This window comes from Dendrobates tinctorius, unplaced genomic scaffold (assembly GCF_039654945.1).
Source record: "Dendrobates tinctorius isolate UK_male_01 unplaced genomic scaffold, ASM3965494v1 ptg000058l, whole genome shotgun sequence".
Classification (NCBI taxonomy): Eukaryota; Metazoa; Chordata; class Amphibia; order Anura; family Dendrobatidae; genus Dendrobates; species Dendrobates tinctorius.
In genome coordinates, this window is record NW_027361726.1 from 22,490,078 (window position 1) to 22,561,933 (window position 71,856).

The window sequence follows — 71,856 nt, forward strand, 5'->3', positions numbered from 1 at the left end:
ACTCACTCCTCTGAGGTTATTTTTTAGATTTGGTCATAGATCCCTCTGAAATGATTTATGGGGTTCTGTCACAGACCCCTCTGAGGTGATTTCTTGATTCAGTCAATGACCCCTCTGAAGTGATTTCTGGATTAGGTCACAGACTCCTCTGAGGTGATTTCTGGAGTTCAGTCACAAACCCCTCTGAGATGATTTCTAGGGTTTAGTCACTGACCCCTCTGAGGTGATTTCTGGATTAGGTCACTGACCCGTATGAGGTGATTTCTGGGTTTGAGCCATGGAAACTTCTGAAGTGATTTCTGGGGTTCAGTCACTGAACCCTCTGAGGTGATTTCTGGGGTTCAGTCACAGACCCCTCTAAGGTGATGTCTGGGGTTCAGTCACAGACCCCTCTGAGGTGATTTCTGGAGTTCAGTCACAGACCCCTCTGAGGTGATGTCTGGGGTTCTGTCACAGACCCCTCTGAGGTGATTTGTGGGGTTCAGTCACTGAACCCTCTGAGGTGATTTCTGGGGTTCGGTCACTCACTCCTCTGAGGTTATTTTTTAGATTTGGTCATAGATCCCTCTGAAATGATTTATGGGGTTCTGTCACAGACCCCTCTGAGGTCATTTCTTGATTCAGTCAATGACCCCTCTGAAGTAATTTCTGGATTACGTCACAGACTCCTCTGAGGTGATTTCAGGTGTTCAGTCACAGACCCCTCTGAGATGATTTATAGGGTTCAGTCACTGACCCCTCTGAGGTGATTTCTGGATTAGGTCACTGACCCGTATGAGGTGATTTTTGGGTTTGAGCCACGGACTCTTCTGAAGTGATTTCTGGGGTTCAGTCACTGAACCCTCTGAGGTGATTTCTGGGGTTCAGTCACAGACCCCTCTAAGGTGATGTCTGGGGTTCGGCCACTGACCCCTCTGAGGTGATTTGTGGAGTTCAGTCATTGACCTCTCTGAGGTGATTTCTGGGGTTCGGTCACTGACCCCTCTGAGTTTATTTCTGGATTACGTCACAGACTCCTCTGAGGTGATTTCAGGTGTTCAGTCACAGACCCCTCTGAGATGATTTATAGGGTTCAGTCACTGACCCCTCTGAGGTGATTTCTGGATTAGGTCACTGACCCGTATGAGGTGATTTTTGGGTTTGAGCCACGGACTCTTCTGAAGTGATTTCTGGGGTTCAGTCACTGAACCCTCTGAGGTGATTTCTGGGGTTCAGTCACAGACCCCTCTAAGGTGATGTCTGGGGTTCGGCCACTGACCCCTCTGAGGTGATTTGTGGAGTTCAGTCATTGACCTCTCTGAGGTGATTTCTGGGGTTCGGTCACTGACCCCTTTGAGTTTATTTCTGGATTTGGTCATAGATCCCTCTGAAATGATTTATGGGGTTCTGTCACAGACCCCTCTGAGGTAATTTCTTGATTCAGTCAATGACCCCTCTGAAGTGATTTCTGGATTACTTCACAGACTCCTCTGAGGTGATTTCTGGTGTTCAGTCACAGACCCCTCTGAGATGATTTCTAGGGTTCAGTCACTGACCCCTCTGAGGTGATTTCTGAATTAGGTCACTGACCCGTATGAGGTGATTTTTGGGTTTGAGCCACGGACTCTTCTGAAGTGATTTCTGGGGTTCAGTCACTGAACCCTCTGAGGTGATTTCTGGGGTTCAGTCACAGACCCCTCTAAGGTGATGTCTGGGGTTCGGCCACTGACCCCTCTGAGGTGATTTGTGGAGTTCAGTCATTGACCTCTCTGAGGTGATTTCTGGGGTTCGGTCACTGACCCCTCTGAGTTTATTTCTGGATTACGTCACAGACTCCTCTGAGGTGATTTCAGGTGTTCAGTCACAGACCCCTCTGAGATGATTTATAGGGTTCAGTCACTGACCCCTCTGAGGTGATTTCTGGATTAGGTCACTGACCCGTATGAGGTGATTTTTGGGTTTGAGCCACGGACTCTTCTGAAGTGATTTCTGGGGTTCAGTCACTGAACCCTCTGAGGTGATTTCTGGGGTTCAGTCACAGACCCCTCTAAGGTGATGTCTGGGGTTCGGCCACTGACCCCTCTGAGGTGATTTGTGGAGTTCAGTCATTGACCTCTCTGAGGTGATTTCTGGGGTTCGGTCACTGACCCCTTTGAGTTTATTTCTGGATTTGGTCATAGATCCCTCTGAAATGATTTATGGGGTTCTGTCACAGACCCCTCTGAGGTAATTTCTTGATTCAGTCAATGACCCCTCTGAAGTGATTTCTGGATTACTTCACAGACTCCTCTGAGGTGATTTCTGGTGTTCAGTCACAGACCCCTCTGAGATGATTTCTAGGGTTCAGTCACTGACCCCTCTGAGGTGATTTCTGAATTAGGTCACTGACCCGTATGAGGTGATTTCTGGGTTTGAGCCACAGACTCTTCTGAAGTGATTTCTGGGGTTCAGTCACTGAACACTCTGATGTGATGTCTGGGGTTCAGTCACAGACCCCTCTGAGGTGATATCTGAGGTTCAGTCACAGACCCCTCTGAAGTGATTTTTGGGGTTCGGTCACGACCCCTCTGAGGTGATTTCTGTATTTAGTCACAGAGACCCCTCTGAGGTGATTTCTGGATAAGGTCACAGACCCCTCTGAGGTGAATTCTGGATAAGGTCACAGACCCCTTCTGAAGTGATTTCTGGGGTTCTGTCACTGACCCCTGTGAGGTGATTTCTGGGGTTCGGTCACTGACCCCTCTGAGATGATTTCTGGATTTGGTTACAGATCCCTCTGAAATGATTTATGGGGTTCTGTCATGGACCCCTCTGAGGTGATTTCTGGATTGCTCACTAACCCCTCTGAGGTGATTTCTGGGGTTCGGTCACTGATCCCTCTGAAGTGATTTCTGGATTAGGTCACTAACCCCTCTGAGGTGATTTCTGGGGTTCAGTCCCAGACCCCTCTAAGGTGATTTCTGGGCTTCGGTTACTGACCCCTCTGAGGATATTTCTGAATTTGGTCATACTGTAGATCCCTCTGAAATGATTTATGGGGTTCTGTCACAAACCCCTCTGAGGTAATTTCTTGATTCAGTCAATGACCCCTCTGAAGTGATTTCTGGATTACGTCACAGACTCCTCTGAGGTGATTTCTGGTGGTCACAGACCCCTCTGAGATTATTTCAAGGGTTCAGTCACTGACCCCTCTGAGGTGATTTCTGGATTAGGTCACTGACCCGTATGAGGTGATTTCTGGGTTTGAGCCACGGACTCTTCTGAAGTGATTTCTGGGGTTCAGTCACTGACCTCTCTGAGGTGATGTCTGGGGTTCAGTCACAGACCCCTCTGAGGTGATATCTGAGGTTCAGTCACAGACCTCTCTGAAGTGATTTTTGTGGTTCGGTCACTGACCCCTCTGAGGTGATTTCTAGGATTCTGTTACTTACCCCTCTTAGGTGATTTCTGGATTTAGTCAGAGACCCCTCTGAGGTGATTTCTGGATAAGGTCACAGACCCCTCTGAGGTGAATTCTGGATTTGGTCACAGACCCCTTCTGAAGTGATTTCTGGGGTTCTGTCACTGACCCCTCTGAGGTGATTTGTGGGGTTCAGTCACTGACCCCTCTGAGGTGATTTCTGGGGTTCGGTCACTGACCCCTCTGAGATGATTTCTGGATTCGGTTACAGATCCCTCTGAAATATTTCTGGCGTTCTGTCATGGACCCCTCTGAGGTGATTTCTGGATTGCTCACTAACCCCCCTCTGAGGTGATTTCTGGGGTTCTGTCCCAGACCCCTCTGAGGTGATTTCTGGATTATGTCAGTGACCCCTCTGAGGTGATGTAATCTATAAGCTCCATATTGGGTTCCTTTGCTTTAATGCTGTGGTGACTACTTACTAGAGACCATGAGTACGACACATGACGGGGGATATTGGGGGAGCTCTTCCTCTCCAGACAGCGGCGGGGAGGGGGCGGTGAGAGCGCGCTGAGGGAGGGGACGAGGAATATGGCAGCTGCGCTGTGACGGACACATTGGGCCAGGCACGGCGGGCAAAGGGGCGGGGACACCGGGAGTGAGCGTAGAGCAGCGGTCGGGACACTGAGGACGAGCCCGGGCTTCACTTCTCATCTTTCCGCCATTAACGCAGATCGAGCCCCCGGGCTCTGGCCTAACTCACATCCACTTCAGAAAACAGGAGCTGGGCTGACGTGATCAGCGCTCGGCGGCGTCACGACTCACCGGCTACCTAAGGCCTACAGGGGTACTAGAAGACACGGAAAGCCCGTGCACCGGGCTACGGAAAGTGGTGGAGAAAGAAGCCGCTACGGGTGTCAGGAAGGTCCGGGGATTGGGCCTGGCGGGCGCGAGAAGAGCCCACAGACCCGGAGCAGCACGACAGAGCAGCCGGACTGCGGCCTTTAGGAAAGCACGGAGATTGAGGCCTGTGTTCCGGTCTATACGTTCTAGGAAAGCTCGGAGAGCGGGCGCTGCTGACCGGGGTCCGGGAGTCACGACAGCCCGGGGACCGGGCCTCCCGGAGCAGAGAGCCGCCAGGATGACGGACACCCGGCGGCGGGTGAAGGTCTACACACTGAACGAGGACCGGCAGTGGGACGACCGGGGCACCGGTCATGTGTCCTCTGGTTACGTGGACCGGCTGAAGGGCATGTCCCTGCTGGTGCGGGCCGAGAGCGACGGTGAGTGGCGGCCCAGGCGGAGGGGAGGCGGGTGACTGCGCTGAGACCCCCTGGTTAATGGTGGCAATGCGCTGAGACCCCCCTGGTTAATGGTGGCGGTGCACTCTGACCCCCCTGTTTAATGGTGACAGTGCGCTGAGACCCTCTGGTTAATGGTGGCAATGCGCTGAGACCCCCCTGGTTAATGGTGGCGGTGCACTCTGACCCCCCTGTTTAATGGTGACGGTGCGCTGTGACCCCCCTGTTTAATGGTGGCGGTGCGCTGTGACCCCCCTGGTTAATGGTGGCGGTGCACTCTGACCCCCCTGTTTAATGGTGACGGTGCGCTGTGACCCCCCTGGTTAATGGTGGCGGTGCGCTGAGTCCCCCTTGTTTAATGGTGACGGTGCGCTGTGACCCCCCTGGTTAATGGTGACGGTGCGCTGTGACCCCCCTGGTTAATGGTGACGGTGCGCTGTGACCCCCCTGGTTAATGGTGACTGTGCGCTGTGACCCCCCTGTTTAATGGTGGCGGTGCGCTGTGACCCCCCTGTTTAATGGTGGCGGTGCGCTGAGTCCCCCCTGTTTAATGGTGGCGGTGCGCTGAGTCCCCCCTGGTTAATGGTGACGGAGCGCTGAGACCCCCCTGGTTAATGGTGACGGAGCGCTGAGACCCCCCTGGTTAATGGTGACGGAGCGCTGAGACCCCCCTGGTTAATGGGGACGGAGCGCTGAGACCCCCCTGGTTAATGGGGACGGAGCGCTGAGACCCCCCTGGTTAATGGGGACGGAGCGCTGAGACCCCCCTGGTTAATGGGGACGGAGCGCTGAGACCCCCCTGGTTAATGGGGACGGAGCGCTGAGACCCCCCTGGTTAATGGGGACGGAGCGCTGAGACCCCCCTGGTTAATGGGGACGGAGCGCTGAGACCCCCCTGGTTAATGGGGACGGAGCGCTGAGACCCCCCTGGTTAATGGGGACGGAGCGCTGAGACCCCCCTGGTTAATGGGGACGGAGCGCTGAGACCCCCCTGGTTAATGGGGACGGAGCGCTGAGACCCCCCTGGTTAATGGGGACGGAGCGCTGAGACCCCCCTGGTTAATGGGGACGGAGCGCTGAGACCCCCCTGGTTAATGGGGACGGAGCGCTGAGACCCCCCTGGTTAATGGGGACGGAGCGCTGAGACCCCCCTGGTTAATGGGGACGGAGCGCTGAGACCCCCCTGGTTAATGGGGACGGAGCGCTGAGACCCCCCTGGTTAATGGGGACGGAGCGCTGAGACCCCCCTGGTTAATGGGGACGGAGCGCTGAGACCCCCCTGGTTAATGGGGGCGGAGCGCTGAGACCCCCTCCCCTGGTTAATGGGGGCGGAGCGCTGAGACCCCCTCCCCTGGTTAATGGGGGCGGAGCGCTGAGTGCCCCTCCCCTGGGTAATGGTGGCGGTGCGCTGAGACGTCCCCCCTGGTTAATGGTGGCGGTGCGCTGAGTCCCCCCTGGTTAATGGTGGCGGTGTGCTGAGACCCCCTCCCCTAGGTAATGGTGTGCGGAGTCCCCCACCCCCCTGCTGCACAGAAACAGGAAGTAGTTGCCAATGGCAACCAGAAAGGTCATGTGTTAATTTTCCATTTGAGATGTAGATTCTCATTGGTTGTCATGAACAATTGCTTTAGGAAGGGTTCAGATTGCGTTATGGCAGTCCGTCTAATGGACTGCGTTACACCGCGATATATTGCATCCGCTAACGCTGCCATAATGCGGCGCATCACTAACGCGTGTCCTAAGCGGCATGCGTTAGCGATGTGCAGTCATTCTGTGATAGACCCTCATAAGCGGTCTGCAGCATTCGAGGGTCCGTCACTGCTAGTGCAGATGGCATGCTGCGTTTTTACCGCAAAGCGTTTTTTTCGCGGTAAAAAACGCAGCAATATGCACAAAGTGCAAAATGCATAGAAATGAATGGGAAGCTTTTTTAAGCGTTTTTTGATCGGATTTTTTGGCAAATCCGCACCAAAAAACGCGAAAAAAACGCTACGTGTGAACACAGCCTCAGATTATACTCACCAGGGGGCGGTCCAGTCCGATGGGTGTCGTGGTCTGGTCCGGCGCCTCCCATCTTCTAACGATGACGTCTTCTTCTTTCCTTCCTCTCGTGGCTCCTGCGCAGGCGCACTGCTCTGCCCTGTTGAAGGCAGAGCAGAATACATCAGTGCGCCGGACAGAATGCTGTAGATAAGCCCCTGATGTCGGTGCCAGCAGCTCATATTCGAAAAAGGGGTGACAGATTTCCTTTAACGCTATGTGAACCTGGCCTTCTCTTGTGCGCTGTTATTTGAGGCATGTACAATTAGCTCAGGTAATCTTAACTATTATTTATTAGTATTTATCAGGTAAGTGGGCAGACTGCTCCAGCGAGGAGAGGCAAGAGTCTAGCAGTGCCTATACATACTATACTGACAAAGGATTCTCCTTTATTAGGCTAGGTTCACATTGCGTTAGGGGCATCCGTTTAACCGATCCTTTAAACCGATGCGCTAACGCAGATGTCATTTTTGACATCTATTGTGCACCTAGTGCCACCATATGCGCTAACGCATGGTAGCATTTTGTTACCATGTGCTACCATGCGTTAGCCAAACAGGTCTATGCACAGCAAACGTGTCCGTTCGCTGTGCGCTGGATCTAATGCACCCTCGAACGCTGTCGACCGTGTTCGAGGGTGCGTCACAAAGTAACGCATCATCGCTAATGCATGCCGAATTTGGCATGCGTTAGGATGCGTTACTATAATGGTGGCCATTGGGCGCGTTAACGCATCCGCTACATAGCGTTAGTGCCGTTATGTAACGGATGCGTTGAACGCAGAGCCATTAGCGCAATGTGAACCACCCCTTACCAGGCTTTATGGGTGATTTGCGGAAAATGCCAAACCCCCCAAAAAATCAGATTTTGCTTGGAGCAAATCTTGACATTCTCCTGTTCTTTGCTGTTGGTCCCTCTTATGAAGACTAAACATGGTCAGGAATCGAATGATAAGTTGGAAAGCTTTCCTTCTGTTGGATCCAATAGCACATAGAAAATAAGTGCAGATTGTGAAAAAGGCAATAATTTACACAGAGCTGTCATAGCTATTCCTCTGTGTACCACGTTTTGTACTCTGGTGCCACCAGAATTGTAGTAAAAGCAAAGTCTGTTTGTTTGTTTTTTCCCTTTATTATTCCTAATCAATGCCATTCAGTTACGAAGGAGACGATAGGCAGATGTGTGATTATCTTATCTAGATAACTGCAGCCACGTTGGATTTATTTAAGTTTTTTTTTCTGTCTTGATTTTTAGGTTCATTACTTTTGGAATCAAAAATTAACCCAAACACTGCTTACCAGAAACAGCAGGTAAATACCAAAATCTCTGCTTATATGTGGCACAATGTGAATTGCCAGATCCCATGCATAGTAGCTGCCTTGTAGAATGAGCTTGGAGCAGATGTTACTGATGTGTCCATTATATCTATAAAGTTTCCCACTTCTAAAATGCTCTATTGTGATTCGGTGCTATATTTTACTGCTGAATATGTCCCAGGCAGGATTCTAAAAAGCGAAAAAGGATTAACTTTAAGGAGAAAAAAAATCTGTAAATATTACTTGCCAAAAGTTATGACCTGTGAGGAACTGAGTCCGGGGACCCCTCTAATCTCTTAAATGGGGTAGATGAAGCGCACAGCTGATCACTGTCCCACTCCTTGTCAGAAGTGACAAACCATTGGTATACTGATTTGTTATCTATGGATTCTTTTGCTGCTTTCCTAGTTAGTGCCCAGCTTTCTGATTCAGTGATCAGTGTGAGTCGCAGGAAATAGGCTGCCCCCTGTACATAACTTTTCATGTGTAGGAAGCTTTTTCACATGCCAGGCTTATCGGGATGCCCATACCACAGTCATTTTTTGCTTCTCTTGATGCCCATGCCACAGAGTAATTTTCTGTTTTCTAACAGATTTTACAGTGCATTGCTCTCAGAGTTAGAGCTCATTCAGTCGTCAGTAGATCTCTGTCCGATCTTGGACCACAATTCATAGACTGGCCACAGGTCTCCTGAACCGACTGACGACCTCATGAAAATATATGAAGCTGTGATGCTCCTGTCGGGAGACTTACAGTTTATGATCGGACCAAGATCCACTGACTTCTGCATGACCACTTAATCCAATGCCTTCTCTCTATTACATTCTTCTCCTTCCTCGTCCTCATTGTATATTTGCTTTGGTGCTGATAAAGATACTGAATGTGTAGAACTGTGTTACAGCTTAAATAATGGCACCATCAAAGCAGATGGGATTCATACATGGATGGATGAGGTATGGCGGCAAACGGAATCTCTGTTCATATTACAGACCTAGATGCACTTTTAATCGTCACCTATTATATCTTGCATGTCCTGCTCTATATGATAGATAATGAGAAATGAAGCTGCTATTTCTTATGGAGGATTGGAAAATACTTACAGCCCTGCAATGATATAAGATCACTTCTACCTGAAATTTCCTTATACAGTTGTGTGAAAGTGTTTACCCCCTTTAATGCATTTATTCAGACTGGCCTATCGCCTCAACATATTAACCTAATCTATCCCTGTGTGGCACAGCCAAAAGTTTTACCATAACCAGGTTCCCCGCATCATGTTCCCACATGCTTTATGCATCTATTAGCCCTCTGTGTCTGTACTGATACACACTTAACATTATGGCTGGTCCATACAATCAGGGCAACTGTTACCACCCACCTTTTGTGTCTCCTTTTTTTCCTTATAGATTGTAAGCTTGCGAGCAGGGCCCTCATTCCTCTTGGTATTTGTTATAATCTGTGATTATTGTTATGCTGTAATGTCTGTTGTCTGTACAAATCCCCTCCGAAATGTAAAGTGCTGTGGAATATGTCGGCGCTATAGAAATATAATGTATTATTACCCCCTTAAATATAAATAAAGGGAACCTGGAATAATGCGGTTAATCTGCAGGATAACAGCGCTATTATGCTGTACGGCACCTGCAAACAGCCGAATGCAGCGGGGAGAAAATGATCTTTATTCTTCCCCGCCAGCATTTGCTTTTCAGTCATAGGGGCAGGGCTGCATCGGTTCAGTCATCGCTCTGAGTATATAGAGTGGTGGCTGTAACCCCCCTGTCTGACAGCTGACCGCAATGTAGAGCCAGTGTCAGTCAGGGCCGGGGGTGCGGTTACATCAGCTGCTCTGTATACTCAGAGCAGTGACTGAAACGGAGCTTGCAGGGGGAATAAAGTTCATTTTCTCCCCACTGTATTTGGCTACGTGCAGGCGCTGGACAACATCATAGCACTGATAACCTGCAGATTATCCCAATATCTGCAGGTTAACTGCATTATACCTGGTGACATGTTCCCTTTAACTGTGGCTTATCACATATTTGGTAAGCTGCGTTCAAATTCCCTAGCCACATGCAGGCCTGACTACTGCCACCCACACTTGTTCTCAATCAAGAAATCGCTTAAATAGGACCTGCTTGACAAATTGAAGGCGACCAAAGGCTCCTCAAAAGCTGGACATCATGATGCATTCCAAAGAAATTCTGCAACAAATGTATTTGAGATCTATCAGTCTGGAAAAGGTTATAAACCATTTATCAAGTTTTGGAATGCCAGCAAACCACATTGAGAACAATTATCCACAAATGGCGAAAACATGGAACATTGGTGAACCTTCCCAGGAGTGGCCGCCAGACCAAAAGAGCACAACGACGACTCATGTAAATATTAGACAAAAATAACACAAGTAATCACAAAATGCAGTTTATAAATGAAGTTTTTTGATTATTAAGGGAAAAAGAAATCCAAAACTACAGGGCACTGTGTGAAATAGTGATTGCGCCCTTTTAAAAACATATAAATGAACTGTGGTTTATTACATCTTTGGGAAGCTGAGTTCACATTCCCTAGCCAAACCCAGGCCTGATTACTGCCACACTTGTTTTCAATCAAGAAATCACTTAAATAGGACCTGTCTGACAAAGTAAATTAGATTAAATGCTCCTCAAAAGCTAGAGATCATGAAGTGAACCAAACAGATCCTGGAACAAATGAGAAACAACGTAATTGAGATTTATCAGTCTAGAAAAGGTTATAAAGCTATTTCTAAAGCTTTGGGGCTCCAACAAACCACATTGAGAGCCACCATCCACAAATGAGGAATGCGTGAAACCGTGGTGAACATTCCCAGAAGTGGCCGGCCGACCAAAATTACCCCAAGAGTGCAACGATGACTCATCCAAGAGGTCACAAAAGACCCCACAACAACATCCAAATAACTGCAGGCCTCACTTTGCCTCAGTTAAGGTCAGTGCTCATGACTCCACCATAAGAAAGAGACTGGGCAAAAATAGCCTGCATGGCAGAGTTCCAAGATGAAAACCGCTGCTGAGCAATAAGAACATAAAGGCTTGTCTCAGTTTTGCCAGAAAACATCTTGATGATTCCCAAGACTGTTAGGAGAATACTCTGTGGATTGATGAGACAAAAGTTGAACTTTTTGGAAGGTGTATGTCCCATTACATGTGGCGCAGAAGTAGCACAGCATTTCAGAAAAGGAACACCATACCAACAGTAAAATGTGGTGGTGGTAGTGAAATGGTCTGAGGCTGTTTTGCTGCTTCAGAACCCGGAAGACTTGCTGTGGTAAATGAAACCATGAATTCTACTGTCTACCAAAAAAATCTAAAGTAGAATGTCTGTCCATCTGTTCGTGACTTGAAGCTGAAGTGCACTTCTGTTTTGCCGCAGGACAATGATCCAAAACACACCAGCAAGTCCACCTCTGAATGAATTAAGAAAAACAAATATAAGACTTTGGCGTGGCCTAGTCAGAGTTCTGACCTTAATCCGATTGTGATGCTGTGACATTACCTTAAAGGGAATCTGTCATCCCTTTTTTTGAGATATCATATAATGATATCATTCAATTGTGTGTCACATAAGGATTCTCTTAGTACTTTTGCTTCCCCCTGACCCCGCACCTTTCATGCATAAATACCTTTTTTATATCGGTTCAGATGTATGTAAACTGCCGCTGGCCGGTCCGCTGGGCGGGGCTTATTCAGGCTCGAGTGATCTGTAGAAATGAGCAAATCTATTTGTAGGACCCTGGTTTAGCAGCCTGGTCATTATTCTGTGGCCGCTGAATAGAAGCCCTGCAAACCAGCTCCTACCTGCCTTCCATTCCTGACTCCTTTTTTAATTTTAGATGGCCTGGTGCGACATCATCGTGATAGACTCAAGACAATGCGCCAAGCTGGTTAATCAAAAGAGGAGCAGGGAATGTCAGCTGTTAACAGGCAGTTTGCAAGGCTCCTGTCCAGCAGGCATGGAATACTGACTCTAGACCCGAGTCCTGTGACTCTATTAGCTTATTTCTAGTCAGAAAAATAGTAGATGACCCTTATAAACTTTTAAGATTAAAATCTTTCCTTTCTTGGTATGCTATAAAAAAAGTATTGGTTTTGTTTTTTGTTTTTTTTGTATTTTGTAGGACACATTGATCGTTTGGTCAGAAGCTGAAAACTATGATTTGGCATTGAGTTTTCAAGAAAAGGCTGGATGTGATGAGATTTGGGAGAAAATATGTCAGGTACGTAACAAGTGTTTGCGCTTAGATCTCATATTCCTTATTTTTTTCCTTTGTGTAGATAATACGAGATTGGTGACATCCCTATATATTTTCTCATATTTTGGTGTATGCGCAGTTAACGTTTTTCTCCCTTTTTTATGTTGATTATTTACCTTACTAACTTGCAGTTTGTTCCTGTCTCATCTATGAGATCACTGGAAGCCCAGCAGCAGTAGTGTACATGTGCGTTATTCCTACAGCTTATGACCTTGTCTATGAATGACGGATGTGGCTGTCTTTAGACACCCCCCACATAGCGTTTTGGAAAATATGCGGTATTTTGTGCAAGATGTGCTTCTTTTCACATGCATTTTTTTCATTCTTATAAATATATACTTGCATCTAGAACCAATAAAAACATACTTGTTCTTTTTCCTGCAGGTTCAAGGGAAAGACCCTTCCGTGGATATCACTCAGGATCTGGTGGATGAATCGGAAGAAGAGCGTTTCGAGGATATGTCCTCTCCAGGCTTGGAATTGCCATCCTGTGAACTTAGTCGGTTAGAGGAAATCGCTGAAGTTGTGGCCTCTTCGTTGCCCTCTCCGCTCCGGCGTGAAAAATTATCTCTGTCTTTAGAGAATGAGGGGTACATTAAAAAGCTCCTTGAACTTTTTCATGTGTGTGAAGACCTGGAAAACATTGAAGGATTACACCACTTGTATGAAATTATTAAGGGCATTTTCCTCTTAAACCGAACTGCACTCTTTGAAGTCATGTTTTCTGAAGACTGCATCATGGACATCATTGGCTGCCTGGAGTACGACCCCTCGTTATCTGTCCAGCGAAAGCACAGGGAGTTTCTAACAAAAACTGCTAAATTTAAGGAGGTGATCCCCATATCGGACCCTGAGCTAAAACAGAAAATTCACCAGACGTACAGAGTGCAATACATACAAGATGTGGTATTGCCCACGCCCTCTGTCTTTGAAGAAAACATGTTGTCTACGCTTCACTCTTTCATATTTTTTAATAAAGTGGAGATAGTTGGTATGTTACAGGTGAGTTATGAGTATTTGTCTCCTCTCTAACACCGACCTAAGAAAACTGACTAATTCTTGTGCTTATATCACAATGTTCTCCTGCGATGTCATAGAGCTGCATTACCTGTGTTGTGGCCACAGTAGCTGTGTTTCCCACATAGAGAGTCTGGTGTCAAATCTTCTATGAGAATCTAATTAATTAAATATACACTGGCGCTTCACTCTAAAAAGTTTGTTTATTTACCAAAGAAGGGAAGGGATGAACTTATAAGCTGCTGGTGAATAGACAGGTCCTGTATCGATTCCTGTTGGTGTATAACGCCTGAAAAAAATAAATATAAAAACCGCGCTAAAATAAGTTTGCAACTAGGGGAGAAATTTACCGTACAAAAAAGTGATTTGAGGGAATAAGAAGTTATCTCACTTGCGCAACTGTAAGGGGGTGCAATATTAGTGGCAACCAGTGGGCACGAGACGATATGAATTGCTTGAGTAGGTTACAGATGAGATGACAAAAACTGGATTGGTGCTGCTTGTAGATAGCACGGTACCCTAGTACCTGAAATGTGTTAATTGGGTTAAGTGTATTTATCTTGACAGTAATTGGTGAGTGAGTTTATACACTAAGGGCCCCGTCACACATAGCGACTCACCAGCGATCCCGACAACGATATCAGCTTGTCAGGATCGCTGGTGAGTCGCTACATGATCGCTGGTGAGCTGTCAAACAGACAGCTTCACCAGCGATCAGCACCAGCGACGCCGAGCACCCGGCGTCGCTGTGCACGTTAGTTAGCAGCGCCTGATGCAGGGAGCTGGTAACTAAGGTACACATCGGGTTTCTAAGCAGCCCGCGTCCCTTAGAAACCCGATGTGTACCTTGGTTACCAGCTCCCTGCATCAGCGCTCTGGTAACTAAGGTACACATCGGGTTTCTAAGTGATGCGCGCTGCTTAGAAACCCGATGTGTACCTTACCATCGCGCTGATCGCTGGTCTCCCGCCTGTTATACGCAGCGATGAGTGCTGGCCATCGGGAGACCAGCTATCAAAGAAATGTCCAGGGCATTCCAACAACGATCAGCGATACCGGCAGGGGGCCGGTCGCTGGTCAGTGTCACACACAGCGATCTCGCTTGTGAGATCGCTGTTGCGTCACAAAAATTGTGACTCGGCAGCGATCTTGCTAGCGAGATCGCTATGTGTGACGGGGGCTTTACTTATTGGATCAATTGTAATAGCATGCTTTTTATAGAGCCCCTGAGTAGAAAGCGGGGCTTTAGGGTACGTGCAGACGCTGCGGATTGGGGTGCGGATTTGGCCGCGCGGATTTTGTAAAATCCGCAGGTAAATCTGCAGGTCAAAAGACCTGCGGTTCTGCCCTGCGGTTTTTCATCTCCACAATGGAGGAGATGGCAAACCGCAGCGGAATCCGCTGAAAGAATTGACATGTCAATTCTTTCTGCGGTTTCAAAACCGCGCGGAAAAATCCGCACCGTCTGTCACAGCGGTTTTTTATTCCCATAGGGAATAATGGTACTGTACACCGCAGCAAAAACTGCGGACCCGCAGCGGCCAAATCCGCTGCGGAACCGCAGCAGAATCCGCAGCGTGTGCACACACCCTTAGATCGATCGAGGATTAGAAAGTCAATCGTAGTCAGTATTTAGCTATATGAAAGGTAATAAACTTGTTTTACTGCACGTTCCTCCCGATATTGGGTACACTTATTAGTGGTTCTCTTACATAGATATAATGTGAGGCTGAGGAACCAAACTATAGAGACAAGGCCAAGGTCAGGAGTGTATTTCCAAGGATTTGTCTAGATGCCAGATTTATATATAAAAGAATGGAAATGATAATAAGAACAGTGAATAATAATGCTGGTGATGGTAAATAGGTAGTTTTCTCCATTTAAACAAGGAAAATTCAGAGCATGTGTATGTGCAAATAAGTTACTTACTTCTGCTGGCATTGGTGGTGCAGTGTGTTCCAATCCCAGGGGGTTTGTAGGCTGGAACAGCCTGTGGTAGGCTAGTATTGCCGGGAAGCTGCTCACAGGGAGCGTGTTGATGGTGCTGGGAACCGCTCACATAGATAGCGGTACTCAAATCAATCAGTTTTTGTACGGTAAATTTCTCCCCTATTTGAAAACTTATTTTAGCGAGGTGTTAATATTCTATGAGAATCTGCAGCGACCTAAGACAAATGGCAATTTTACTGCTCTATTTTGTATAGGGCTGTGTTCACTTAATGGATATGCTTGTATATGCAAGGGGATTTTCCAGGCATGTAAACCTTAGTATGTGAGCAAGGTCTTGAAAATTGCTGCATGCACCATTGTTGGACCTGGTATATTCTGATGTATTCTTTGTATAACAGTGGTGTGGCTCCTTGGCTCTATGGCAGTTTACTGCCCCAAGAAACTATATACTGGTAGTAATTGGGTTAAGCTTAGCAGAGACCTAGGTAGCTACCCTTAACTTCGTTGATTACATATGTTTTGCACAGCATCAATTTTAGAATCCTAAATAGTGGGACTTTCCTCATGTTTGACAGTCGTTGGCTGTGGATGCTTCCATTTGCTGTTTGCCACTTTGCATTGTAATACACTTATGTGACATATTTGTGTAGTATCACTGAAGAACAACTTATAAGGAGATGCTCACATTGCTACCAGTCTCCATATATTCAATCAGTCAGTCATTCTTTGCCTAACACATCAGTGACCCAGCATTGTGTTGTGCTGTTGCTTCATTGCTAATAACCTGCCCACTACAAGAGTAATGAAGAAGATTTCACAGAAATGGCCGGAGACGTACTGTAAAGTAAATTGTGAGCTATGCAAATGGACACTCTTTCCAAATGACTGCATCTGTTACCATTTTTCTTCTAACATGCAATGAGGTGTATATTTTAAATGGTTCTGCATTGACATGGGTCCCTTCAGATTGTGCACATAGCTTGAGAGCTCCTGAAACTGGACCCTCTATGTTCCCACTTGTGAAAAAGCTGCTTTTATTCTGTAGATGTACACACAATAGCAATCTTTTCTTCTTATTTTGTTTTTTGCTGTTTTTTTCTGTTTACCCTTTTATTTATGCATATTTCAATTTTTAAGTAAAAAAAGAACTGGAATTTTGCAGCTAAAAATGCCATTCCGGTTTTTACATACGTGTTTTCTGGAGTTCAGTAGGGGATAAAATAGATAAACGGCACACTGCCACAGCGTCTTTGAATGGGCAGTGGGCATGAGTTTTCTTGAATTCACATTCAGTTTGCTTGAACTGTTAAATATAGCAGAATTTAAAGGCAGTAGTAAAAACCGCAACATTTACTCTGCGTGGAAACATGACCTCATTTCTTTTCACTATGATTTTATTTTTCATTGTATTCATTTACAATTATCATTACTCCCAGGATGGTAGAAGGCGATTACAAGTGACCATTCTTATTGGTCTGTTAGACTCTTATTTTGGATTCTACACTGTGTTCCAAATTATTATGCAAATGATATTTTTCTCTGATTTTCCTAACTAGTCGGTACAAATGACAGTCAGTCTAATAAAAGTCATCACCGGTTAGAGTATACATCAAATTTTATTGAAGAAACCTCCCAATAATAACAGTATAATCTCCAAAATGAATAAAAACTCAAATTGCACTGTTCCAATTAGGCACAGTAGAATTTATAAACATTTGATATGTTTTAAAGAACTGAAAATGCTCATTTGTGGAATTTGCAGCATTAGGAGGTCACATTCTCTGAACAAAAAGGATATTTTGGAGTTAAATAGCTTAACAGGCCAAGTTACATGGTAACATAGGAACCCTTCTTTGATATCACCTTCACAATTCTTGCATCCATTGAAATTGTGCGTTTTTGGAGAGTTTCTGCTTGTATTTCTTTGCATGAAGTCAGAATAGCCTCCCAGAGCTGCTGTTTTGATGTGAACTGCCTCCCACCCTCATAGATCTTTTGCTTGATGATACTCCAAAGGTTCTCTATAGGGTTGAGGTCAGGGGAAGATGGTGGCGACACCATGAGTTTATCTCCTTTTATGCCTATAGCAGTCAATGACTCAGAGGTATTCTTTGCAGCATGAGATGGTGCATTATCATGCATGAAGATGATTTTGCTCCTGAAGGCACGTTTCTGCTTTTTATACCATGGAAGACAGCTGTCAGTCAGAAACTCTATATGCTTTGCAGAGGTCATTTTCACACCTTCAGGAACCTTAAAGAGCCCTACCAGCTGTTTCCCCATGATTCCGGCTCAAAACATGACTCCTCCACCTCCTTGCTGACATCGCAGCCTTGTTGGGACATAGTGGCCATCCACCAACCATCCACTACTCCATCCATCTGGACCATCCAGGGTTGCTCGACACTCATCAGTAAACAAGACTGTTTGAAAATTAGTCTTCATGTATGTCTGGGCCCACTGCAACCATTTCTGCTTGTGAACACTGTTTAGGGGTGGCCAAATAGTAGATTTATGCACCACAGCAAGCCTTTGAAGGATCCTACACCTTGAGGTTCGAGGGACTCCAGAGGCACCAGGAGCTTTAAATATCTGTTTGCTGGTTTGTAATGGCTTTTTAGCAGCCACTCTCTTAATCCAATGAACTTGCCTGGCAAAACCTTCCTAATTCTGCCTTTATCAGCACAAACAAGTCTGTGCTCAGAATCAACCACAAATCTCTTAACAGTACAATGATCACGTTTAAATTTTTGGGAAATATCTAATGTTTTCATCTCTTGACCAAGGCATTGGACTATTTGATGCTTTTCAGCAGCAGAGAGATCCTTTTTATTTACTAAATTCCTTGAAACCTGTTCCCTGCTTAATAATGTGGAACATCATTCTTAAGTAGTTTTCCTTTAATTGAGCTCACCTGGTAAACTAATTATCACAGGCATTTGAGATTGATTTCAGGGATCCAAAGAGCCCTGATACACAATACCATCTATGAGTTTATTTGAAAAACAAAAAATAACATCTTTATGACACTTAAATCCAATTTGCATAATAATTTGGAACACAGTGTATACTCTCGAGCAGAATTGGAAAAATTTTCTATTAAGTCATCAAAGTGAAGTTTTTAATTCCAATGATAAAAATCCTACTATTCATGTTGATAACTATAATTCTGTGCTCGGACTTCTAGGAGGATGAGAAATTTTTAACAGAATTATTTGCACACCTGACAGACGAAGCGACAGATGATGAGAAACGTCAGGAGCTGGTGTGTATGAACTGCTGTAACCCGTGCACTGTAACCCTTTGCACGCTGTTAATATTTTCTTTTGTTAGAGAATCCTTATAACCCTTGTGCTGATTTTACTTTTACAGGTGAACTTCCTGAAAGAGTTTTGTGCTTTTTCCCAAACATTACAACCTCAGAACAGAGATGCTTTCTTCAAGACTTTATCTAACATGGGCATCCTGCCTGCCCTGGAAGTAATACTGGTATGTGGAATGGGTTCTGAACTTCACATTATAAAAAACAAAACAATGAAGTACAACAGATAAATGGCACATCTGTAGCGATGATAGAAATAACTAGGTTTAGCGCTCTGTTATCTTTGCAAGTTCCTTAAGGTTCGTTTATACGAGGGTAGAATTGGTTTGCGAGTCCTCCATGTGCTACATATGGCCTTATAGGCAGCGCACATAGCCAATTTTCCACATGGGCTACTGAGGGGGGAAAGACCCAGCATTGTACCTTTTGTGGACTAGAATAATGCATGCAAAGAAAAGACAGCTTAAGCACCTGTCCACAATGCGGATGATCACTCGAAATTAAACTTGTCACAAATTGCGGTTGCGACTTTTGTGATCAGTGAGGGTCTCAGCAGCAGTTAGCGATAAGTTTTGATTGTAAGAAACCCCCTTGTAAATTATCAATGGCCAGATATAACTTAGAATTGTTATTTTCAGGGTATGGACGATACTCAGGTCCGCAGTGCGGCCACCGATATCTTCTCCTACCTTGTGGAGTACAACCCATCCATGGTGCGGGAGTTTGTAATGCAGGAATCGCAGCAGAATGATGACGTAAGTACCTTAACTTTTTTGTATTAGTTTTTAATGTGTTGATTGTTTCTCTTCAATTAAAAGGCAACTGATTTTTCAATACAAGTTTACAAAAAAAAGGCTGCAAACTCACTTGTTCCTATGTACTATGAAAGTTTTAAGTTGTTTTTGTCTCTGTAGTCATAGACTTATTTTAACTGTTCTGTCTCCCAGTACCTTTGCTGGGCAACCTGCTTTTCTCCCAAATATAGGCAGTGTGGACACTTCCTCAAATCCTGCTCATACCATACTGGCAGTATGTAGTTTTTTTTCTCTTCCGATGATGCATTGCAGAGTCCGCTGTGTTTTTTAGTATAGATTTAATGCAGCATTTTTCTAGCACAGAAATGTTTTGATTCTACACTTTTTTTTCACATGCAGTTTTACATGTGTTTTGTTTTTTGTTTTTTTTCAAGCTATGAAACCTATAGAGATAAAAGTGCACAGTTTAACAGTGGGTATGAGTTCTCATGAAATCACATCCACTTTGATTGGATAGTTAAATACAGCATACATTCAGGGGAGAAAATCCCACAGTATTTGCTTTGTGGGTACAGGGATTAAAAAAATCCACAGTTTTAAAGTGATTTCAAGGTACATTTTAGGGCAGTCTATTAAATATAATACGTTTCTCCAAAGTACAATTCCTTTTATAAAATGGAAAGTACAACATACAGTTTTTCATGCACTAATTACTTACCTGTGAAGACTTTATCTGTTTTTTTTGTTAGGATATCTTGCTGATTAACCTAATCATTGAACATATGATTTGCGACACTGATCCTGAACTAGGAGGAGCTGTGCAGCTGACGGGACTGTTAAGGACTTTAGTAGATCCTGATAACATGCTGGCCACAACGAGTGTAAGGAGTTACCCTGTTTGATAACTGGTTGTCTTACTTTGCACTGGTGCAGCTTTTGTCCTTTACTAGTTTGTGTTGTGTGTGTGTTATTATGGTGCTTGAACCTCTAGGTTCAAGCAACATATTGTAATCCGATTTCTTATATTTAATTATTATTATTCTACTTCTCTGCGTTTTCTGCAATTAATGCGGCCCGAACCGCTCGGTGCAGAGACCCCGTTCAGGCGGCGTTTTGAAGCCCTCGGTGGGGACAGGTGTGCTATGTTTTTTTGGAGTTGATCCGATTTGTAGTTTTTAAAAGAAAAAAAATCGCATTTTAAGCAAAAATTTTCCCATAGGAATTAATGGCGACCTTTCCATGACCCCCAACTGACATGGATTGAAGCCACAGTGCAGGTGCAGTGACCTTACAAAGATGGCAGCTATGCAAATGCAGCTTCCACATATGACTAGTATTAGCTAATAGAAGCTGACAGATTGCTGATTCAAGGTCTTAAAGGCGCAGCGCGCCAATGGCTTCTGAAAAGCCCCACCCAGTGATGGCTAACCTTGGCACTCCAGCTGTTGTAAAACTACAACTCCCAGCATGCCCTTGCAACCTGCAGCAGTTGAGGCAGTAGTTTAGGAATGCTGGGAGTTGTAGTTCTCCAACAGCTGGAGTGCCAAGGTTCGCCATCAGTGCAGTCGGACGCCAAAGTGTCTTTAGCAGCCCAGTGTGCCAAAGTGGCCCCTGAGGGGCCCGGAGCGCCAAAGTGGCCCCCGAGGCAAAGTGGGCGCATGTGTCAACATGGCCAAAGTGGCTACCAAGGTGCCGAAGGTGCCAAAGTGGCTACTGAGGTGCCAAAGTGGCTACTGAGGTGCCAAAGTGGCTACCAAGTGGCCAGAGTGGCTACCAAGTGGCCAAAGTGGCTACTGATGTGCCAAAGCGGCTACTGAGGGGCCGAATGTGCCAAAGTGGCTACCAAGTGGCCAAAGTGGCTACCGAGGGGCCGAATGTGCCAAAGTGTCTACTGAGGTGCCGAATGTGCCAAAGTGGCTACCAACTGGCTAAAGTGGCTATCAAGTGGCCAAAGTGGCTACCGAGGTGCCGAATGTGCCAAAGTGGCTACCAACTGGCTAAAGTGGCTACTGAGGGGCCGAATGTGCCAAAGTGGCTACCAACTGGCTAAAGTGGCTACCAAGTGGCTACTGAGGTGCCGAATGTGCCAAAGTGGCTACTGAGGTGCCAAAGTGGTTACCAAGTGGTCAAAGTGGGTGTCGAATGTGCCAAAGTGGGTGCCGAATGTTCCAAAGTGGCTCCCAAGTGGCTAAAGTGGCTACTGAGGTGCCGAATGTGCCAAACTGGCTACCAAGTGCCCAAAGTGGCTATGGAGGGGCCAAATGTGCCAAAGTGGCTACCAAGTGGCCAATGTGGCTACATAGGTGCCGAATGTCCCAAAGTGGCTACCAAGTGGCCAAAGTGGCTACAGAGGTGCTGAATGTGCCAAAGTGGCTATACACAACATTCATATTCTAACTTTACTTTCTTACAGTCGACTGCTGTAAAGCTGGCAGTGCTGTTCAAGCACCATGTATTTCCTTCAGGAAATGCCCATCTAGTTACACCTGTGATTTCTTTATCGCTTTATTGGGGGACACAGGTTACCTTGGTGTATACCGCTGTCGCTAGGAGGCTGACACTAGGCAAAGAAAGGAAATAGCCCCTCCCCAGTAGTATACACCCACTGACAGGAACCAAGTACCTCAGTTTAAGCTTAGTGTCTATAGGAGGCGGACCTGGATCTGATCCCAGATCCGCAGTTTTTCCTTTTCAGGTCACCTTTTGTATTAATCTTTTCTCTTTCTTTTTCAGACTCTTCATCTTCAGGGTACTGGGTGTAATTTCTCACCCTGTTTTCCCTTATGTATACGATTGAGAGAGCAGTGTGGTGTCACCCACATCGCTCACTCTCAGACCCGCAGGCAGGACTTTGTCCCCTGTCACCTTTCCGGGTGTCTCAGGGTGATTTACGGTGGCCAGTCCTTGCCTTTTCCCCACCTCACCCCTCTCCTCAGAGAAGGCTGAGAGGAAGACTGTGGTCACCAGCGGTGGCCTCACCCCTTCTTGTAAGGGGTTGATGCCGTCTTCTGCGCCGTCTGGAGACGGTGCGGGAAGGAGGATCCCGGATTTCAGTGACCCTCTCCCACACAAGAGCTCCTGATGTGATCCTCGTCGTTGAAGAGGGACCGGGACTCATCACAGGTATGTCTCCCACCGGGACTCACCGCATGTATGTCTCCCTCGGCAGCGGCAGGCGTCATCCTGGAGGTCATTTTCCCTTCAGAAGCAGGGCGGCATTAGTGGTAGGGATCTCCCGGCAGCTGCGGCCATTTTTCCCATGCCCGGGCTCAGCACTCACACTCTCCCTCGCTTTGCTGGCCGCACCCCTTTGCTGTCCTCATATAGCCAGTCATCATCACCCGTTTAAATCGAGCACTCTTTTTGTCCAATGGGAGGCATCTTCCTTCTCTTCATTTGATTCTGATCACACCTCTTGCAGCGCGCGTTCTTTTGGCGCGTTTTTTTTCTCGCTCTTATCACGGAGCTTCCCTCCCTGGCTGTTCATGCTCTACCCGGTGCACTCCCCCAGCGACACAGCCAATAGCAGGGGCCCTTTCTCCCTGATCCTGGCCGGCATGCATCAGCGTGGCCTGTATTTTCATTCTCTTACTAGGGCCTTTGTTAACGGTTCCGTCATTGTTTGCCCCGAGACGTGTTGGCTATCACCGGGTTCTTCTGTTAATTTAGCCCCTGTCTTTGGGCCTTCTCCCGGACTTCCATGCAGCAACGCCCCCTTACTGGCCCCCGGCCAGTGTGCGCCTTGTGCTTAGCCACACCCCCTTACCGCTCCCTTAGCCATTGCGTGCCTTGCACTTAGCCACGCCCCCTTATCGGTCCCTCAGCCAATCAGTGCACGCCTTGCGCTTAGCCATGCCCCCTTCCGATGAGCGCATTTGTTTTGTCTTCTGAGAGAGAGAAACACACTTTCTCATGGTCTCCTGGGACACCCCCCCCGCATGGTGCGTCTCTACAAAGCCTGTAAAGAATCGTGCACTTTCTGTCACCATCTAATTCCGGCTCCAAAGGTCACTGCGGACAACCATCACTATTCTGCGCTGGATCTGGGGGGCACTGAATATGATATGCTGCCTAACCTTGTGGACTCGTAGAATATCTCTCCCAAGGAGCAAGACTATTTGAGCCTCTGGGTCAAGGTTAGGAATCAGGCGTTCTATACGCTTCAAATGAGGATGATACGATGCCACTTCAGGCGTAGGTATCTCTGACCTGTTGTCAGGAATCTGGTTACATTCCAATATGGTTGGTAAGGGCAGACGCATTTGGCCATCTATAGACTCGACTACGTAGCCTGTTGCTCTCCTACCAGCTGTCTCTACTATACCGGCACAAGTTTTCAAAGAGTAGGGGGCACCGAGTCCTCTGACGTTAAAGCTATCAAAGAAGGCAGACTTGGCTAATGACCTGTTACTCTGATCATCTAAAATCGCGTATACTTTGATGGCTTTGTCCATTTCGTCTGCCGGGTAGACTCTCACTAGGGAAATTTTAGAGCAGGACTTGCCTATGAGATTTCCACAAACTTCTGTACACTTAGAAGTAATGGCTGGAGTGTCAGTATTTGAGTCATTCAGCTCCCCGCTATGCTTTTGGGGCAAAGCATCCGATGGTAGTCGAGGTTGTAGAACTGAGTTATGTTCGGTGCTGTCACATTCGGTACACCTTGCACTAACCTCACAGTCCCTGGCGAAGTGGGATGTTGAAGAGCAGCATTTGTAGCAGATGCGGTTCTCCTTAAGGAAGGCCTTCCTTTCTTCCAATGACTTTTCTCTGAAAGCTCTGCACTTAAGTAAGGAATGTGGCTTCTTGTGTAAGGGACACTGCCTGCTTGGGTCCTTGGATTTGTCTTCTCCTTGACTGGAGCTGAACTCTTTGCGAACTGAACCTGTGGAAGAAATGTTAGTTTTGTGGACCTCTACAGTTGTTCTACGAGGTTTACTAACAGAGTTATTGGCACATGACAGCATGAAATCAAAGCTAGGATCATTTCTAATTTTTGCTTGTTCTGAGACAAAATCTACAAACACATTGAATGAAGGAAATGGTACGTTGTAAGTCTGGTTATACCTAGAACCATATGTAACCCATTTGTCTTGCAGGTTATATGGGAGTTTTTGAACTATGGGGTTCACACCTCTAGCAGTGTCGAGATTTGTCAACCCCACAAGATTTCCTTCTGCTTTTGCTACACACAACTCCATTAACAAGTCAGTTAATTTTCTGAGCTTTGAATAATCCTTGTTCGCTATTCTAGGAAAGTCATCTATTCTTTTAAACAAGGCACTTTCTAAAACCTCTACTGAGCCATAGCATTCATCAAGTCTATTCCAAATTCTTTTGAGGCCGACATCTGGATAATTTACATTAATGTCTCTGATTCTCTTTGCGTGTTCGGCAGACTCACTTCCTAGCCATTTTACCAAGAGATCCACTTCACTACATGATAGATCTATGTCTCTTATGGTATTTGTGAAGGAGGCTCACCAAGCCCTGTAGTTTTCAGCGCGATCGCTGAACTTTACAAGTCCCTTAGTGACCAACTCACGTCGAGCAAGGAACTTGGTAAAGTCCATCGTGGCTTGATTGGCACTGATGCCAGCTGATGGAGTGTTGTCAGAGTACATGTGTGCTGTGCGATCACACCTGTTAGATGTCTCTGGTTTGGTCCAACTGCTGTAGTACCTTTCTGAAGCGAAGGGATTCTCTTTAAGCCGGGACAGATTCCGGATCTTCTGTTCTGGAGAAAGATTATTGTAGTCAGTATCATCCCAATGTGTATTTCCTTGCTTTTGGTAAGGAGGCTGATAGTTGGCTTTCTGAGGGTCTGAATTATCTGGTTGGCTTGGCTTGTTGACAAAATGCTCTGTCTTTGCCTGTGGGTCTAGATCGTCATTTGATTTGGAATGCTGATGGACGTTCTCTGCAGTACGCTGCAATGGATCGTGAGTAACTTGTTATAGGCCTAGCACACTGCTGTGTTCGTCGTCAGAATATACGGCAGCTTCTAAAGCTTCTGCTTCTGCTATGGCAGCTGCTGTTTCTTTTTCAATAGCAAGTTTCTGTAATGTTGCTTCAAGGCACGCTTTCTCTGCATCCAGGGATGCTTGTTGGCATGCTTTCTCTGCATCCAGGCATGCTTGTTGTAGTTTCAATTCTATCTCTTGCTCAGCAAAGGTGCTTCTTGCTTTTGCCGCTTCAGCTTTTGCGCGGGCAATAGCGGCGGCATTGCTGACGGATGATGTCTTGGAGGAACCAACTCGTGATCTCGTCTTGAAAGAGGATGCTCGTCCTTCAGACATGATTCAACAGTTAGGCGTCCCCGGTGATATCTCTTTGTCGGCTCTGCGTGGATAATGGCGGGCTCCGTATGCTCCGATTATTCTGTCCGACCGTTAGGAGGTTGCTGCAATATCCGTATGCTTGGATAATGGCGGGCTCTGTAACGTCAGATCTTCTGAGCTTGTTCTCGGCAGTTGTTTCACTATACTGTCCTCATACACGTTAGCAGGGTGTGCAATGAGACATGTAGCTAAACCCCCTGACTTCTTTAAGAAATGAGGCTGTAAAATTGTAACCTTTTATTTATTGCAGATGTGACAGGAAAGGGTGAAACAACTATGCTTAGAGCAGGCTGTTTAAGAAGCATGAAGAACACGAATGGTGTAGTTTCTCACATGGACACATGGAGCAATAATGGCTGCTGTTCCCCTCACAGTGTCATAAACAAGACTATGATGTAACAGGAACAATCCCACAATACATTGCAAATTAAACTAGAATCTATGCATTAAACGGCCAGCAGGTGGTGCTGTTACCTTACAGTATGAAATATATGAAGGATTAATACACACGAAAATACAATGTCTGTAATAATCGAAGACCTAAAAAATGACTAGACCTTCTAGACAGCAATTATATGGCTGGACAGAACAGTTCTCTTAGCTGGCCCCAGTGTCTGCTTGGGACAAGAGGACCGCTTCTCTGGACCGGCCCATTCTACCGCCTCTTAAAGGGAAGCATGCCCTGACCTGGTGGACGTTATTAGCGTCAGTCCTTCGAGGGAGGTCCTTCCACCCTCTCTTGTGGCAGGTCGTGACTACTGACGCCAGTCTCCTCGGATGGGGAGCGGTGTTTTCTTCATCATTCAGCGCAAGGTCGCTGGAATTCCTATGTATCCGCTCTCCCCTTCAATCTCCTGGAGATCAGAGCAATTTTTTCTTCTTGCCGGTCGCCGCTAACGGTCCTTCTTAGAAGGCCAGCAGGTCTGTATAAACTCGGACGACATCACTGCTGTGGCTTAAAACATCAAGGATGGGACTCTCAACAAACAGGTGTTGGCAGAGGTAACGAGGATTCTGTGACGGGCGGAGCGTCTCGTTCCCGTCATATCAGCCGTACACACTACTGAAGTGGAAACTTGGGCACTATTTTCCGAGTCTTCGGGGGTTTCGCACTGGGCGAGTTGTCTTTCATTTCCGCCATTTTAAAGCAAATATGCCTGAGATGGGGCTCACCGGACATCTTCCTCCTGGTGTCTCGGATGAACCACAAGTTTCCTTCGTTTGTAGCCAGTTCCCGGGATCCGCTTGTTAATAGGATTTGATGCACTTGTGACCCTGTGATCACATTTTCAGTTGACTTACCTTTTTCTGCATCTCCCCTTTATTCCGTGAGTCGTGAAAAGGGTATAGGTGGAAGGAACTCCCGTAATCCTGGTAGTTCGACATCGCCCAAGAAGGGCCTGGTATGCGAAGCTGGAGAACATGCTCATCAATACCCTCTGGAGGCTTCCAGACCGTCCAGATTGTCTTTCGCAGGGCACCCTCTTCCTCCAGAGTTCTCAGTCTTAAGGTTTGACCGAACTTTCCCTTCAGGTTATTCAGACCATAATTAGGACAAGAAAATCAGCATCCTCGCTTATCTATCACAGATACTGGAAGGTCTTCTTTCAATGCAGTGTGGACAAAATTTGGTCACTACCCTTAAGGATCAAGTTTCCGCTCTTCAATCCTTTCTCAACGAGATTTGGCTTCTTGTTCCCAGGTAAAGACCTTTCTTCCAGGAGTCGCCTACCTAGCACCACCCTTGTCGTCCACCGAAGGATCCATAGGATCCTAATCTTGTCCTTTGGTGCTCTCCAGCACTCTGCCTTTGAGCCCATTCAAGCTTTTCCGTCTTCTCTCCTGTCATAAAAGTGGCCTCCTTAGTTGCCGTTACGCCCATCAGGAGAGTTTCTACGTTAGCGGCTTTGTCCTGCCGTTCCTCATTCCTGATTCTCCATCAGGACACGGTAGCTCTCAGGCCCGTTCCTTCCTTCTTAGATTAGGTGATCTCTTCACATTAATTAGGAAATTGTCCTTCCTTCACACTGTCCCTCTCCAGTTCATCCCCTGGAGAAGTCCCTTCACAAGTTAGATCTGGTCAGAGCTATCCAAGTATATCTCTCAAGGACTGCTCCCTTTTGCCTCTGAGATGCCCTGTTTGACATCTCTGAAGGTCGTTGTAAGGGATTCCCAGCCTCCAGGTCAACTATTGCCTGTTTTGTTTCCTTCAGCAATATTAGAGGCATACCTCATTCAGAACTAACAACTTCCTCTGAGGTTAAAGGCTCACTCCACCCGGGGCAGTGGGAACTGCCTGGGCAGTTTGTCACCAGGCTTCGGCTTAACACATTGTTAGCTGCGACCTGGTCTTCATTGTACACTTTCGTGACGTTATAAGTTTCATACCCATGTCTCACCTGAAGCAGACCTGGGAAGGAAGGTGTTTCAGGCGGCGGTTATGCACCGGCCGACCTAGGTTTTTTCTTTGCATTGTTTTCTGTTTCCCACCCTTGGGGACTGCTTTGGGACGTCCCATAGTAACCTGTGTCCCCCAATGAAGCGATAAAGAGAAGGTTTTTTGGTACTCACCGTAAAATCTTTCTTGGAGCCTTCGTTGGGGAACACAGCACCCTCCCTAAGTGTACAGTCATTTGGGCCTACGTGCCTTTTGTTGCTGAGTTGGTACATATGTCGAGTTTTTGGTTGCTTCTCGTATTGCTTTAACACTGAGGTATTTGGTTCCTGTCAGTGGGTGTATACTACTGGGGAGGAGCTATTTCCTTTTTTTGTATGGTGTCCGCCTCCTAGCGACAGCATCATACACCATGGTAACCTGTGTCCCCCCAATGAAGGCTCCAAGAAAGAGAATTTACGATGAGTACCAAAAATCCTTCTTTTGCATTTGTGATGTCTTTTCCATTACTCTGTGTCTTGTACATTTGCACCCTCGCTCTGCATTTTACCTAAGTCACAACTTGTGTGCTGAGACCTGTGTGGTCATTGTGGGATTCATCCAAATTGAGAAAAAAATTGTTTTATTTGTTTTCATAGAAAACGGAGAAGACCGAGTTCTTAGGCTTCTTCTACAAGCATTGCATGCACGTCCTCACTGCTCCATTACTGGCTAACACTACAGAGGAGAAACCCAGTAAAGGTCAGCAAGCCCAAAGGGGCATCGCCGTATATATGTCTCCATATAGAGAGAATGTGTCATCACTTGGCTAGTCGACACAATCTGGTGCTCTGAGGCAACTATTGCGCAATATTAATAGGAAAAATGCAAACGACTTTGGTTGTGTCGCCTTTGGGGTCATTTTAAATTTTATTATGTCCATGTGTACAACAATACCCCATAAATAAATTGTATAATCATATAACAAACTGCTGTAGTTCAGAATTTTCTAAATCCGCTGTCTACAATTGAATGAGGCGCATATACCAAACTTTGTTACTTTTCTAAGTAATTTTTTTTTTTTTCTCCAGCTAGAGATTTACTTGTGTTTCAAACAGCAAAAAGTGTAATTGTCATATGGTACTTGGGATAATAAGACAAGGTGAATTTTAGTTTTTGGCCTAAAAGGTTAGCTTTCCTCTGAATTCATTTGTTGGTTTACTTTTAGATGATTTCCAGACGGCTCAGTTGTTGGCACTGATCTTGGAGCTGTTGACGTTTTGTGTTGAACATCACACATATCACATAAAGAACTACATCATCAACAAGGACATCCTGCGCAGAGTGCTGGTACTCATGTCCTCAATGCACTCTTTTCTGGCCTTGTGTGAGTATCTGTTCTGACTCGCTGGGGTGCTGTAACAGCAAAACTTAAAAACCAGCCTCACTCGCTCTTATATGCAATGTCAGATCAAACTTTTGCTGAATATAATGTCTGGCATTATGTCGAAACGCGTAGATCTGTGTTTCCATGCATTGTTGCCAGACATTATGTGCCTGAGAATATTTTAATGCTATTTTGACAATAAATATTTGTTTTTAACAGTCACCTGACCTCGCTGGATCCTACCATTTTTTGTACTAATGTCTGGCATTGTGCTGCCTCATTTCAGTTATTGAGCACTGGTTACTTAATTGTGCCATGGTTAGTTTTTACCTCTTGATTGTGGCAGACTCATTAGTGTTTTTTTTCTTTTTTATACGAGCCGTTGTATTATGTAAATTTTACATACATACCGTATATACTCGAGTATAAGCCGACCCCCCCCTAATTTTGCCACAATAAACTGGGACTTATTGACTCGAGTATAAGCCTAGGGTGGGAAATGCTCCATAGATTGTTCCCCCATATGCTGCCCCCCATAAGAAGCTCCATAGATTGTTCCCCCATATGCTGCCCCCCATAAGAAGCTCCATAGATTGTTCCCCCATATGCTGCCCCCATGCTGCTACTGCTGCATGTAAAAATAAAAAAAAGACATACTTACCTCTCCGTCGCTGGGTGTCAGGTGCCGGTGTCACTGCTGGCACCTGAGATACTCTCGTGTCCTGCGTCCATGGCTGCTCACCGCTATCTGCCACGTCATCAGTCAGTGACGTTCAGACTGCAGGGGGCGCGGCGCGCACTAACACGTCACCGCGCCCTCTGCTGTCTGAAGTCACTGACCGATGACAGACAGCAGCAAGCAGCCATGGACGCAGGACAGGTGAGTATCGCTATACTTACCCGTCCTGACGCTGTGTCTTGAGCCCCCAGCTTCTCCGCGCTCTCTCTTCCTGCCTTCAGCGGTCACGTGGTACCGCTCATTAAAACTGATGAATATGCGCATATTCATAAGTTTCAATGAGCAGCACCACGTGACCGCTGAAGGCAGGAAGAGAGAGCACGGGGAGAAGCTGGGGGCTCAAGACACAGCGTCAGGACGGGTAAGTATGACCTGACACCCCCACCCCCTCTGACCCCCTTTGTATATGACTCGAATATAAGACGAGAGGGGGACTTTCAGCCCAATTTTTTGGGCTGAAAATCTCGGCTTATATTCGAGTATATACGGTATGTGTGGAGAAATATATGTATGCTTGTATTTCTGATTTTTTTTTCTTGTTCTTATCAAAATGTAAGTGGATGTATTTATTTAAGAAAAAAAAAGTCCCTGAATATGTCTATAGGGGCATTTCATTAAATCTTTTTCACTATTTCTGGCTCATTTTATTTTTTTGCTCTCAATTACGCAGACCTAGGACAGATGCTTGATAACTCCCACTCGCCAAATTCACAAATCTTACTGTGGTTAGTCACACGTAATGGCTTACACCACTATACTACACCTAGCCTGACTCTTTAAGATACATAAGCCTTTTAATGAGTCAGGAATGCCGCTCTAAAACGCCCCCTCATCAAGACAAGCGAGAGAAACGCCTGTCATCTGGAATCGCCCCTATATCTTTTAATCTTTCAGTCTCATATTTGCCTCTCGCATCATAATGATTTAAAGATATCCGTGTGCCTTTTATCCCATTTATGTCCCACAAATTATTCTCCAAAATAATTATTCAGTCGGGTAATCCGAACTATCGTCGCCTACATTATAGCTGTGTTAAATGGAGCGGTGTGATGTGCAGTCCATGCAGTTTTCTTACATGGGACATTGTGGTAAATAAGTAATTCTCAGGGGGACACTAACAATTCACATTTTCCAGAAGAGTACATGAATTTTCAGGCACAAATGATCAACTAAGTATGGTAAACGTTAATTTAGTATGTTAAGTGAAAAGCCAGTTTTATTATAACTGTCATGTTATTTCAGGTGCCCTGCGGTTCATGCGGAAAATAGTCGGTCTGAAGGATGAATTCTACAACAGATATATAGTGAAAAGTTTCCTGTTTGAGCCTGTGGTTAAAGCGTTTCTCAATAATGGTTCCCGGTATAACCTTCTAAACTCTGCCATCATAGAAATATTTGAATATGTCAGAGTGGTGAGTTCTGGGTTGTATTTAGTATAAGATAATTGGATTTTTTTTTTTTTACTAACCATAATTTCCCTTCCTTGTTGAATACATTGGGGACACAGAACTGTGGGTATATGCCCTGTTATTAGAAGGCTTGACAGTAGGTGAAGGCTGTTCCAGAGCACTCGCGATGGGTGAGAAAAACAAAAGCTGACCATGCGGACCGCCTAGTAGACAGCAGCTTGCAATATCTTGTGTCCCAAGCCGGCATCGGCAAAAGCCAGAGTGTGGATCTTGTCGAATTTGAGGCGTGAGCAGAGAAACAGGTGGCAGCCTTGAGAAAAAGAAACCTGATGCCTGACTGCCCAGGTGGAAATTTGTCCCTGGCCTTTAAATTTTCACAATAGCCAAGCTGATGCATTTTGCAATGGTTGTCCTGGAAGCTGACGGGCTTTTTTAACTAAAATATGGACCCTAAAGGCCCTGACCAGATCCAGATGGTCGAGAGAGAATGGGTTGAACATGAGTTGAGCAAAAAGGGAGGACGATATCCTCGTTGATGTGGAAATCGGAGACCCACTTTTTAAAAAAAAAAAAAAAAGATTGCATTTGGCATAAGACCACCTTGTCCTGATGGAGACCACTGAAGAGAGCCCTGTAAGAAAAGGCAGCAAACTCAGATATCCTATGAAAGGAGGTATTAGCCGCCAGAAATGTACACTGAAAAAGGCAAAAACTGCCTATTTTAAGGAGGCAAGTTTTACATTCATATCTGACTGTAGAATGGCAGTAATCCTACAAATGGGGAAAACCCTAGGATGGAAGTTCCTCTTATCACACCAGCTAAAGTAGAAACTCCAAGTCTGATGGTAAACATTGGAAGATTGCTGCTTTAAAGCCTTCAGCATGGTTTGCGCAACAAAGTCAGATATTGATCTCAGAGCCTCACCTTCAATAGGCATGCCGCTAAACACAACTGATGACTATTAGGATGCAACAGAGAAGCTTATTAAAGGTAGTTGGGAAGAGAGTGGGCATGGAGCATCTGTAACTACAGGAATAAGATTGGAATACAGAGTCCAGTGTATCGCTGTTTTGATCTCTGGAATATGTTTTGCCTTGGCCCACTTGAGAACGCTGGGCAGAAGAAAAGAGAAGAGAACAGCAAGAACTCTGGCCATGTAGCGCAATGGCTGTTAACTAGTAAAAAAGGTCTCTGCGGAGTCTAAACGTGAGACGGATGAAATTATTCAACTAGTCCACAGACTTCTAAGCTTGGGGGGTTGATTAGTAAGGCTGGGTGCACATCGCGTTCGGTGCCATCCGTATCCGTTACTAAGCAGCACTAACGCTATATAACAGATGCGTTAACTCACCCATTGCCAGCCATTATCGTAATGCACCCTTACGCATGTCCAAATCGGCATGCGTTAGCGATGATGCGTTACTTTGTGATGCACCTTCGAACACAGTCTACCGCGTTTTCGCGTGCGTTACATCTAACGCACAGCGAACAGACGCGTTCACTGTGCATAGACCTCTGTTGCTAACACATTCTAATGCAATGCTACCATGCGTTGGCCCTATCGGTCAAAAAAAGACCAAAAAGAACATCAGCTCTAGCGCATCCGTTTAACGCATACGTTAGATGGTACTAACGCGATGTGAACCTAGCCTAAGGCTCCTGGGCTTAGAGCTGAAGCAACCCAGAGGCTGGAAAGGAAAGGCCACGGATTTGAAGGGGCCAGGTAGAGGCTCCGTAAACGCCAACCAAAAGCCCCTCCTGGAAAAAGCACAAAATAGGCCCCAGAATCGCAAGGAGAAATGGTAAAAAGTACAGAACACAGCAAAGATGGCTGTAAAACAAAGGACTGGGGGGAGTTTTGATAGCACAGAGGAAATAAGGAGGGCGACCCCAGGGAACAACTTGTAGCAAACACAAAGATAGTGGCAGGATGAACTGTTGGTGGGGAGGGCATTTTGAATATCATCAGATACCCACAAGGTCAATCTTTCAGTGTATTCTCATGGATCATTGGGACACCTGCACGCCACTATGGAAGCAATCTGGTGGATTGGTGACTGGCACTAAATGGCATTTGCTGAAGTAAACTACTGTTAGGCGCACTTTTTGTCCTCCCTGGAATGGTGAATACAAGGTGGGGGGATATTCGTACCCCACAGAGAAAGAAAGAAGTCTGCAGAAGACCTGATGGTAGTCTTGTATGCCTCCTACTAGCCTAAAACAGACCCGTCTACAAGACAGTCAGCATTTTATTTATTTTTTTTAAAGAATGTAGAGCCTACTAGTGACAAAGGTTATAACCACAGTCTTGTCCCCCCCAATGCTATTGACGAGAAATGGAAAGTAAAAGCCATATTGCATGAATATCCATGCTCCCTACACCTCATTGATGAATACGATTCCTGTCCCACCTACAGGAGGACGTCAAGTCATTAACGGCTCATGTCATTGAGAATTACTGGAAAGCATTAGAGGATGTGGACTATGTACAGACATTCAAAGGACTTAAACTGCGATATGATCAGCAACGTGAAAGACAAGACAACCCCAAACTTGACAGGTGTGTGTTCAAGAGCCGTGTTATTGAGGATTTTGTAATGTCATCTGTATGTATTTTATTGCTTTTAGTTTAGACTCTATTTGGTCCAGCATGCAGAAATCTGCTGGCATAGCACGGATGTGAATCTACTTCATACTAACACCAGAAATTCATTTAGTAATGCTGAGTGCATTTTCTTCACTAGTTCAAGACTGTACCATTTACTTCCATTCCTGACCATGCAATTTTTTTTTCTGTAGTTGAGGTTTAAAGCTATACATGTTTTGCTGTCGCTTCATTGGGGGATACAGGAAACCATGGGTGTATGCTGCTGTCACTAGGAGGCTGACACTATGCACACAAAAAATAGCTCCTCCTCAGCAGGGTACACCCCACCAACTGGCACTAAGTTAATCAGTTTTAGCTAGTGTTAGTAGGCGCTCGAAACGGGCCTTTCACAAAAGCCATATCTACCTCGGTTTTCGTAGTTTTTTAGTAATTTTTTCTTTTTTCTTTTTCAGAAGGCTCTCTTCCACCTCAGGAGGGATACAATGTGAACAGTCACACTGTAATACCAGACAGAGAGTACGGCGTGGACTGACACCCCTTATTCTCATTTGTCTATCCGGCAGTACCCCAGCCCTCAACACATCAAGAGTGTTCAGGTGATCCGAAGAATAGTCCGGGCCCCTGCCCGCTCACCCACCAGATTCTGCTGGTCTCAGGAAGTACAGACGCTCCCCGTAAGTCTGAGTATTCTTCAGAGACATCTTCAGGGAAGGAGAGAGGGACCTTTTTTTTCCCCCAGATGTCTCCTCTCTCCCTTGCTTTATTAAGGACTCTAGAATTCCAGAGGCAATGAGAAGAAGTTTTATAGGAAGAATCTAGTGCAGCACAGTTTTATTCCGCAGCTTTTTAGGCCTCCGTGCCGCCCTTTGCTGGCCTCTCTCACTAATTTAGGCCCCGGCTTCGGTGCGGCCTAGCCGCCGTACTTAATCCATCCCTTTCCTCCTCCTTGTTGCACATGCTTTTTTTTTTTTCGCACCCGGCGCAGGCATGCCCCTTCTCCTCCCTCAGTGACACCTTCTTTCCTCACATGAGGCCTGCCATTTTCCTTCACCCAGACTGAGACAGACTTCACACTTGTCTTCAGGAGCATCTACATCCGGCCTCTCTGAACTTTCAAAACTGGAGAACTCTGGTCAGCTTGTGGTTCCTAAGAGCTCCTCTGGGTAAACTCTACTCTGAAGGCTGACTCTCTCCTCAGCAATTCTTTGTTTCTATCCCCTAACCTCTGGCATTAGTTAGTGCGTCTGCCTTCTTCGATCATTGCTAATTCTAAGGGTGAGAGCTCTCGCCCTCAGGCCCCTATTACCCTAGTCAAGCGCTTTCTCTCTTCAGGTCAGTCTTCTTCCCTCTGAATTGTAGCAATCCCTCTGTCCTTACAACCCAGGAGTCCTCCACCTCTTTTGGAGACTGGCCCTCTTATGCCAGTGTGGGCAAACTCTGTCTCAATCCATTGTGAATCTTACCATGGTGTCTCAAACCCTGGTATCAGTGCTGGACAGGTTGCCTATCCCTTTCCCTGCCGCTGATGGCTGATCTCATGATCCACCCTGACCTCCTTCCATGGCTATCAGCAATGGCCATAAGAGGCGCTTCAGATCGCCCTCTCGCTCCCTGGCCCCTCTCGGCAGGCGGCTTCCGAGTCGTCCTGCCCATATTCAGACTGGAGTTCTGAAGCCTGCTTCAGACCTGGACCCTGACCTGGTCTCTTAATATGAGACATGGTGGAGAGTCTCATTGTGGCGGTCAACCAGACCTCTAATATCAAGGATGCTCCTTCGGAGCCCTCAGTGCAGGCAGTGTCCTTCAGATGGACAAGATGAACTCCTAGAGTTTTTGCCCCCATAAGGCATTTGAGGGTCCTCTCCAGAGAGTGGGAAAACCTGACCAGACGCTTCCATAGAGGGAAACGGTTTAGTATCCTGTACCTCTTTGCTTCAGATCTCACCGAAAATTGGACTGTTTCTCCAGCTGTGGATTCTCTGGTCTCCAGACTATCCACCAATATGGTTCTCCCTGTTAAAGACGGGGCATCACTCAAGGACCCCAATGACAGACTCCTGGAGTCCTATGCCAAGTCAGCTTTTGAAGCGTCAGGTTCCGCCCTATGCCTTGCCTTTGCCACCATTTGGGTGTCAAAGTCTCTATATGCATGGGCCAAGCAACTCTGTTAGGTCATCTTTGCTGGAGCTCCATCTGAGTTAGCAGACCAGATCTCACAAGCGGGATATTACTTAATGGCCACCTCTCTGGATACTGCTTCCTGTGCAGCTCAAGCCTCCAATAATATAGTGGCCATCCGCAGTACCATCTGGCTAAAGGAGTGGCAAGTGGACTTGCCTTCCATTTGTCACAACTGTTTGGAACCAGGCTGGACCAAATTATAATGGAGGCCACCGAAGGGAAAAGCTCTCTTCTTCCTCGGGCCAAACCTTGGTACTTATCTGTGGAAGACATCTCCCGCCAGGAGAGGTCGCAGGTCCAACAGGAAAAGAGAAGGCCCTCCTTCAAACCGGCACCGTCCTGGCATCCTGACAATGTGCAAGGCAGAACTTCCAGGAGCAGACCTAGGAGATTCTCCTCCATATGACTCTCTACTCTTATCCAGGGAGTTTTCCGGGGTGGGCGGCCTGTTCTTCAGGGGCGCTTGGCTTGCCTCTGTCGTGGACGCGTGGGTCAGAGAGTTAGTATCTTCAGGATCGAAAATAGAATTCATTTCTCGACTCTGAGATCATTTTTTCGAATCCCAGCCACCAAGGGACCCCTCCCTGGTCCTGATTTTATTTTTTTTTTTGCAGCCTCTCTGCTCTGAACAGACTTAATCATTTCCCATCCCACCTTAGGAATATCTTTTAGGTTTCTATTCAAACCACTTTGTAGTTCCAAAGAAAGACTGGTCTGTTCAACCTATCCTGGATCTCAACTTGCTAAACAAGCCTATGTCATTTCAGGATGGAATCCCTTTGTTCAGTAATGGCTTCCATGGAGTTGCAGGAATTGCCATGTTCAGTGGATATCCAAGACGCCTATCTCAATGTCCCAATTTTTCTGGGTCATCAGAGATTCCTTTGGGTCGAGGTACGGCAAGACCACTTTCAGTTCGTTGCTCTACCTTTCGGCCTGGCAACCGCAGCCAGAGTTCTTTCCCTTGATCGTCTGTTCGTATCTCTTCTCTAGTCAGGGTGTCCTTAACTTGGTTCTTTCCTCTCCCCTTATCAGCAGGGTTGGTCCTTTTATCCTATTCACTGCCAATTGGTTACAACGGATGACAGTCTCCTTGGCTGCTGGGGAGCTGTCTTCTGTAACCTCACAGTCCAGGGTAGTTGGAAAATGGCTAGCTGCCATTCTTCTGTCCTTTCTCTGCTGGCAGGACCTTCTGAGGTTCCTACCGGTGCGTGTCCAGACAGATAATCCCATGGCGGTGGCGTATGTCAACCACCAGGGAGGAACTAGTCCTTTGGCCATAGTCGAAGTCGAGAAGATTCTGATCTGTGCAGGGAACATGGTTCTGGCAATTTCGGCAGTGCACATTCCCGGCGTAGACAATTTGGCCGCAGACTTTCTCAGTCGCGAGGGTCTTGCTGCGGGGGAATGGTCTCTGCATCAGGTTGTCTTCCATCAGATTTATTTATGGTGGAGCACTCCGGATGTGTATCTTATGACCTCCAAAATGAGCAGAAAGGTCCCACAGTTCGTCTCCAGGTACCATGATCCTCTTGTGACGGGCGGTGACACCCTGGCTTTACCCAGGTCACTGTTTACTCTTCCTTATCTGTTCCCACCTCTTTCCCTGCTTCCCAGGCTGTTGAAGAAAATCAAGGCGGAAGGGGTGCCGGTCATCCTAATAGCGCCAGATTGGCCCAGGAGGGCACCTGGTATGCAGAGGTTGTCAATTTACTCGCGAACGCTCCTTTCTCAGAGTCCCATCTTCCACCAGAATTCTCGGTCACTTGATTTGACGGTGTAGCTATTGAGACCGCGGTTCTAAGAGCGTCCGGGTGCTCGGAATATGTGATTCAGACAATGATTCGGGCTCGAAACCTGGCATTGTCTTGAGTCTATTATCGGACTTGGTTGTGTGAGGCTTGTCACTTTTTTTTAACCATAAACTTTTTATTTTAAATAGTCATATTTAACCATTAACCCTCCAGTCATTGTACATTCTTACAGAAATTTCCTCAAAACATTAAATATAATAATTTAACATAGCTAAATATTATAGGAAAAATAATTGGAAAGGGAGGGGGTGATGACAACAGATTATCATACCCTTATATTACCATTAATAGTTCTATTACATCTCTAGTGTTTAGTCTGAATGACAGCCAGCTGTCCCACTTCCTACGATGGGATATTGTATTATTTGTGGATGAAGCAATTATCTTCTCTGATAAACAATAGTCATTCACCAATGCTACTATCTCTGTCATTGACTAACATTTCGGGTTTTTTCAATATCCTGCAATTTTAATTTTAGTAGCTATGAGGATGTGCGTAATCACTGTCCTGAACTCGTACAGAATCAAATCCAGGTCAATGGCCAGAAGAGCCTGCTCTTTCCCAATTTTCATTGGGATGCCACTAATTTGAGACACTAAATGGGAGATTGCGTCCCAGAGATACTTCACTTTATTGCACTTCCACCAGACATCTATTTATATAATTGCCTTGTAATGTTTTCATTTCCTGTTCTGTTCAGATGTCACCGTATCCCAGAATTCCAAGCGGAGGAAGCTCACAGACCGCTATATTGGGACACCCAAGTGATGGGTGTCTCAATATGGAAACTTCTGGTGGTACCAACATGTTGCGCAGTACCACAAGCAGAATACAGTCGCACCACACATACACTCTATACGCTGTACGCACCACACACTCGCTCACTCTCGCACTCGCACACTCAGGCGCAGTCATCACACTCAGGCGCACTCGCACACAGACTTACACTCACACACACTCTCACACACTGACACAGCCTCTTGCGTGGTAACACCAGGCGCAGTGAATCATTCGGCTGACCCTGGCGGCAGATGCGCTACGTGTCTACAGGCAGAGGAAGCCGGTCACATTAAAGGGGTTTTCCCACGAACGAAAGTTCATTTTAAAAATTGCCTGTGTCTGACTGTGTACGGAGCATACCACATTTCCTGGGCAGGGGAGGAAGCAAAAGACAATACTGACATTACAGCAGGGGATCACAGAAGATTCATTTTGTGAGGTAAAATATTTCACTGACTGTTTTCAAGCAATATTTTACCTCACAAAATGTATCCTTTGTGATCTCCTGCTGTAATGTCAGCATTGTCTTTTGCTTCCTCCCCTGCCCAGGAGCTGTGGTATGTTCTGTACACGGTCAGACACAGGGGTGAGAGAGACAGAGCACGGGGGGGGGGAGACAGCTAGCTCAAACAGGACAGCACAGAAGGGGAGAACACAGCACAGGAAGGAGAGAGACAGCAGATAAGGGGGTTAGCACATGGGGTAGACAGGTCAAAGAAGAGAGCACAGACGGGAGAAGTCAGCACACGGGGAAAGAGAGAGCGGATAGGTGGGTGAGCAAAGGGGGGGGATTCTCAACACTGCAAAGCCTGCCCCCATCGTGACATTACTGCCCTCCCGATGCGATAGCATCGGGCCTCCATCTAGCCTAACATATCTGCGATAGCGTCTCCACACCTCCAGCACACATCTGGAGAGTTGTGGTATATCTTAGGCAATCTGTATGGTGTGAAGCTTTCTGGCGTTCTCCAGGTGACTGGTGCATTTAGGGTGTGGAGAGGGAAAGGTCTCCTCCAGCATATGGTTGTAGCTTACGGACAGTGCTTCTTATCTGGAGCGAGGTGCATTTCATATAGTTTGGAGGGTTGTCAAAATATTATCTTTTTTTTTTCCCTGCAGAAAATGTCTTATTTGTAAATATTTATAATGATCTTTATGTGGAAGGAGATATTTCTATCTGATCGTAGAGAAGTATAAGAACATTCCTTCCTCGTACATATCCTCAATCAGTAGGACTCCAGGGATTTCCAGTTTTGAAACTGGAGGTCCAGAATACGCCGCTGTATGCAGTTTGTTGATTAGAATCCTCCACACTCGCAGCGCTGCTTTCACCGAATCCTCCACACTCCCAGCGCTGCTTTCACCGTTGGTGGCAGACACAATTTTTTATGATCGCCGGGGTTAGGCCCGGTGATGATATACGAGTAAAAAAAAAGATTCAACATTTGAGGATTTTGTGAAATCTTTCTCGATTTCTATCCAATGTCTGTTATCCTTATCCCACATATAGGGCGTTAAGGGCCTGTCACACTAAGCGATATTGCTAGCAATATCGCTATAACGTCACTGGTTTTTGTGACGTTATAGCGATATTGATAGCGATATCGCTATGTCTGATACTTGCCTCCGACTGGCTCCCCGCTGGTTATCGCTGATCGCGCGAGAACGTCCAGGGCCGTTTCTCGTCGTCAGCTTCCTGCTGTGGAGACGGGCGGCGCGTGGACGCAGGCGGGAGGACGTCAGGATCGCCTCGTCTGACAGGTAAGTAGCGACCTCCGACCCCTGAGATGTCGCTGGTGAGATCTGCCTGTGTGGCAGCTCACTAGCGACCACTTAGCGATGCACCAGCGATCCTGACCGCGTCATATCGCTGGCTCGGGATCGCTGGTGCATCGATAAGTGTGACAGTACCTTTAGATTCAGAATTTGTCATTTGGGGATATTTAACTTATAGTATGATACTTGGGTAAAATAGTCTATTACTTCCATTACTCTATTGAACGACTCTTGGGGATTGATAAGGGATAAAATAATGTTGTCCACGAATTGCCCGATTTTGTGCTCTACTTTACCAATTTTAATACCGGTTATCCCAGGATGTCATCTAATGTTTTCAGCTAAGGATTCGATTGTTAGCGCAAATATTAGGGGTGAGAGGGGACACCCCTGTCTCATTCCATTAGTGATATCAAATGTATCTGACATCATTCCTGAAATAAGAACTGAGGCTGACGGGTTAGAGTATAGAGGGGTAATCGCTCGAAGTATATTACCATCAAACCCAAATCTATGACAGCATTTCGAACAAGAACCCCCCCAATGCACCCGATCAAATGCCTTTTCAACATCCAATGAGAGTAGCATAGAGGGAATCTGTCTCCCTCCGGCAATATGGATGATATCGATCATCCTCCTCTTGCCATCCAAGGTCTGTCGGGACTTAACAAATCTCGCTTGGTCTTTATGCACTATGGCCGGGATTATTTCTGAGATCCTATTAGCCAGGATTTTGGAATAGATTTTTATTCAATAATGAAATTGGCCTAAAATTGACGGTTTGATCAGGGATTTTTCCTGGTTTTGTGATGGGTATAATTGTTGCCTGTATTATCTCTTTTGGAATTTTTCCGATTTGCATAAAATTTTGGAAAATTGACGTCATGTGGATTAGTGTGTCTTGAAATGTTTTGATGTATTCGCTTGTTAGTCCGTCCGGACTTGTTGTTTTTCATTCCTCCAATTATTTGCTGTATTTGTTTGGGATATTGGTTGATTTAATATATGCAGTACCTCCTCTGGTATCTTAGGAAGTTTTACATGATCTAAGAACTGATTTATTAATTGGTGGTGGGTTGTGGTATTGCGGTATTTTCCTGTAGATTATACAGGGAGGTATAGTATTGTGAGAAGGTATTGGCGGTTTCCTAGGGTTTTATATTATGTTTTTTTGGTTGTCCTGTATGTGGCAAATTTGCTTGGTCATTTTGGCTTTAATTTTGTTGGCCAATATTTTGCCCGCTTTGTTTCCCTGCCAGTAATATTTGGCTTTACTTTTCTGTAGATTGTGCTCGTATTTGTGTTGGGAGTAGTTGGTATAATTCATACCTTTTAATTTCTGTAATTTTTTGGAAAATTGCGTTTCTGGAGCTATGTTTGTGCGTCTCTTCTAGGGGCGGTTATGTTTTGATTAATTTCCTCTATTTGGCATAGTCTTGCTTTTTTATTTTGGGACGCTATTTGGAGCAGTTTACCCCGGATGTAGACCTTGTTGAGCGCACCATACCGTAGATACGGACACATCAGGTCTGTTATTAATTGCAAAGAAGTTCGTTAGTACGTCCTGTTTTTGAGGCCTAATTTTATGGGATGTAATTAGATGGTTATTTACTCTCCATGGGGAATATGTTGGATAGATCTATCCTTCTTTAATTTGGCAGGAGATGGGGGCGTGGTCCGACCAAGTGACCTTCCCTATCGTGGCCGTTTGGCTTAGGCCTCTTTCACACTTCAGTTTTTTGTGATCATTTGAAATCCGCCAAAGATGAAAAAAAACGCCATCCCGCCCGGGAACCACTACAATTCAAACGGATCTGTCAAAAAACGGATGCAGCGGACAACCGTCAGTCAAAATCCGCCGCTAATGCAAGTCGATGGGGGAAAAAAATGGATCCACCTAAAAAGGCGGATCTGTTTTTTTCTAAAACTGGCGGATTTTGACTGACTCAAAAAGTAATGTAATAACCATTTATCTATGATTTTTAGATCAATTCTGGAGTAGCCTCTATGTGAGTGTGAGTAGTAGGTAGAAGAGTCTGAGAGAGTGATTGGATATTTTCTTTTGAGGGGGTATCGATTTATCAATGTTGAGACAAGGGGTGATGTTAAAGTCTGCGCAAATTAACAGGGTGCCTTTTTTATTCTTTATTACCACCAGGTGTCTTTAAGAAATAGAATCTGCTTGGAGTTAGGGTTGTAAATAGAGACAATTGTGTAGGTCTTGTTTATGGTGCACATAAACACCATAAAACACCTGTCTGACCACAACCTACTGACATTCTCCTCCCTCTCCTCTCCTACTGCGCAACCCCTGCTCCATAAACTAGCTCACCCTCGCAGGAATCTCAAACACCTCAATTTACAATCACTCTCTGAATCCCTTCTCCCTCTTACAGACATAGCTTCCCTTCATGACACAGATGCTGCTGCCACCTTTTATCACACCACAATAACAGCAACGCTTGATTCGGCTGCCCCCCCTCACGCAGAGCAAAACTCGAACAATCAACAAGCAGCCCTGGGTCACCAGCCTGACCAAAGAACTGAGACAGGTTTCCAGGGCCGCTGAGCGGAGATGGAAGAGAACCCATTCTACTGAGCACTTCAACGCATACAAGCAGTCCCTTGCCAGTTTTAAGTCCACGCTCTCTGCCGCAAAACAAACTTACTTCGCATCTCTCATATCCTCCCTGTCTCACAACCCTAAACAGCTCTTCAACACTTTCAATTCTCTACTCCGTCCCACAGCACCTCCTCCCCCTCCTCTCATTTCTGCCGAAGACTTTGCCTCCTTCTTTAAGCAGAAGACCGAAATGATCAGACAAAACTTTGGCCCACAGCCCTCAATGCCCCTCTTAGCCGCTCAGCCCTGTTCTGCAAAAGCCAGCTTCTCCACCATGACAGAAGATCAGCTCTCCACCCTTCTGTCAAGATCACACCTCACCACTTGTGCCCTCGACCCACTCCCGTCTCACCTCATCCCTAACTTGGCCACAGTCCTCATCCCATCTCTAACACACCTTTTCAACGTTTCACTTGCAAATGGTGTCTTTCCCTCATCCTTCAAACATGCCTCAATCACACCCATCCTCAAAAAGCCCTCCCTTGATCCATCCTGTGTGTCTAACTATCGCCCAATTTCTCTTCTCCCTTACGCCTCAAAACTACTGGAACAGCATGTATATCTTGGAACTGTCCTCCCACCTCTCCTGTTCCCTCTTTGACCGGTTACAATCTGGCTTCCGACCGCATCACTCAACTGAAACTGCCCTCACTAAAGTCACTAATGACTTACTAACCGCCAAGAGCAAGCGACACTACTCTGTCCTCCTTCTCCTGGACCTATCCTCTGCATTCGACACCGTAGACCATTACCTCCTGCTACAGACTCTCTCATCTCTTGGCATCACAGACCTGGCCCTATCCTGGATCTCATCATACTTAACAGACCGAACATTTAGTGTCTCAATCTCACACACCACCTCCTCACCTCGCCCCGTCTGTCGGTGTTCCCCAAGGCTCTGTCCTAGGACCCCTAGTATTCTCCATCTATACCTTCGGCTTGGGACAGCTCATAGAATCTCACGTTTTGCAGTATCACCTCTATGCCGATGACACGCAGATCTACCTATCTGGACCCGACCTCGCCTCCTTACTGACTGAAATCCCACAATGACTGTCTGCTATCTCAGCCGCCTTCTCTGCTCGCTTTCTCAAACTGAACATGGACAAAACAGAATTCATCATCTTTCCCCCATCTCACTCTACCCCTCCACCAGACCTATCCATCAATGTCAATGGCTGCTCTCTTTCCCCAGTCCTGTACGCTTGGTTCCCTGGGGTGATCCTCGACTCTGCACTCTCTTTCAAACCACATATCCAAGCCCTCGCCTCCTCCTGCCGCCTCAGACTCAAAAATATTTCCCGGATCCGCTCATTCCTCAACCATGAAACCCCAAAAACACTAGTGCATGCTCTTATCTCCCGCCTCGACTACTGCAACCTCCCACTCTCTGGCCTCCCCTCTAGCACTCTGGCTCCGCTCCAGTCCATCCTACACTCTGCTGCCCGACTAATCCACCTGTCTCCCCGCTATTCCCCAGCCTCCCCACTATGCCAGGCCCTTCACTGGCTTCCTATCGCCCAGAGGCTCCAATGCAAAACCCTAACCATGACATACAAAGCCATCCACAACCTGTCTCCTCCATACATCTGTGACATGGTCTCTAGATCCTTACCCACACGCAACCTTCGATCATCTCAAGATCTCCTTCTCTACTCCTCCCTTATCTCTTCTTCCCACAACCGCTTACAAGACTTCTCCCGTGCTTCCCCCATACTCTGGAACTCCCTGCCGCAACACATCAGACTCTCACCATCAACGGAAACCTTTAAGAAGAACCTGAAGACCCACCTGTTCCGACAAGCCTACAGCCTGCAATGATCCTCGGTCTACTGAACCACAGCATGACCTGCTCTACCCTCTCCTACTGTATCCTCACCCATCCCTCTAGACTGTGAGCCCTCGCGGGCAGGGTTCCCTCTCCTTATGTACTTGGGTGTCCCTTGTCTTACACATGTTTACTATACTTGTCTATATTTCCCCTTTTCACATGTAAAGCGCCATGGAATAAATGGCGCTATATAAATGCATAATAATACTAATAATGGTGCACACAAGGATGACGTATCTGCCCTCGTGGGCCAACTACGCTGGTGATTAGCTGGAAGGCGACAGTGTTCTTTATCACAATTACTACTCTTTTTATTGTCAATTGCATGAGAATGAAATACATTTAGGAAATTTCTATTCTGCAGTCTGTGGGCATCAGTGCTATTTAGGTGGGTTTCTTGAATGCATAATACATCTGCTTTTAGGGATTGGGCCTCTTTTCATAATGGTGTTCTTTTAAACGGACTATTCAGTCCCTTTACATTAATGCTGGAAATGTGAAGAAACAGAGTTCATCTGTAATTTGTATATATGTGTCACCACTAGATAATTATGAAAAAAGGGGAAATAACAAAGACCAACTTCTAAATTTGTGAAAAACTATCAGTTTTAAAAATAGAGTTCAGTTCTAAGTGAACCTCCTGCATATGCTCCGCTATCCAGTATATAGTGTGTGTGTGGGGGGGGTGGGTATTGAGGGAAATGAAAAATTCTACTCTCGTGCCTCTGCAAACCATGATGAAAAGAAGGTCCCATCTTTTACTTTTTTGTTCATGTTCTCTCCATCAGGGTGGTCAGCTTCTTCTTTAGTGGAGAGCTGGTATCTTCATCCACTGTCGCTAGCGGCCGCTTCTGAAGCAGAGTCATGGCCTCCCGGGGGTGAAGTCAGTACCTGTGTGGCTCCATTCTTGGTGACGATCAGGTTAACCAGGTAGCCCCACTTGTACGCTATCCCGTTGTCCCGTAGGATCTTGGTGGCTGTGGAGAATTCCCGCCATCTATTCAGGGTGACGGCGGAGAGGTCAGTGAACACCAGGATGCTCTTGAACCTTTCCGGGATCCCCAGTCCACCCGCTGCAGCTTTGCTAATGGCTTCTTTGAAATGGTAAAAATGAAGCCGGGCAATTACATCCCTAGTTGCAGAGGCGGGGGTCACTTTTGGGTTTGGGGATCCTGTGCGCTCCGTCTATTATGAGGTCTCACTGTTCGGCCTCGGGGACTAGTGCGGTAAAGAAATCCGTTAGGAACTCCTTCAATGCATCCTGAGCCACGCTTTCCGGTATCCCCTGAAGCGCAGATTATTGCATCTGGAGTGGTCCTTCAGGTCCACCAGCTTCAGTTTTAGAGCGTTGACCTCATCTGCCTCATTATGAGCGTCCACTAAGTGGTTGTGGACTGTAGTGAAGTTCTCCAGCTTGTCTTCAATGTGGGCTGTTGTGTCCCCTATGTGCACATTGTCTTTTTGTAGTGCAGTGAAGGCTGAGGTAATGTCACTATGTATAGCCTGCTTTAGCTCGCCTAGCAGGGAGTTTAGTGTGTCCTCTGTGATGGGGGTGGAGCTGTGCCCTGTGTCAGGTGCATATACTTGCGGTTTGGTGCCTTGTTTCTCCAGGCTCCTGGGTGATCTGCCGACTCCTTCTGTGCCTGCTCCATTATGATGAGTCTCCTCTACGGTGAGGTCCGACCCAGTGTCGGGAGATCAGACCCCCCAGAGTGCTCCACACCGCCGCTGGTCGCATGATGAGTGCTGCAGCGGCCATCTTGATTTTTGTTGGGCGCCGGCACAAAGACCGGTATCCTGCCCGGCACTGCTCCCCTGCTTCCGGTAACATGCCCCATCGGTGACCGTACCCTTCCTGAGGACGTGTTGACCAATATTGTCGGCTTTCCCTGCAGTTGTCAGGTGCTGTGAGCCACGGCAGTTTGTTGGGACACAAAGTGGCGACATGGTCTTCGACTCACTCATTTGCCAGGTTGTTCAGGGTCCATACCTACTTCTCGGCTGATGCCAGCTTAGGTAGGAGAATCTTACAAGCCGCAGTGGTTAGTTCCCCGTCCTGAATGGAGTTGTGCTGTTTTCCCTCCCTAGGATTCCCTCCCCATGGTTTCTTGAGTTCCCCAATGAAGCGGTAGAGAAAGCATGATATTTGGTTACTCACCGTAAAATACGTTTCTCTCAGTCTTCATTAGGGGACACAGACTCCATCCAAGCTTGACAGCAGTATTGACGTTCTTTTCTATTATTACAGTTTCGTGTATTTCCTTCTATGTTATTCTTTAAATGTTGCTTTCTCCTACTGCTTTCTCACTAATTGATTAACCTAGTGCCGGTCGGTGGGGTGTATACTGCTGAGAAGCTAATTTTTTTTTGTGCATAGTGTCAGCTTCCTAGTGGTAGCTGCATACACCCATGGTTTCCCGTGTCCCCCAATGAAGGCTCCGAGAAACAGATTTTATGGTTAGTAACCAAAGTCTTGTTTTCTCATTCATATATTCAAGTCAATTTTACTTAATTTATTTTTTCATGACACATGATCTTTTTTTTTTCCCTTCTCGTAACGGGCGATGTTAGTGCATAAGGGAAATTAATATCTTTTTTTTTTTTTTGTTATGAACAGTAAAATGCATTTAAAATTTGCCATCCCATTCTGGAACATGTGTTTATTTATTGGACACATCTATATTTATTTATGAAGCAGAGCCAGTAGCAGCGATTTGAATTGACAGTGGCATTTTTTAAATTTTCTTACCAATTTTTTTTTTCATTTATTTTACACATTTTGTGCCCCATAGGACATTAAAGACTAAACATGAAAATATTTTTATTTTTACCTTATTGCCGTTGTAACTGACACAGGTGTGTTCTCCCCAATTATAAGGGAAATGCAGCCTCCTGGTTGTATAGTGGAGCTGTTTGGAGCTCCTGTGACCCAGCAGCTCCTGTCTCCTCATGCTGTGTATGGAGGAGGAATCGTCAGTGGTGCTTCCTATTACTGTGTACACAGCTCTTTCTTAGCACTATGTATACAGCAATGGAGAAGGCACCGAAAGTAATAAACCTTGTTAATGCTGCTGCCTCCTACAGATTTTTCTTTTGTTAGACTCGTGATCAGCAACTCCATAAAGTTGTGAATTTTCATCACTAGAGATTTAACACGTCAGCTCTTTGCAACAATCCCCATCTTTACAGGATTAATTAGACCTGTGAACTAATTAATGTTGGTTTGCTGCGTAGCATGCGGTCCATCCTCAGGAATCACCGGTACCGTAGAGATGCTCGTTCTATAGAAGATGAGGAGGAGATGTGGTTCAACAACGATGAAGAAGATCTGGAAGATGGGGATCCAGTGGTGCTGCCTTCTGACAAAATAAAGAGCAGTGATGATCTGATGGACCCCATCAGTAAATTCATGGAGAGAAAAAAATGTAAGTATTTGTCCATTTCAACCATTAACGTGTGGAGGAGGCCATATATTTATCAAGGTCACTCATTGATCTTTATATTAGTAACTTTCAACTTGGCAAAGAATGAATTGGAGCATGAACAGTTCAGACCTGGCTTTCAGATATAAGCTCCAGTTCCTTTGGCTTCATTTGGCTCGTCTGAAGTTACTACATAGACAGTGGATGCAGTGGAACAAGGAACGTTATTTGGTCAGCATTTGTGGTAAGAACTTATGGAAATGGACGTCTGATGCTGCAGAAAAAACAGATCAGGTCTATTAAGCTAGCCATGGATGTTGCCATTTTATTTTACAGAGCACTTGAGAAGGTTTATGAAGGTGCTCAACCTTAAATTAGGGATCCTTCACAAACACTACTAAGAATCGCCTGCCCTTTAAAGGCATTATCCCATCATCATCATCATGGGTAAAATTGCAAAGAAAAACATTTCTAAAGAAAAACAAGCAACTTCGCAATTTACCTCTTTATAAAAAACCATCTCTGCCCTCTAGACTGGATTGTTTTATAATTGTGTACTGCTTCGTAGCTGTGGCTGGTCTCTTAAGGAAGGAGTGCGTGCATGCATGCAAGTTCTTTGTTATTCAGCTTGCAAGCACTGCTCTAAAGCTGTCAAGATTGCTGGCATTAACTTTTTCCATAATTTATGCCAAGGGAAAAGAATTCTGAAAATATTGTATGGCTCATACAAAAAGTGCAACTTTTTAACATATAACAGTGAAACACAGCCCTTCATAAATTTCTATGTCTGACATTTTTTTGCATCTTGATATAGAAGTGGTTGAATTGCTCTGTGTTCCCTGTTTCATTGTGAAATAACTTTACAAAATATAGCAGCAATAGCAGGGACCTTCAAAGGGAAGTGGGGGGGGAGAAGAGGGACATAGAGGGGCAATCTGAGCTTAGTCAACATGGCAGTGATATGAGTGGCAATGCTGGATTGCTTTTTAGCTGTTCACATAGCTTGATGAGTTGCTCTATGAATGGGAACAACTTTTTACACGGTATTATGAGGCATTTACAATGTCCCTCCGCTTCAATGAATAGAAATTTATTTATTTGGACTTGATAAAGCCTGAGCTTCTCAGCTGAAATGTGGTGTTCAAAAATATAAGATAACATTCTTTAATTTGTAAGAGTGTCTCCTCTTATAACATAGGTTCAGTAGCCCCAATCCCGGTCCTTTAAAAGTGGACTTGTTCTGCACTCACTCTTGCTTCATGAATATGATTCATGCTCTGTAATCAAGGAAAGTAACTCAATGTTTAGAAGATTTTTTGTTGTTGTTTTTTTCCCTTTTTCAACTATTAGTTTTAGTGCATTCAATAAATAGATGTTATTTGGTAAGACTGAGAATGCTCTAATATTTGTATTGCCCTTGTTTCATCTTGATTTACAGTGAAAGAAAGTGAAGAAAAAGAGGTTCTTCTAAAAACCAATCTCCCCAGTCGCCAGAGTTCAAGTTTTAAGCTTTCCTTTTCTGGAGGGACAAAGACAAACCTCACCAGCCAGTCGATAGCGAGCAGCTTACCAGGATCACCTGGTTCTCCAGGATCACCTGGTTCTCCAGGATCTCCTGGTTCTCCTGGATCCAAAAGCACAACCCAGACGGCAGCTATTACTACAAAGGTACATTGAATTTTTCAGTCACACATTGGCTGATGTTTGCCAAGCCTGGTGCACCCCATATTTATAGAAAATTGGTGCCATTGCTGCTCTAATCCGTCCATCTGGACAAGAGACTGGGAAACAGTGACCCTTATTGTAGTAGTGAGCACTCAATGATGAAACACATCCTGTGGAGTGGTTAGAGATGTCTTACAAAGGGGTAATCTGGCTCTAATCCATTCCATATTGTGAGGTGAGTAGGGTCAGTGACGTCCCCAGTTCATGCGTGGGATTACGGTAACACATGAAGTGGGGAAAATGAATATTTAATATACTGCTGATTTTGCATGTTTTCTCACTTCAAAAGAATGGAAAGGTTGGTGATTTTTATCGTAGGTACACTTCAACTGTGATAGACTGAATCTAAAAAAAATCATATTGTAGGATTTTTAAATAAACTGCATGAAATAAGTTTTGATCACTTACCAACCAGCAAGAATTCTCTCTCAGACTCATTACCTGAATTAATTGCACCTGTTTGAACTTGTTACCTGTATGGCCACCATGGCCAAGAACAAAGTGCTGTCTAAGGACACCAGGGACAAAATTGTAGACCTGCACAAGGCTGGGATGGGCTACAGGACAATAGGCAAGCAACTTGCGGAGAAGGCAGCAACTGTTCATACAATTATTAGAACATGGAAAAAATACAAGATGACTCTTCCTCAGTCTGGGTCTCCATGCAAGATCTCACCTCGTGGGATAAGCATGAATCTGAGAAAGGTCAGGAATCCGCCCAGAACTACACGGGAGGACCTGGTCAATGACCTGAAGAGAGCTAGGACCACGGTCTCAAACATTAGCGTTAGTAACAAACTACACTGTCATGGATTGAAATCCTGCAGTGCACACAAGATCCCCATGCTCACGCCAGCACATATCCAGGTCTGTTTGAAAGTTGCCAATGACCATTTTGATTGTCCAGAGGAGACATGGGAGAAGGTCATGTGGTCAGATGAGACCAAAAAATAAGATTTCATTATCAACTCCACTCAGTGTTTGGAGGAAGTAGTAGTATGAGTACAACCCCAATAACACCGTCCCAACCTTGAAGCATGGTGGGGAGAACATCATACTTTGGGGGTTCTTTTCTGCAAAGAGCACAGAACGTGGCCTAGCCAATCTCCAGACCTGACTCAATAGAAAATCTTTGGAAGGAGATGAAACTTAATGTTGCTCAGTGACAGCCCTGAAACCTGGAAGATCTGTATGGAGGAGTGGACCAAAATCCCTGCTGCAGTGTGTGCAGATTTGGTCAAGAGCTACAGGAAACTTCTGACCTCTAATTGTAAACAGAGGTTTCTCTATCGCTTCATTGGGAGACACAGGAAACCATGGGTGTATGCTGCTGACACAATGCACAAAAAATTAGCTGCTCCTCAGCAGTGTACACCCCACCGACTGGCACTAAGTTAATCAGTTTGGCTTAGTGTCAGTAGGAGGTAGACCTGGGTCTTTTAATAGACCCATATCTTCCTCGATTGTCGTTTTCCAGTCACGTCTTATATTTTTCGGATGGATCTTCTCCTTTACCTCTGGAGAGATACAGTTTGAACAGTCAGACTGTACTCCCACGTAGAGACTGAGTACGGCGTGAACTGCCTTCCCGTATCCTCATAAGTCTAGCCAGCAGAATTCCAACTCTAACACATGAAGAGTGTTTAAGTGATCTGAATCTTGGTCCTGGCCCCCGTCCCCTACCCACTTGCCCACCAGAACCTGTCGGTCTCCAGGAGACATGGACATCCCACATCCCCAAGAGGCCTGGAAGTCTATTGAAAGTTTTTCATCTGCAAAAAGAGAGGTACATCTCTTTTCTTCTTTCCATCAGGTTCTGAGTCCAGAGGTGATAGAGGAGAAGATGTAGACAAGGAAGAAGATAAAGAAGAGAAGTATCTATCTGCTAGGCAGATGGCAGAAACAGGAAGATGAGTTTTAACTTTTTCCCTCCCTTATGTAGCCCACGCTTTATTCTCTCTGTATCCCAGCGGATAGGGGGCGCAGAATTACTTTTTTAGGGGTCTCCGTGCCGCCCTTCCCTGTCTCGTCAGCCGCCGGTTATAATCTAAGCCCCGGCTTCTCCGCGGCCTTGTCTCGGTGGTTGACTCTGCCCCCTTTTTCTCTGCATCTTCAGGTGGGCTTTTCTTTTGCCCGTTGCAGACATGCCGGACTTCTCCGACCGTGGACTGTCCAGTTTCCAGACTGTCCACCAACACGGTCTTCCCTCTTACAAATGGGGCATCCCTCAAGGACTCCAATGACAGGTTATAGTGTCCTTTGCAAAGTCAGCCTTTGAAGCGGCCGCCTCTACCTAGTGCCCTGCCTTTGGACCTCCTGGGTGTCAAAGTCGATAGCCGCCTAGGCTAAGCAGTTTTGTCAGGTCATTCTTCCAGAAATCCGACCGGATGAATTGGCCGATTTCGTAGACCAGATTTCTCTTGCATGGTATCCGCCTCCATGAACGCTGCCTCATGCGCTGCTGAGGCGTCCAGTAATATAGTGGCCATCCGATGGAACATTTGGCTTAAGGCGTGGCAGGCGGACTTATCGTCAAAGAATTCCTTACCAATTTGCCCTTCCTGGGTTCCCGTCTATTTGGCTCCAAGCTGGACCAAATTATTAAGAAGACCACCGAAGGGACAAGCTCTCTCCTCCCCCAGGCAAACCTCGCCGTCCTCCTCTGAAATGTAAGTTTCAGCCCTTTCGCCGTTTCTCTTCGACTGAGGTTTTCTCCCGCCAGGAGAGGCTTCAGGCTCGTCAGGATAGGAAAAGGCATTACTTTAAACCCACCCCCTTCTGGTGTCCCCGTAATCCGCAGGGAAGATCCTCCAGGACTAGACCTTGCAGGTTCTCCTCCGCATGACTTCCAGATTCCAGGGATTCTCCCAGGCTGGATGGCCGGCTCCGGTTTTTCAGGGACATCTGTCTCACCTCAGTGGAGGATGCGTGGGTCAGGGGAAGTTGTAACTTCAGAATATAAAATAGATATTGTTTTGTGTCCCCTAAATCGATTCTTCTATGAGATGCTTCTCTGGTTCTGGGGTTCTTCGCGTCCATTGCCTCCTCTCTCAGTTCAGGAGTTATCGATCCCAGCCAAGGAACGTTCCACAGGACGGCGTGGTTCAAGAGGGTCCATCTGCGACATTTCAGGATGGAGTACCTTCCTTCAGTTATTGCTTCCATGGAGTCGCAGGAGTTCCTGTGTTCCATATACATACAAGACGCCAATCTCTATGTCTCTATTTTCTCAGGGCATCAGAGATTCCTGCGCTTTGCTGTGCGGCAGGACCATTTTCAGTTTGTCACATTGCAAACGCTCCCAGTGTCGTCACAAAGCTCATGGCAGCGGCATTGGCCATTCTGCAGATCAGAGGTCTAGTGCTCATCCCATACATCGACGACATTCTCATGAAGGCTCCGTCCTTTTACTAGGCCCAGGAGAGTCTACCCATCGTTCTTGAAACCCTCTCTCGACTTGGCTGGCTAATCAACAGGGAGAATTCTTGTCTTGTCCTGACTCAGCGCCTCATTTTTGTAGGCATGCTGTTTAACACCCATCTGGCAACGGTTTTCCTTCCCAGATTAAAGAGAGAAACCCTCCAGCGGGGAGGGGGGGGGTTCATTCTCTGCAGGGTTCGGTTCTCGGCCTCTATTCGCTCTGCCATGGCGGTTCTGGTAAGGATAGTAGCAGCGTCACAGGCAATTTATTTTGCGCAATTCCGCTCCAGGTCGATTCAGTAGGCCATCCTACCACAGTGGAACAGATCTGTTCTCACTTTAAATCAGCCGGTTCGGATCTTCTCCTGAGTCCAGAAGTCTCTCAGTTGGTGACTGTCTTCCCCTTTCATCTTCCAGGGTCGGTTTTTCCTCTCTGTTCACTGGCAGGTGGTGGCGACGGACGCCAGCCTCCTCGGGTGGCGTGCAGTCTTCCGCAGTCTGACCGCCCAGGAACCTTGGTTGGCAGAGGAATCTTCCCTGCCGATCAACATCCTTGAGATAAGGGCCATTTTTCTGTCACTCCGCCACGGGGAGAGACTTCTCAGGGGCCTGACAAATTCGAATTCGGGCAGACAATGCCACGGCGGTGGCATATGTCTATCCACAGGGAGGAACCCGGAGTCCTTTGGCTATGGCCGAGGTATCCAAAATTCTCCTACTGGGCAGAGGCAACTGTTTCGGCGATGTCTGCAGTGTATATCTCCGGCATTGATAACTAGGCCGCCGACTTTCTCAGCCGCGGGCGTCTTGCAGCGAGAGAGTGGTCTCTACACCAGTAAGTCTTCCATCAAATTTGTCTTCGATGGAGCATTCCGAATGTAGACCTCATGGCGTCCTGGCTGAACAGGAAAGTTCCACAGTTAGTGTCTAGGTCCCGCAATCCTCTCGCAGTGGGATCCGACGCTCTGATGATACCCTGGTCGCAGTTTGCCACACGCTATGTTCTCTCCCTTTCCCCTCCTTAGGCTGTTGAAAAAGGCCGGTCATTCTAATGTCACCGGATTGGCCCAGGAGGTCTTGGTTCGCAGAGGTCATCAATCTTCTAGCAGACGCTCACTGGAGGCTCCCAGACAGACTGGATCTTCTGTCCCAAGGGCCGATCTTCCACCAGACTTCAGTCGCTCGATTTAACGGTGTGGCTGTTGAGACCGCAGTTCTAAAAGCATCTGGGTTTTCAGATCCAGTGATTTAGACCATTATTCGAGCTAGGAAGCCGTCATCATCTCGGGTCTATTATCGGACTTGGAAAGCCTATTTCCGCTGGTGTGAGTCTAACCACATCGCACCAATGTCCTTTGCTCTCACTTCTCTCTTGGTGTTTCTGCAGGCGGGACTTGATGCGGACCTTGCTTTAAGTTCACTAAAGGGACAGGTGTCAGCGCTTTCCAATCTTTTTCAAAAGAACTTATCCTCCCGTTCTCAGGTCAGAACATTTCTCCAGGGGGTAGCACACGCTGCGGCTGGTTGTTCCGCCATGGCTACCAGTAATATTGTTGCTATGTGCCGCATTCTCTGGTTAAAAGTGTAGAATGCAGATCCACCGTCAAAAAAGTCCCTCACTGGCCTTGCCTTCCAAGGCTGTAGATGTTTTGAGTCCAAACTGGATCAAATAATTTCAGATGCTACCAGCAGAAAAAGTACCTCACATCCCCAGTCCAAGTCTACACATCATTTTAATAAAAAGAGGTCACTTCACTTTTGTTGTTTTCGGCCCTTCTCTGCTTCAGGAACTGAATGCCCAGCAGGACCACCCTTCCGCCCAAGGGGAAAGAGAAGCTTTCCTTCAAACCGGCCTCTCACAGGCAACCCAAGGGTCCCTCTTCCAAGTCTTCAGGGTCCCACGCCAGTAGGTTGTCCTCGGTGTGAACGGGTCATCCCCAACCAGGAATCTCTCCTGGGTGGGGACCCGGCTTCTTCTCTTCCGGGAAGTATGGTTGTAGGTGGTCGACGGCGCCTGAGTCAGAGAGAGAGTCATGTTCGGTTACAAACTCGACTTTTCTTTTTCCCCAGGAGGATGTTTCTTTCTGTCTCATCCGCCAAACATCCGTCTCAGGCCCGTGTCTTCCAAAGTTGTCATCCCTCTGCCAGGGAGTCCGCACTCAAAAGTGACCAGTTTCTCTCCCCCCTGCGATCCTGCTTGAGAGTTCTGGGGAAGATGAATGCCGCCATGGAAGCCGTGCCTTTTTCCCACTTCTATACCCGTCCTCCTCAGTTGGCCCTCTGTCGGTTTGGGACTAGAGAACCGTCTCCCTGGACCGGCCCATGCTTCTGCCTTTCAACGTGAGGCAGTCCCTGATCTGGTGGATGCTATCAGCATCAGTCCTACGAGGGAAGTCCTTCCTTCATCTCCGGTGGCAGGTCATCACCACCGACGCCGTCTCCTGTGGAGCAGTCTTTCTTCGTCACACAGAGCAGGGTCGCTGGAATGCCCTGAAAGCCGCTCTCCCCATCAGTCTTCTAGAGATCAGGGCAATTTTCTCTGCCCTTCGCCGATTGCAGTTCATCCTCATAGGCTATCCGGTCCGCATACAGGCAACGCCACTGCCATGGCTTACCTTCAAGGCGGGACTCACAGCAAACAGGTTATGGTAGAGGTAACAAGGATTCTGCGATGGGCAGAACGTCATGTTCCCGCCATATCAGCCGTAAACTTTCCGGGGGTAGAATTTTGAGCAGCCGATTTTCTCATCCGTTGAGGTCTCGCATCGGGCGAGTGTTCTCTCAGCCCCGCCGTTTTCAACCTTATATGTCACAAATGGGGCACACCAGATGTTGACCTGATGGCGTCTCGGATGAACCACAGTTCCTCAGTACGTAGCCAGGTCCCGGGATCCGCAAGCCATTGGTTGCGATGCTCTCACAATCCTGTGGTCACAATTCCAACTGCCTTATCCTCTTCTGCCTCTCCCCTTGATTCTGAGAGTCGTGAAGAAGGATAAAGGCAGAAGGGAGTCCCATAAGTCTTTTAGCGCCGGGCTGGCCGAGACAGGCCTAGTTCGCGGAGCTTGTGAACATGCTCATGGATGCTCCCTGGAGGCTTCCAGACCGTTCAGATCTTCTCTTGCAAGGCCCTCTCTTCCACCAGAGTTCACAGTCCCTGAGTTTAACGGCATGGCCGTTGAGGTCGCAGTCCTGAGGGAGGCTGGTTTTTCCTATCAGGTCATTCACACCATGATTAGGGCGAGACAACCAGCATCCTCACGTATCTACCAAAGAGACTGGAAGCTTCCGGTGGAGCAAGGACAATTTGGCCCCTATGTCCTTTTCTCTTCCTTCCATCCTAACTAAGGTCTGTCACTCAGTACTCTAAGGCTGTGTGCCCACGTAGCACTTTTTAAGCGTTTCTGCAGCGCATTTTGACAAGCAATTCTGCTGCAGAAACGCTTAAGAAAAGCATCCAATTGATTTTTAATGAAAAACGCACATGTGCCAATGATGCGTTTTTAACCGTTGCGGAAACGCTTAGCGATTAAAAACGCAGCATGTTCATTAATTTTGCGGAATTGCATGCGATTCCACATACCATCAATTATATGGGCAAAAAACGCTTGACAAACGCTTACAAAAGCGTGTAAAAAAAAAACGCATGCGTTTTCCTGGGAGCAGGGTGTGCGATTCTGCTCAGATTTATTCTGCTTCAGAATCTCTACGTGGGCACATAGCCTTAAGGGGCAAGTTTCCGCTCTGTCAATTCTTTTCCAATGAAATCTGGCTTCTCGTTCCCAGGTAAAGACTTTTCTTCAAGGAATCGCCCACCTGGTACCTTCTTATCGTCCTCCAATAGATCCATGGGATCTTAACCTTGTCCTTTGCACAGTCCAGCGCGCTCCTTTTGAGCTCGTTCAAGACATTCCGTTTTCTCTCCTGTCATGGAAGGTTGCCTTCTTATTGGCCATTACGTCCATCAGGAGAGTCCCTGAGTTAGCGGCTTTATCCTGCCGTTCCCCTTTCCTGATTCTAGATCAGGACAAGGTAGTTCTCAGACCTGTTCCTTGCTTCTTGCCTAAAGTGGTTTCATTTCAAATTAATAAAGACATAGTCCTTCCTTCTTTATGTCCCTCTCCGGTCCATCTCCTGGAGATGTCCCTCCCCAGGTTGAATCTGGTAAAAGCTATCAGAGTCTACCTTTCAGGGACTGTTTCCATTCGCCACTCTGACTCCTTATTTGCCATCTCCTGAAGGTTGTCGTAAAGGGGTCCCTGCTTCTAAGTCCACTATTGCCCATTGGATTTGTTCGCAATATCGGGGGGCATAGTGCGTTCAGGACAAACAGCCTCCTCCGGGGGTGAAGGTTCACTCCACTCGGGCAGTGGGGTCTTCCTGGGCAGTTCAACACCAGGCCTCGGCTGTACAGATTTGGTCATCTTTGCACACCTTCGCAAGGTTTTACAGGGTTCGTACCCATGCCTCGTCTGATGCAGGCCTGGCAAAGAAGGTGCTGCAGTTGGCGGTTACACACCAGCTGACCTAAGTCTGTTTTCTTTGCCTTTTTTCTGGTTCCCACCCTAGGGACTGCTTTGGGATGTCCCATGGTTACATGTGTACCCCAATGAAGCGATAAAGAAAGAGGTATTTTTGGTACTCGCCATAAAATCTGTTTCTTGGTGCCTTCATTGGGGGACACAGCACCATCCCTAACTGTTGGCTCTATTGGGCCTATGTGCCTTTGTTGTTGTTTCAGTACATATGTTGAGTTTTGGTTGCTTCTCCTACTGCTTTAACACCAGCTAAGGTACTTTGAGCTTGTCGGTGGGTGTATACTGCTTTTTTGCCTAGTGTCAGCCTCCTAGCCTCAGCAGCATACACCCATGGTTCTGTCTCACAGTTGAAGTGTACCTACAATAAAAATTACAGACCTCTCCATTATTGGTATGTAGGAAAACTTGCAAAATCTGCAGTGTATTGAATACTGTACTTATTTTCCCCACAGTACCACTCCTATAAATATAGGACACATGAACAATAGCCATGCGTAGACATAACATTAACCGCCTCCTCTCACCCGTCAATGTAGATATGAGCAAAGCTGGATGACCCATTTAAGCTTTTTTTATTTTTAAAGATTCTTTCTAGTATTTTTTGGCTGCCTGGCTAGCCTGTTGTAATCTCTGATGTAATAGTATTCCTGTTGATTTTTACCAGGGAGGTCTTGTGGGACTAGTAGACTATCCAGATGATGATGAGGAAGATGATGATGAAGAGGAGGAGGAGAAGGAAGAGACTCTACCACTCAGTAAGAAAGCTAGGCTTGGCTCTTAATACCAGCAATTTTGTTTGATCAAATCCCATCAAGCAACTGATCTCCCACAAAAACAAAAAACAGAAAAAAACTACTTCAGCCGGGCACACCGTGCTGTGAGCGAGTCTGACACAAACCAACATGTAGACATCTGCTCAAGTGCCAATCTCCAGAAGCACGATGGAGGCAAGACATGGAATTTGAAAGGACTTGGACGCTTTGTCCTCTCCCGCAGACCACAAATTGCCCTTTTCTCAGGGAAGGAAATAAAGTCAAATAAAAAAATATATATATTAAAAAAAAAAAAAAAAAAAAGCCAACAGGGCAGGAGTTTCTTGTTGATCTCTCGATTGGCTGGTCAGATGCTCCGAAGCTGAAAGCAAGAGCCTCGAGGAGAAAGGCTCAGATATGGCGCCGTTCAGAGGAGCAAAGTCTGCAGCTATATATATACAATGGATGCCAGCACTTCTGACTGGGTGGAACATTTCTGCCCATATAGGATTTACACATCCTGAATATGAATTTTTTTTTCTGTCATTTACCACAAACTGTTTTAAAATAAACCCTTGATGGGGTGAGCCGATTCTTACTTTTTTTTTCCTTCAAACTCTTTCTCCCTCATGCCCGTAAACTGCAGCTTTCTTTTGAAGGTGTAGGGGAATATCTCAACCCCATCTTGATTAAAAACAACAAAAAAAAGTGGAATTCTAGATGTGGTCACCCCGTGTCATGATTTATATAATTTTGTATTCCTCTTTTTTTTTCCACCCACCCTGGGTGTATGAGTTGTTGAATCTATCTTTGGGACCATTAAATTTTTTTCATGTAATATGATTCCTCTTGTGATGGTTACGTGCTTTTCCATGGATGCAGAAGAATGGAAGTTTCTTATTACAATCTCGTGTTGGGGTGTAAGTACCTCTCGTTTCACAACTTATCTGTTAAATCTTTTCTTTGCACAAAATTGTCAAAATATCTGTCTTCGCATGCTGTGATATCTTTTGTCAGACAAGAAAACCGTATTTGCAATGTTTAAGCTTCAATTGCAAGAGGGAAAAGCAATATTAACTTCCATACTAGGTATAAACTGATTATAAAAGAAAAAAAAATGCGGTGGCATTTTCTGGCATCCAGTCCTCAGTGACAGCCGAACCAAAGTATTCTTCACTTTTACATCTGGCATCTTGGTCACCTCCTGCATTTACTACGTATCAAAAGGTGGGTTTTGCAAGTCACAGAGCCACAGACCGTAGCAAGCACAAGAGGCACAGAAACGAAAACTGTCTTGTCCCGTCTGCCATGGAGGACTGCGCGTCAGAACAGGGCAGTGTGAAAACTTTTGCTCAACTCTAGTGACAACATATAATTGCTGACACCACAGCATGATGCTTTCATGATTGGCAGGGGATTAAAAAAGGGTCAGTATGGAAGTGACCAATGGCTAATATCTGTGACAGACGGGCAATTGTTAATCAAAGAGCCATGAAAGATATGTCGGGTAGGATCATACAACCGTTTTCTCCACTTCCAATAAAAACAGTCTGATTATTCTGATCAGACTTTGCTCAAAGGGATATCGTTTTTTCTCAGCTATGCAGAGAAAAATAAGGTTTCTCCCTTCTATCAGTCCAGGAAAATTAGACTGCAATTGTTTGTCAGTGTAGTGCAGTCTGATTTTGTTCATGGGCTCATAGATTTGCATTGCTGATTTTTATCTGACATTAAGCCCTTTCCCACCTTGGACTTATCCATATGTCCCTGTGACCTGAGCCTTATTGACCTGGGACGTATGGATACTTCCCGGCAATTTTGCATGCACGTGAGCTGTGCGTGCAATCCCTGCCGGGATTCAGACAGCTGACACCCGGCACTCAGTGCCAGGAACTGTCACAGTTCTTTTCCAGCACTTTAACCCCCTAAATACTGTGATCAAACTTGATCGCAGCATTTTGGGAGCAGGCAGAGGGAAGCAAGCCCCTCTGCCCTTGGATCGGAGACCCTGTGATATCATCGCTGAGTCCCGATCGTTGCCATGGTGATGACATCTGGGTCACCCAGAGCATGATCAGCATCTTCCCCTGTCAGTGCAGCACTGGCAGTTTGCATAGCATAGGGATGCTGCTGCCAAAAATGAAAGTCCCATAGTGGGACAAAGTAAAAAATAGTTTGATTTAAAAAAAAAAAAAAAAATTTTATGTATTGTACCTATAAATATTTTTATGAAAAAATAAAAAATAGTACAAATTTGGTATCGCTGGATCCGGGACGACCCGTCCTATGAGACTGTCCCACTAGTTATCTCCTTTAGGCTGTGTGCCCACGTAGCGATTTTTAAGCGTTTTTGCCTCGATTTTCGGCGCGAAAACGTTTAAAAATCGTGTACAGAACGCCCTCCCATGCATTCCTATGGCATTCCGCACATGCTGTGCTAATGCTGCACTTTTTTTCCGCGGCGGAATCGCATCGCGGAAAAAATCGCAGCATGGTCATTCTTTTGTGCGGAATCGCAAAGAATTGCCGCGATTCCGCACCCATAGGAATGCATGAGAATCGCTTACTTCCCGCATCTGGCTATGCCCACCATGCGGGAAGTTAAGCGTCTCATGTGCGGTTGGTACCCACGGTGTGGAGGAGAGGAGACTATCCTCCAGGCCCTGGGTACCATACCCCTGTAAAAAAAAGAATAAAAAATAAAAAATCGGGGTATATTTACCTTCCGGCGTCCCGCGCTGCATTCCCGGCCTAATCGTTCCCAGTAATGCCTTGCGGCAGGGTCCTGTGATGACGTAGTCTCGCGTGACTCTAGTGGTCTCGCGAGATCGCTATAGCAACGCGAGACCAACGTTATCACAGGTCTCGCAAGGCATTACTGGGAACGCTGAGGCCCGGGATGGCAGCGCGGGATGCCGGAAGGTAAATATACCCTAATTTTTTTTTAATTTTTTTTTTTTAGCATTTTAACATTCTATCTTTTACTATTGAGGCCGCATAGGCGGCCTCAATAGTAAAAAGCTGCTCACACTTGTCAAACACGGTTTGTCGAGTGTGACCAACCTGTCAATCACTTTCCAAGTGATGCTTCAAATCGCTTGGAAAGTGCTTGAATATCGCACGCGAAAATCGCGGCAAAATCGCGATCATAATCGTGGTGAAATCGCGCGATTTCTGGGAATGAGTCCGGTTTTCAGTGTCCGGATTTAAACGCTACGTGGGCCCATAGCCTCAAGCTATGTGCCCATGTTGCAGAAATGCTGCGGAATTGTCATGCGTTTTCCCGCAAAATACAAGCTTTATGCAAGTGTTTTTAGCTTGCGGAATTCAAGCGCTTTTCCAAGTGATTTGAAGCATCGCTTGGAAAAGTGCTTGAATATCGCACGCGAAAATCGCGATCATTATCGTGGTGAAATCGCGCGGAAAAAAACGCGCGATTTCAGGGAAGGAGTCCAGTTTTTAGTGTCCGGAATAAAACGCTACGTGGGCACATAGCCTCAGTGAACATCATAGAAAAAATAAAAGCAATGGAAAAATAATGCTTTATCATACCGCCGAACAAAAAAGTAGAATAAAACGCAATCAAAAAGTTGAATATAAATAAATATGGTACCTTTGAAAACTTCATCTTGTTCCGCAAAAAAGCAAGCCATCATACAGCTCTCATCAGCGAAAAAATAAGTTACAACCCCGAATAAAGCAATGCAAAAACAATTATTTTTTCTATAAAATGTTCTTATTGTGTAAAAGCACCAACACATAAAAACACGGGTATTACTTACCTGGTAATGTGTTTTTTTTTTGTGACCCATGACAGCACCACGAGAGAGAGGGATCTGCCCTTAAATGGAATCTGTCACCTGAATTTGGCGGGCTATTTAAGTGACATCTGTCCGGTCCGATGGGCGGTGTTTCCTATCAATTTCTTCTCCCAATCCTTGGCCGCCGTCCGCAATATTTTCTGGAATTTGAGTAGGTGTAGGCCACAGTCCGCGCGTGCGCAATGCAATCTTGCCTCGCGCACGCGCAGTATGCTTTGCCCAACTGCGGGCAAAGCCTAAAAGCATTACTGCGCATGCGCCGGTTAACTATGTCCCGGAAGTATTTCGCTGTGTTCCGAGACATAGTTAACCGGCGAATGCGCAGAAATGCTTTTTAGGCTTTGCCCGCAGTTGGACAAAGCATACTGCGTGTGTGCGAGGCAAGATTGCATTGCGCACGCGCGGACTATGACGTACACCTCAAATTCCAGAAAATATTGCGGATGGCAGCCAAGGATGCGGAGGAGGAATGGATAGGAAACGCCGCCCATCGGACCGGACAGAAGTCATTTAAATAGCCTGACAAATTCAGGTGACAGATTCACTTTAAAAAAAAAAAGGAAACTGTCAAGATGAAAAGGACGGCTCCTCGCTCCGCATCAGTTGTTTTCCAGAACATGAGAGGAACTCTGCCGATTAGTGTGCACTTCAATTTAACTTATACAACTATATATTTAACTTCTGCTATCCTTGCCCAAGGGAGTGTCTGACTAAGGTTCACCAAACAAAAGAAATCATTAAGTAGGGAGGGATTATAAGGGTGCCGTCATGGGTCACGGAAAAACACATTACCAGGTAAGTAATACCCGTGTTTTTCAGTCACCCATGACGGCACCACAGGAGAATTTCAGAAATATATATATATTCTTAGGGAGGGATCACCGCTTGCAGAACCCTTCTCCCGAACGTAAGGTCAGAGGAGGCAGACAGGTCTAACCTATAGTGCTTGTAGAAGAAGACCATGTGGCCGCCTTACATATCTGGTCAATGGAGGTATCTGCTCTTTCCGCCCAGGACGCCGCCATGGCTCTCGTGGAATGGGCCTTCAGACCTTTAGGAATAGCCCTGCCTGCACTAACATAAGCTAATTTTATGGCCTCTTTCACCCACCTAGCTATAGTCTGTTTGGATACTTTAACCTCTTTACTCTCAAGGGTGGTCTGCACGTTAATGACCGGGCCAATTTTTACAATTCTGACCACTGTCCTTTTATGAGATAACTCTGGAACGCTTCAACAGATCTTGGCGATTCTGAGATTTTCTCATGACATATTGTACTTCGCTTTAGTGGTAAAATTTCTTCGCTGTAACTTGCGTTTATTTGTGTAAAAAAATGGAAATTTGGCGAAAATTTGGAATATTTTGCAATTTTCAAACTTTGAATTTTTATGCCCTTAAAACAGAAATATGTCACACAAAGTTGTTAATAAATAACATTACCCACATGTCTACTTTACATCAGCACAATTTTGGAAACAAAATTTTTTTTTAGGAAGTTAAGGGTTAAAAGTTGACCAGCGATTTCTCATTTTTACAATAAAATGCACAATACCATTTTTTTTAGGGACCACCTCAGTCACTTTTAGGGGTCTATATGACAGAAAGACACCATTCTAAAAACTGCACCCCTCAAGCTGATCAAAACCACATTCAAGAAGTTTAACCCTTCAGGTGTTTCACAGGAGCAGAAGCAAATAAAAAAAAATGAACATTTAACTTTTTAGTCACAAAAATGATCTTTTAGCAACCTTTTTTTTTATTATCCCAAGGGTAACAGGAGAAATTGGACCCCAAAAGTTGTTGTACAATTTGTCCTGAGTACGCTGATACCCTATATGTGGGGGGGTGACCACTGTTTGGGTGCACGGCAGGGCTCAGAAGCAAAGACGTGCCGTTTGACTTTTTCAACCTAAAATTGGCTGGAATTGAGATCGGATGCCGTGTTGCGTTTGATGAGCCCCTGATGTGCCTAAACAGTGGAAACCCCCCACAAGTGACCCCATTTTGGAAACTAGACCCCCTAAGGAACTTATCTAGATGTGTGGTGAGCACTTTAAACCCCCAAGGGCTTCACAGAAGTTTATAACACCCTGGCGTGAAAATAAAAAATCATATTTTTTCCACAAAAATGATCTTTTAGTCCCCAATTTTTAATTTTCCCAAGGGTAACGGGAAATTGGACCACAAAAGTTGTTTTCCAATTTGTCCTGAGTACGCTGGTACCCCATATGTGGGAGAAAACTGTTTGGGCACGCATTGGGGCTCGGAAGGGAAGTAGTGACGTTTTGGAATGCAGACTTTGATGGAATGGTCTGCGGGTGTCATTTTCCTTCTGCAGAGCCCCTGATGTGCCTAAACAGTGGGAAAAAAAAACTCACACGCAATTGACATCGTTTTGGAAACTAGACCCCCAAGGAACTTATCTAGATGTGCCCCCTTTCTGGAACTAATCTACGGTTTCCTGTAAAGTAAATTAGTGCATGGAGGTGTGGTACAATTTGAATCAATCCTTCACACACAGGCCAGGTTTTTTGGGGCAGGTGTCGCATTGATAAATGGTGTCCTAGCGTATTCCCCTTTTGTAACACACTTGGCACCTTTTTTGCAACTTGCCTCTTTTTGCAGTTTGCGGGACCTCCCCCGAGAAATGACCTGGTACGATACGAGAACCTTCAGTTACGGAAGTACTGGGGCCCGCTCCTTTCGGAGTGCCAAACATCAGGGCCTTAACCACTACCTCCTAGAACTGAAGGTACGACGTATCGGTGTGGCGTGCACATCGTGACGGCAGGATAGTGTTGAGCATGACCATTTGTACGATGTGCACGGCCAACATTTTGTACCACACCTTAGCCTTTCTCAAAGCATTGTACGGTCGGAGAGATCAACGCCCCCCGTATTTTTGTTGTACCCCAGTACACAGGTCGGTTTGCTGACCTGTGTAGAGGTACACCCCGTACAGTGCTGAGAGCGCTGCCATCACTGTGTATGGTGGTCAAGAGAAGGACATCCCTCTTGTACTTGACCACCAGCAGGTGGTCGCTACATTGGGCTCTGCTCTCACCTTTACTGAGCATCTGCCCAAGTAGCGTCTTCGGGAGGCCTCTCTGATTTTTGCGGACAGCACCGCAGGCTGCGGTACCTTGCTCAGAGAGGGATTTGTAGAATGGGAGGCTGGTATAAAAGTTAAAAAAAAAAAAAAAAAAAAAAAAATCCGATAATTTTGGACAAAAATATTAGGTTTCCCAACCAATAGTTACATTATCCTACAAAAAAACTTAGGAAACTATTAAAAAATAAACAATTTAATGACGTATAACAAAACATACACATTAAAAATGGTACATGATTAGACAGCACGTGGTACGTCCTTATAAAACGTGGTATCTATACAAATTTTTTCAGGATACAATTATCCTCTCATAAGGTCGTCCTTAATTCAAATATATTAACCTCTAGAAATTATCTTCATTAATTTACAGAAGTAAAAACCATGTGCATTTTATAAATATCTCCAGTTATTTACATAGTTTTATTATAAATTATTTGAGAAAATGCATCACATAGTCTCATATATTTTTATTATTATACTGCCACCTAGTGGTGCAAAAAATACATTATCCTTCTAATAATTCATGAATATCCAACTTCATTTATTTATATTCCTCACATATGGGTTGTAAAGAGCTCTGGGCACTACTCAATTGCATAAAAATAAAAAATCAATAAAGTGCATAATGCAAAAATAGTTTGTGGAAAAGTGCTTATTATGCATAGTGCCAGGCAGTCTTCACCACACAGACATACATGAGCCTCAGAACGACATACCACAGGTTAAATGCTGAAGGACCACATGTAGTACTATCCCCTTAACGCGCGTTTTGCGTTTTCTTCTTCTGAAGGGATGCACTTTTCCACAAACTATTTTTGCATTATGCACTTTATTTTTTACTTTTATGCAATTGAGTAGTGCCCGGCGCTCTTTACAACCCATATGTGAGGAATATAAATAAATGAAGATGGATATGAAGATTGGTGCAAACTATTTTGAAAAGGAAAAGCCAAAAGGAAAAAAAGCAAATAGGGAGAAAAAATACCTGTGAAAAGAAGTCTAAAACAGCAGGCCCTATCTCAGATAAGTGAACTGCGTCTCTTATCAAAATTTTTCACATGTAAAGTGCCATGGAATAAATGGCGCTATATAAATGCATAATAATTTAGCGGCTGCTGGATATTTGCACAGGGGTGGCGCAAAGGGGGGGTGAAAAATAAAAATGGAAAACAGCCGGCACGAGCTCTGATAAGTGAACTGCGTCACTTATCAAAATTCGGTGGCTGCTAAATGTGCACACGGAGGCGGCGCAAAGGGGGGTGGAGGGGGGTAAAAAGAGGAGGAAGGGGGGATTGGGGTGGATGAAGAGAGATTGGGCAGGGATCAACACTTATGGATTTAGTCAGGTGGTGCAAAGGGGAATGAAAAAAAAAAAAAGGAAAATGGCAGGCCCGAGCTCTGAAAAGTGACCTGCATCACTTATCAAAGTTTGGCTGCTGCGAGATGTGTGTACGGAGTTAGTGGAAAGTGGGCTGAGGAAAAAAAAAGGTGAGCACGAGTGTTGATCAGTGAACTGCATCACCAATCAACGCTCGGCGGCTGCACAAAGTGGTGTGGAGGGGGGTAAAAAGAGTGATGGGGGAATTGGGGTGGATCAAGAGAGATCGGGCAGGGATCAACAGTTAAGATTGTAATTAGGTGGCGCAAAGGGGGGTAAAAAAAATGGAAAACGTCAGGCACAAGCTCTGATGAGTGAACTGCGTCACTTATCAAAGTTTGGTGGCTGCAGGATGTGCGGAGTTGGCGCAAAGGGGGCTGAGGAAAAAAAGCAAGCACGAGTGTTGATCGGTGAACTGAGTCACCAATCAACGCTCAGCAGCTGCTAAATGTGCGCGCGGAGGCGGCGCAAAGGGGGCTGAGGAAAAAAAGCGAGCACGAGTGTTGATCGGTGAACTGAGTCACCAATCAACGCTCAGCAGCTGCTAAATGTGCGCGCGGAGGCGGCGCAAAGGGGGCTGAGGAAAAAAAGCGAGCGCCAGTGTTGATCGGTGAACTGAGTCACCAATCAACGCTCAGCAGCTGCTAAATGTGCGCGCGGAGGCGGCGCAAAGGGGGCTGAGGAAAAAAAGCGAGCGCCAGTGTTGATCGGTGAACTGAGTCACCAATCAACGCTCAGCAGCTGCTAAATGTGCGCGCGGAGGCGGCGCGAAGGGGGCTGAGGAAAAAAAGCGAGCACGAGTGTTGATCTGTGAACTGAGTCACCAATCAATGCTCAGCAGCTGCTAAATGTGCGCGCGGAGGCGGCGCAAAGGGGGCTGAGGAAAAAAAGCGAGCGAGTGTTGATCGGTGAACTGAGTCACCAATCAACGCTCAGCAGCTGCTAAATGTGCGCGTGGAGGCGGCGCAAAGGGGGGGTGGAGGGGGGTAAAAAGAGGGAATTGGGGAGATGAAGATAGATTGGGCAGGGATCAGGTAACAGTTATAATAATAATTATTTTTATTTATATAGCGCCAACATATTCCGCAGCACTTTACAATTAAGCGGGGACATGTACAGACAATAAATTCAATACAAGTTAAGACAATTCAAACAGTGACATTAGGAGTGAGGTCCCTGCTCGCAAGCTTACAATCTACAAGGAAATGGGGGGACACAGTAGGTGAAAAATGCTTGTTAATTCAGGTCTGGCAATTATAATAGGGATTTTCATATAAAGCTGCATGATCCGGTCATCAGCCCGTGTGTTTAAGTGCAATAGACAAGTATCAAGTGCAGTTATCATGTGCATGAAGGGTGTGGAGACAGATGAATAGTAGGGTGCAGATTCAGAGTAATATTTGGAAGGAGGGAACAGGGCAAGGGTTAGCTTGCTGGGTAGTTGATGTGGTAGGCTTGTTTGAAGAGATGGGTTTTCAAAGCGCGCTTGAATAGGTCAGGGCTAGGTATCAGTCTGATCGCCTGGGGAAGTGCATTCCAGAGAGCTGGAGCAGCACGAGAGAAGTCTTGGAGGCGGAGGTGCGAGGTTCGGATTACGGGGGATGTTAGTCTTAGGTCATTAGTAGAACGGAGGGCACGTGTAGGGCGATAGACAGAGATGAGAGAGGAGATATAAGGCGGTGCAGAACAGTGGAGAGCTTTGTGGGTGAGAGAGATGAGTTTATACTGGACCCTGTAGCGAATAGGTAGCCAGTGTAATGACTGGCACAAGATGGAGGCATCGGTGAAGCGGCTGGACAGAAATATGACCCTGGCTGCCGCATTCAAGATGGATTGGAGAGGAGAAAGTTTGGTAAGAGGGAGACCGATCAGAAGAGAGTTGCAGTAGTCCAGGCGAGAATGAATAAGAGCGACAGTAAGAGTCTTAGCAGTTTCAAAGGTGAGAAAAGGTCGGATTCTGGAGATGTTTTTAAGATGCAGGTGACAAGAGCGACTGAGTGATCGGATGTACGGAGTAAAGGAAAGTTCAGTGTCGAATATGACCCCAAGACAGCGGGCATGCTGCTTGGGAGTTATGGTTGAACCCTCCAGGGTTATTTCGATGTTAGGTAGAGTGAGGTTAGTAGAGGGGAGAAACACAAGAAGTTCAGTTTTAGAGAGATTTAGTTTCAGATAGAGGGAGGACATGATGCTAGAGACAGCAGACAGACAATCCTTGGTATTTTGAATTAGGGTAGGGGTGATGTCAGGGGAAGAAGTGTATAATTGGGTGTCATCAGCATAGAGATGATACTGGAACCCAAATCTGCTGATTGTTTGTCCAATAGGGGCAGTGTATAAAGAGAAGAGGAGGGGGCCTAGCACTGAGCCCTGCGGGACCCCGATAGTAAGGGGACGAGAAGAGGAAGAGGAGCCGGAAAAAGATACAGTGAAGGAGCGGTCAGAGAGGTAGGAGGAGAACCAGGAGAGGGCTGTGTCCTTGAGGCCTATAGAGCGGAGCATAGTGAGGAGGAGCTGGTGATCCACAGTGTCAAATGCGGCAGAGAGATCCAGGAGAATCAGCAGGGAGCAATGACCTTTCGATTTAGCTGTTATTAAATCATTAGAGACTTTAGTGAGGGCAGTTTCAGTAGAGTGTAAAGAGCGGAAACCAGATTGTAAGGGGTCGAGAAGAGAGTTATCCGAGAGATAGCGGATTAGACGGGAGTGGACCAGGCGTTCCAGGAGTTTAGAGATGAAGGGAAGGTTAGAGACAGGTCTGTAGTTAGCAGTGCAGTTCTGGTCCAGGGATGGCTTTTTAAGTAAAGGGGTTATGATGGCATGTTTAAATGAGGAGGGAAATATACCTGAAGAAAGAGAGAGGTTAAATATTTTAGTCAGGTGAGTGTTGACCACTGGTGAGAGAGACTGCAGGAGCTGTGAAGGAATAGGGTCACTGTTGCAGGTTGTAGGCCGAGCAGAAGCGAGGAGCTTGGAAACTTCTTCTTCTGAAACAGGCTCAAAGATGTCTAGTGAGCTTGAGGTGCGGCAGGGAAGGGGATCCAGGCACTGAGGAGATAGGGCTGAGATATCCTGATGGATGTGGTTGATTTTTTCTAGGAAATAAGTGGCCAGATCCTCACCGCTGAGGTTGGTGATGGGGGCCTGTACTTTAGGTTTCAGGAGGGAGTTTAAGGTTTCAAAAAGTCGTCTTGGGTTGTTGGATAGTGAGGTGATGAGGGTGGTGAAGTAGGATTGTTTGGCCAGATGAAGGGCAGAGTTATAGGTTTTGAGCATGAACTTATAGTGGATGAAGTCTTCTGCTAAGAGAGATTTTCTCCACTGCCGCTCTGCACACCTCGAGCAGCGCTGAAGAAAGCGTGTTTGCGTTGTGTGCCAGGGCTGCCGTTGTCTGTGTCGGGTCTTTCTGCGTATAGAAGGTGCTGCTTCATCTAGGGCATTCTTCAGTGTATTATTGAAGTGTGACAATGCTATGTCTGGACAGGAGAGGGTGGAGATGGGGGCTAAAGATGTGTGGAGATTGTCCCTAAGCTGTTGGGTATTAATGGTACGTGTATTCCGATAAGTGTGGTAAGTGGGGGTGTTCCGGGTGAGGAGACAATTCTTGACAGAGAAGGAAAGAAGGTTGTGGTCCGAGAGCGGGAGGGGTGAATTAGTAAAGTCGTGCAGCGAGCCGGGACGGGAGAAAACCAGGTCCAGAGTATTCCCGTCCTCATGTGTAGGAGAATTAGTAAACTGTGAGAGGCCGAATGAAGAAGTTAGAGAAAGAAGATGAGAGGCAGACTGGGAGAACGGATCATTGATGGGGATGTTAAAGTCTCCCATGATGAGGGTGGGGATGTCACAGGATAGAAAGTGAGTAAGCCAGGTGGTGAAGTGGTCTAGAAACTGGCGGGAGGAGCCTGGAGGGCGATAAACGACCGCCACTCGTAAGGGGAAGGGCTTAAAGAGTCTGACGGCATGGACTTCAAAGGAAGGAAATGTAAGTGAGGGAACCGGGGGGATGACCTGGAAAGCACATTGTGATGAAAGGAGCAAACCAACACCTCCACCCTGTCTGTTCTCAGGTCTGGGGGTATGTGAAAATTTTAGCCCACCAAACGAGAGAGCAGCAGCAGCGGTGGTGTCTGAATGCTGGATCCAGGTTTCTGTAATAGCCAGAAGGTTAAGGGAATTAGAGAGAAAAAGATCGTGAATGTAAGTCAGTTTGTTACACACAGACCGTGCATTCCAGAGAGCACATTGGAAAGTGAGAGGAGAAGGCATGCACTGAATGTTAATAAGATTAGCAGGGTTTCTATATGCAGATGGAGGAGAGTAACGTATGCTGGTGGAGGGAGGCCCAGGGTTGGGGGAGATGTCACCTGCAACTATTAAAAGCAGAAAAAGCAGGTGGTGGGATGATTTGTATGAACGTTTTGAGTGCTGCATGGTGGTTTTGGATGGTTTGGTGTG

At 46.0% G+C, this 71,856-nt stretch overlaps 1 protein-coding gene across 2 annotated transcripts; it reads left to right on the plus strand.

Moving 5' to 3' along the window:
• Positions 1-3,928: 3,928 nt before the first annotated feature.
• Positions 3,929-59,928, plus strand: PPP4R3A (protein phosphatase 4 regulatory subunit 3A). 2 transcript variants are annotated; one of them, XR_012232699.1, is made up of 15 exons: positions 3,929-4,662; positions 7,975-8,030; positions 12,190-12,288; positions 12,709-13,326; positions 18,479-18,556; positions 18,664-18,780; positions 19,252-19,368; positions 20,118-20,249; positions 28,743-28,845; positions 29,312-29,470; positions 31,452-31,621; positions 34,037-34,179; positions 48,468-48,658; positions 48,740-48,899; positions 50,094-50,227. XR_012232699.1 is itself a non-coding variant. In XM_073578159.1 (15 exons), exons 1-15 carry the CDS (start codon positions 4,521-4,523, stop codon positions 59,117-59,119), a joined length of 2,472 nt encoding a protein of 823 aa, XP_073434260.1. In that variant the 5' UTR covers positions 3,935-4,520; the 3' UTR covers positions 59,120-59,928. The 2 variants fall into 2 exon arrangements, 1 of the variants encoding a protein (XP_073434260.1); XM_073578159.1 differs by lacking the exon at positions 48,740-48,899 and adding an exon at positions 59,003-59,928 and having other exon boundaries at positions 3,935-4,662; positions 50,094-50,323.
• Positions 59,929-71,856: the final 11,928 nt, after the last annotated feature.

Bases quoted from the DNA above. Each gene is read 5' to 3' on its own strand.
- PPP4R3A (XM_073578159.1), top strand. From the start codon at position 4,521: ATGACGGACACCCGGCGGCGGGTGAAGGTCTACACACTGAACGAGGAC. The intron at 12,289-12,708 runs GTACGTAACAAG...TTTTTCCTGCAG, and splicing joins TTTGGGAGAAAATATGTCAG to GTTCAAGGGAAAGACCCTTC. The intron at 29,471-31,451 runs GTGAGTATCTGT...ATGTTATTTCAG, and splicing joins GCACTCTTTTCTGGCCTTGT to GTGCCCTGCGGTTCATGCGG.